General features: G+C 36.5%; 2 long non-coding RNA genes across 2 annotated transcripts; one reads left to right on the plus strand and one right to left on the minus strand.

Annotated features, from left to right (window-relative positions):
- Positions 1-29,247: 29,247 nt before the first annotated feature.
- LOC146907352 (uncharacterized) lies at positions 29,248-30,204 on the plus strand. The gene is made up of 2 exons (XR_015018500.1): positions 29,248-29,430; positions 29,695-30,204. It is a non-coding gene; the product is annotated as an uncharacterized LOC146907352 (long non-coding RNA).
- A 4,427-nt stretch (positions 30,205-34,631) lies between these two features.
- Positions 34,632-35,796, minus strand: LOC146907353 (uncharacterized). Its single transcript, XR_015019278.1, has 2 exons — positions 35,658-35,796; positions 34,632-35,270 (listed from the first exon to the last, which is right to left on the minus strand). It is a non-coding gene; the product is annotated as an uncharacterized LOC146907353 (long non-coding RNA).
- Positions 35,797-72,089: the final 36,293 nt, after the last annotated feature.

Consider the following 72,089-nt stretch of genomic DNA (forward strand, 5'->3'; position numbering starts at 1 on the left):
TAAAATAAAATAAAGGATTTTTTTTTAGAAAGAAATATAAAAAGAAAAAAATATAAAATAAAATAAAATAAAGCAAAAGATTTTTTTTTAAAGTCTAATCGTTTAAAAAAATTAACCAAATTGCAATAACTCCCCGGCAACGGTGCCAAAAACTTGATAGGCCAAACCGCAAGTGCACGGTCTATCGAAGTAATAGTAGTAAAAGAGAGTATCGTTCCGCTAGGGAGTTATGAATTTAATTAATTTTTAATAATGATTAGATGAGGAGAAAAGTTTATAAAGAGGTGGTTTAATTGCTGAAGGTAAATAACAATAATAAAAAGATGCCTTGGGATCGTTGGTTTGTCATAATAACAAACCCTTCACTAGACAAGACTTTAACTTCTAATTTCATGGTTTACACCTTAATTTCTAAAGATCGGTTTCCCTTTAGCCCCTCACCTTTCCGATGAAAGTCCGGTGAGAGTTTACTCCTAGCAACCAAGCCTATTTCCCTAACTTGATTACTAGAAGATGCTTATAAGGATTGAAACTACTTGTGTCTCAATAATTGCAAAGACTATTTCGCTGCCTTTGCAATTATTGTCTAGATTCACTTGTTCCAATATCAAAGCTCCGCTCTCGCTTTATGAATTGATATTTGGGATGATGGATTAACAATTATCAAACCCTCCACTTTCGCTTCTACAGTTTGATAATGGTTAATTCATGTTAAAAAGGTGAATCTAAATTAGAAATTACGGTTACATAAAATTAGGGTTAAAGCTTGGTTTGATTAGGATTATGTCGTTAGACTTATCCAACAATCCCAAGACAAGAAGAGTCTACTCACTAACGTTCATTGTAGACATAGAGAAGAAGGAGAAGAAGAAGAAGAATATAACAATAAAGTAAAAGTGAACTTTTATTCCAAGAACAAAAGATGAATGTTTATGATGGAGTGCTATTCTATTTATAGCTTTACAATTGACTTAAAATCTAAGCAACTATAAGGGCTAATCAGTAAAACTACAACAGAGTAACTTGGGCCCGAAGAAAAAGCAGCAAAAGAGATTATGGGGGTGGCACGGCCGTGCCAAGCTTCTGACTTGTGGGAGACATATTTTTGTCTCCGTATCTTCGTATTTTTGTAATGTATTTGCTCCAAACCTCTTTCTTTTGCTCCAAGACACCTTCCACCATATATTCGTTCCTGAAATATAAAATATGCATTTGTAGTAAACAAGCTCAAAAAGGAAACAATATTTAAATAAAATAAAACTAAATCTAATTAAAACGAAACTAAATAATTCATAAAAATAGACTAAATATTGACTCATCAACAACTTACAAGCTAAATGAAATGTTACTAATAGGAAGGGTAATACAGATTCAAACACCAACAATTGAGCCATACTAGTTGGATCCAACCTGCGACAACTAATGAGTGATATAGATAGCTCTCATATTATCATGAAACTAAAACAATTGAATGAAGAGTGTAATATTCATTGATTGTAATAGTTGGTTACACACATATTTATATGTAAATGAGAGCATACAATAAGAATGCTATGTATGCTACAGCAGATTGAAACTAAACCCTAAGCTAACTGGGTAACTTGCTACGCAAGTTATCTTCTTCTTCCTTATTATGTAATAGTCCCCCACAAGATGGAGGTTGATAAATGTCAATCAAACCCAGCTTGGATAGTAATATAGAAAAAGGTTGAGGAAGGAGAGGTTTAATGAAGAAATCTGCCAACTGATCTTGTGAAGAGACAGGGAGAAGTTTTAGAATGCCTGCATGAAGTTTTTCCCTGACTATGTGGCAATCAATGTCCAAATGTTTAGTTCTCTCATGGAAAACTGGATTGGCTGCTATGTGCAAAGCACTCTGGTTATCACAAAATAACACAGGAAGCTTGGAACATTGAACATGTAAGTCTCTGAGCAAATAGAGGAGCCACTGAAGTTCACAAGTTGCTGAAGCCAATGCCCTATACTCAGCTTCAGAAGAAGATCTAGAAACTGTCAACTGCTTCTTGGTTCTCCAGGAAATCAATGAATTGCCAAGAAAGAAGCATTGTCCACTGATGGATCTTCTGGTGTCAACACACCCTGCCCAGTCAGCATCAGAGAAGCCTTGCAAGTGTAAAGAAGAACTTCTGGGAAAATGAAGACCCTTGCCAGGACAACCCTTAAGATACTTAAGAACTCTGAGAGCAGCTCGATGATGAGTCTGAGTAGGTTTAGAAAGAAATTGGCTTAGTTGTTGTGTAATAAAAGTGATATCAGGCCTTGTAGTAGTGAGATACAGAAGCCTGCCCACCAATCTTCTGTAGGAAGAAATATCTTCATAAGGAGGGGAGGAATCATTCTGAAGTTTGATGGAGGGATCAGATGGAGTGGAAACAGGTTTGGAACTAATGGAGCCTGAATCAGATAAAAGGTCTAAACAGTATTGTTATACCCTAATTTTGGACCTAAAAATACTAGTCAATTTTTCTTTCCTTGCATTATAAGTCATTTGAACTGTCTCTGATCAATTCCATCTTTCTCTGCATTTTATTTCAAAGTTATTTGCAAAATTCACATGTAAGGGTATTTTAGTCATTTCCCATGTCAAATTTCTTTCAGTCTTTTAAAAATTTGGTTGAGTCCTTTCAAATAGTTTGAATAAGTCTTCATTTCAATTCTATGTCAGAATCCATTCCAAAATTTGCATTTTGAAGTCATTTTGAGTCAGTTTTGCCCCTAGGGGCATTTTGGTCATTTCAAGTGTCAAGTTACTGTTTAAATCCTAAAAATTGTCTATGAGTCTGTTAATTTTGCTTGAATGAGTCTTTGCTTCAGTTCCTTGTTAAAAATCCATTTTAAAATTCGTATCTAAGTCATTTGCAGTCGTTTTAGCCCCAGGGGCATTTTGGTCATTTCACACGAAATTTCGGCAGAGAGGTACTTTAAAGTACCTCATTTAGGCCATTGGTTCGTTTTAGTCCGTTTTGTCAGTTTTAATTGTCTCACTTTACGTTTAGTCAGGTTTACCAATTTTAAATCCAATTTTATTTTATTTTTTGCACTTTAGTCCTCTAGTTCCTAAAATTGCATATTGGTCCTTCTTACCTTTATTTTTCTTAAGTCCTTTAAATTTTTAATTGCATTACAGTCCTTGAAGTCTTTTTATTAGTAATTTTGGTCTTTTCTTTTTTTGGTCCTTTTAAACATTTTCAAAATCACAATTAAGTCCTTTGTCCAATTTGCAGTCTGGTCCTTTTTCTTAAATTGCAGGGCAGTCCTCAAGAGTTTCGAAATTGCACAAAAGGTCCTCAAAGCAAAAAAACCCAGCAAGGCCGAGTTATTCCAAGTCCATGTCCAGGTGTCACAAGGCTATTGGTCCAGAACATTACACTTGGCCTATAAAATGAGGCCACATCACCAATTACAGGGAACTTTCCCAATTACTCAGTGACACATCACCATCAGAAACCTCTAACAGAATTTCTCTCTCCAATCACCACCGTAACAGAATTCAATCACCACCGTAACAAACTAAAACCACCGCAATCCAAATCAATCATCGCCACAAAGTTTCTCAAATTCATCAATTCACAACCAAAAATCCACAAAATTCATCACAGAAAGCTCAAATTCAACAATTGCACAATGAAAACAGTTCAAGATTGAGGTGATTTTGTTTCGCAATTCTCAGAGATTCGAAGGAATCATCATCATCGAATTGAAGACTGCAATTCCAGCACAATTTCAAGGAAATTGTACGATCACAGTTCGAAGAAGAGAAGAAAGGGGAAATTGAAGCAAGATCACAGTTCGAAGAAGAAGAAAGCCAAAGCACCGATTTATTTTCGGTCTCGAAGTTCACCAGAAGAAGCCGAAGCTTGCTCAAGGATCTTACGTTCGAATCTCCAAGCAAATCCAGGTATATTCAGGGAAAACCTTCTCGTTTTTGCTTCGAAATCATCATCGAAGGTTTGAGATCAAGAATAAACGGTGAATTGAAGAAAGATTTTGAAAAAGATCCGAAGAAGTTCGGACGAAACCCTAGAAACATGAATCGTCCAAAATTCACCGTTTATTTCATCAATTGAATTTCAAATCCGTGAATAATGAAGAAAGTAGTTCGAATTAGGGTTTTGATTCAAAAATTTTTTGAAAAGAAAGTTGAAACCCTAAAAAGCAAAAGAATCCGAAATCAAACCTGTAGAAACATGTAGATCGAAACATTTTGAACGCTCGTCTTCAAAGAACGTGTAGATCGAAACGTTTCGAACTCTTGCTCTCTAAAAAAGTCAAAATCAAACGGTTCGAACAACTTTCTTCAGAAAAATAGCAAGATCGAAGTGTTTCGCATCCATTCTATGTTTGATTTGTGTGTTGATTCATAGTTCATAATCCAAAATCATGTTTGATGTGTGAATGCCATGAACGGCGCCGCTAGGGTTAGAGTAAGAAGAAGAGAGAACGAGAGAACTCTGAGAGAAGAGAGAGAAACGAATGGGAAAATGAGGTGAACCGGTCTTCAAGACCTTTTATAAGCAGACTGAACCGGTTTTGGTTCAGTCATTGGACCATTGGCTTTGTGTCCTGGCCGTTAGATCTAAGGGCTGATCCAGTTGGATCAATCCAACGGCCTTCTGTGATTCCCTGATGATCCAGGATCCATTCATCCCTTGGGCTTGGGTTTGGGCCTAGTTTCCTGCGTGTTTCCTTGTTTTGTTGCTATTCTTACCACTGTTTCTTGCTATTTGCACACCTTTATGCTCAAAAGATTTGTTAAAAATTCCAAGTATTTTTTCATGTGTTTTTGACTAGCTTCTTGATCTTTTTGTGATGTTATTATGTGTTGAATTTGGATAAAAAAATATGTAGCATTTTTTTTTATTATTATTATTAGTTTGTTGCATTTGTTAAATCTTGTGAAAATTTTTACATGTTCTTGTGATCAAAACTCTTTGAAAAAAGTTCCAAAGAAATTCATGAGTGTTTTCTTGACAATTATGTGACTTTTTGGTGTTAATTGTACATAAAAAATTGGTGAGCATGGTGTGGTTAATTTTCCTAATGTTTTGTGACATTTTGTGCTAAAAATAAATGAAAACTCATTTGATTTTAATTCCAATTGAATGTTGGTGACCTATACCTTTTGATTCCATAGGGCTTAGCTACTGTTTGTGTTTGATATTAGTGCATGAGTATGAATCTTAGTAGGTTACTTAGCTTGCAAGTTAGTTAAATAGTTAAATAATGCAAGTATGTTCAAAATTTGTTTTAAAATGCCAAGAAAATCATGTAGTCTTAATTTCCATTCCAAGACTTTATTACGAACCTTTTTAAATGTAATTGGAATGTGGGAATTATGGGTCACTTGGTTCTTGCATTTTATGAATAAATTTTAGCTATATTTGCACTCTTTTGCCTTTATTTTCTACCCTTTATGTCCTAGTACTTCTCTTGCTTTATTTCCTTTGATATTGCTCTATGCTACTAACCTTTCCATTTCATGTTTCATATTCATCATAAGCATTCCCACTTCATCTTCTTCTTCATCTAATTTCTTGCATTTTAAGTTTAAAAATGTAAATACTTAGAGGTTTTGTAATATTTTACCTTCATGCAATTTTAATTTCTTGGCAAAGAGGCCATAGAATGTATCTAGGCCAATGATGTAATAAGGACAATGGACTCTAATGATGTACACCGACACAAGCACCGACACATGCACACACATCACTATATAGCTAGAATATGCATGTTTAGATGTATGTTTAGGATTGTATGTTTAGATGAATGCCTAGGATTCATACTTAGAAAAAACCAATTTTCCAAACAAATGTGAACAACTTCACTCAAACCTTTTCCAAATAAACCTTGGGATCCAATATCCCATTGTATTTTCTTTTCCATTTTCTTAATCAAATTTCAATGAAAATAATCAAACTTTGACTTCTTTTGCAATTCACTAATTCAACCTCACTATTTTCCAATCTCACGCCCTTGAGGCCTCTTTCTATTCTTCAAACTCCATTTTCAAACTTAAAATCAACCAACAAAAACAAAAACATTTTTGAAAGAGAACTACGGTGGATTTGATCCCTTAAACGGGTACGTAGGCAAGGAACAAAATTCCTTCAATTCAACTAAAATAAAAATCCAAAAACATTCTTCTCCCTCCAATTCTTCACTTAGAATATCCTTAGGTTTAATAAGCATTTCAAAATAGCATTTAAAAATAAAGCGCGCGCGTAGAAATTAAAGACGGTTCCTATAGGTTACTATAGTCGTTATGGGTGCCTAACACCTTCCCGTAGCGAAAACAACTCCCGGACCTCGATTCTCAAGGGTTTTGCTTACTTTTTCCCTTCCCAAGAAAAAATAAGATATCACCGGTTTAAAAGGTTCAAACGTAATCAATGTTTGACACCCGAAAACCAAGATAAAACAGCTGGCGACTTCACTGGGGAGATTCGAGAGTTACGCCTAGTCTTTATTTCCACGCTTGCGCTTGTATTTTTACTTGCTTCCTTTACTTGCTTTCCTATGTGAATAAATGTTTAAATTCTTGCAAACGTGTGGGGTGAGAATATCAAAAGTCCTGCACCCGGGCTGAGTGAACTTAGGATTTAGGGGGGATATAATCGACAATTCATTCCGGGGGTTGCCTCGTGTTTTGGATTATGCGATCAATCCCACATAGCTGAGGCATTTTGGAGGTGATGTTGTCGGCGCGAGTTGTCGCGTTTAGGCACTTTACTTCTAATTGTTCTATGACGCTATGAACCGTAGATAACCAAACCCATCCATGGCCATTTTCTAGGACGTAGTGCGGAGGCTAAACCGAGTGTCATCTCGAGTTTTAGTCGTCACGCGATACTACACTCAAGTTAGACCTTCCACGTATAATCATGGAGCGAGAGTTGTCTCGTGACACCATGAGATACGTCGGAGAGGTTGCAACTTGGGAACCTTCTTAGAACCCGGTTACTATTATCCTAAAGCCCTAGTTTCACCGGACACCGTGTCCACCCATGACTCCTCGACTTTGAACTTCAAACCCACCATGTTTTCTCCGAACTTGAACATAATCATGCATTCATGCATACATGCATACATGCATAAACTTTTTTGTCATGCATTGTTATCGAAGGGCTTAGACAAGTTGAAATTGTAAACATTGTAGGGATGAAGATGACTAAGTCCTACAAGTTCAAGGAAGTGGATTTGGCTAGTTTGAGGGATTTGGCACTCAAGATTGAGGATCCGACTGGTTTCCGACGCCGTTACGGGACTTTACTTCCTATTCTCCATACTAATGTGGATGAGAAGCTTGTGCACACTCTAGTGCAATTCTATGATCCGGGGTATCGGTGCTTCACTTTTCCAGACTTTCAGTTGGTACCTACTCTAGAGGCTTATTCTTCCTTGATGGGTTTATCTATTGCTAAGGGGATACCTTTCTCAGGACCTGAAAATCCTCTTCCTCCATTGGTTATTGCTAAGGATCTCTATCTCAAGACCACCGATGTCTCCAAGAATCTTGTTACTAAGGCACATATCCGAGGGTTCACTTCAGAGTATCTTCTTGGGAAAGCCAACCTCAATACCACTTGTCAGGACACTCTCGAGGCTATTCTTGCACTCCTCATCTATGGGCTTATTCTCTTTCCGAATCTTGATGGCTTCGTGGACATGAATGCTATTATGATCTTCCACTCCAAGAATCCGGTTCCTACTTTGCTAGCTGACACATACCATGCTATTCACGATCGTTCCAACAAAGGTCGTGGATACATTCTTTGTTGTGTGCCTCTCCTCTATAGGTGGTTTATTTCGCACCTTCCGCAGTCTTTCCACGACAATCCGAGGAATTGGTCTATTTCACAAAGGATTATGGCTCTCACTCCTAATGAAGTGGTTTGGCTCACTCCCGCTTCTAGGGTCAAGGAAATCATCTTGGGTGGTGGAAAGTTTCTTAATGTACCTCTTCTCGGTACCCGGGGTGGAATCAACTATAACCCGGAGCTTGCTTTGCGACAATTCGGTTTCCCGATGAAGGATAAACCCATCAATCTTGCTACAGCTCCTTACTTCTTTCACTACTCCAATGCTCCCACCGGAATTAGAGAAGATTTCATGCAAGCTTGGACCAAGCTTCGGAAGAAAGAGGTAAAGCATATGGGTGTGAGGTCCGGTATCGCTCATGAGGCCTATACACAGTGGGTGATAAGCCGAGCTGAGGAGGCTGGTACGCCTTACCCCTCTATGAGATATGTGTCTGCAACTGTTCCTACCAGGCCCTTGCCTCTACTCCCACCTACCCAGGAGATGTATCAGGAGCATCTAGCTATGGAGAGTCGGGAGAAGCATCAGTGGAGAGCTAGATACTATGAGGCTGAGAACTTGATCATGACTTTGGATGGAAAAGGTGAGCAGCAGACTCATGAAGTCTTGTCACTGAAGAAAGGGTTAGCCAAGGCTAGGAGAGAGATTGAGGAGAAAGATAGGCTGCTTATGAGGGACTCCAAGAGAGCTAGGGGGGCCCGTGACTTCTATGCACGATACTGCGACTATGAGTCCGACTCTGAGGACGATGCTTCCACTTCCTATGCTTGAGGATTTCCATTGCCTGTTGTTATTTCCATTTGTTTATGTTGAAATTGTCTTGTAAAACTATATGTTGGTTGTTTGTTCCCGTTTATGTTAATTGTTGTTTAGTAATGTTTACGAGTTTATAATTTGTCTAAAACCCTTCGATAACACAAAAAGAGTCTTTTTTTTGCATATGCATTAACACATTTCATGCATCATATGCATTCATTGGCTACAAAAAACTTCTCTCGTGCTCATTGCCTCCTGGTTTTGTCCGCCGCAGTCTGAAAAGTGGCTCGTGTTCGCAAAGTCTACCAACCAGACAGAATTCATCAAACAAGATTTCACAAGAGAAGGATGATGGCTAATTTTGAAGAAGAGAATGCTCAGCTCCGTGCCGAACTGGCTGCTATGAAAGAAGACTTGGCTAAGGCTCATGACGCTATGTCCGCTATGATGGCTTCACAGGAACAGCCAGCCACTTCTATTCCAGTTACTGCTGAGGTGATTCCCTCTATCCCACTATCTACTGTGGCTACTGATGCTCGTTTTGTTATGCCCAACGGCCGTCCTTATGGCCTCTCAGCTTACTACTCTCCTAATACTGCTGCTGGTGTCTCTGGTTTTGCTGGTCAAGGACAGATTCCTGTGTCTACTGCTATGCCTTAAGTAACCACTGTTGTTACCGACCCTATTGTACACACTGTGCAACAGGTGATTGATGTTGATACTCCGCGTGGACAAGATCCCGCAATGGAAGCTATGAAGAGACAGTTAAGGGAGTTGGCTGGAGAACTCCGTGAGGTCAAGGCTAGCCGAGGAAACAATGGTGCTCCTGCTAAAGCTCGTGATCTGTGCTTGGTATCCCGATTTGAGGTTCCGAAGAAATTCAAAGAGCCAGAATTTGACAAGTACAATGGGACTTCTTGCCCACATAACCATGTTATCCGGTATGTCCGAAAGATGGCTAACTATGCCGACAATGATGCACTGATGATCCACTGCTTTCAGAGTAGCTTGACAGATGATGCAGCAGATTGGTACACTAGTCTGAGCAAAGATAACATCCATACTTTTGAGGAACTCGCTGCTGCTTTCGAAGGTCAATATGAATTCAATACCCGTCTGAGGCCAAACAGGGACTCTCTCAAAGCCCTATCTCAGAAATCAGATGAAACCTTCCGAGAATATGCTCAAAGGTGGAGAGGGGCAGCTGCCCGTGTTTCTCCCCGACTTGATGAGGAAGAGTTGACACAGACATTCCTGAAGACTCTGAAGAAGGAATACAAGGAGAGAATGATAGTCTCTGCCCCAAACAACTTCTCTGATATGGTTACAATGGGCACTCGATTAGAGGAGGCCGTCCGAGATGGTATTATTGTCCTTGAGAAAGGTGAATCATCAAACAGTGCACCAAAGAAGTACGGTAACGGTCATCACAAGAGAAAAGAATCTGATGTAGGGATGGTGTCTGGTAACCCGTCTGCAGCAGCCATGCAACTACCTTCGCCCTATCAATACATGCAATACTCTCAACATCCTTTCTTCCCACCATTCTACCAACAATATCCTCTGCCACCGGGTCAACCACCAATGCCCGTCAATGCTATCCCTCAGCAAACACAACAACAGCCTCCTGCTCAACAGCAACGACAGCAACAACAGGGTCCCCGACCTAAGCCTTCTTTCCCGCCAATACCAATGCGGTATGGTGAATTGCTCCCAACTCTGCTGGCCAAGGGGCACTGTGTCACCAGACCAGGCAAGCCTCCGCCTAATCCATTACCTCCGAGGTTCCGTCAGGACTTAACATGTGAATTTCATCAGGGTGCTCAAGGCCATGATATCGAAGGTTGCTTTGCTCTGAAATATATTGTGAAAGATCTGATAGAAAAGGGACGGTTGACTTTTGAGAACAGTGTTCCCCATGTCCTTGACAACCCGCTTCCAAACCATGCTGCTGTCAATATGATTGAGGCCTTTGAAAGGGTTCCTGTCCATCAAGAGGATCCCAGGCTGGATGTCCGCAATGTCGTTACTCCCTTGGTACCATTACATGTCAAACTTTGCCAGGCTTCTCTGTTCAATCATGATCATGATTCTTGTTCAGAATGTCTGCAGAATTCTATGGGCTGTTGTGTTGTGCAAAGTGATATCCAGAGCCTGATGGATGACAAGTACTTGATTGCCAGTGATGTATGTGTGATTGTACCAGTGTTCCATGATTCTCCTGTTGAAAGTGCAAAGAATGTTGAGCCTCTGGTGATCAGGCTACCTGGTCCTGTATCTTATACCTCTACCAAAGCAATTCCCTACAAATACAATGCAACCATGGTTGAAAATGGGGTGGAAGTACCTCTGGTATCCCCAGCTACAGTTGATAATGTTGCTAGTGAAGTTACAGCTCTGAGAAGTGGAAAAGTCCGTCCGCCCTTGTTTCAAAGACAGGTGGTAACACCTATTGCCACGGTAACTCCACCAGTTGCTCCTCATGTTGACAAGAACACCGGCCCAGCAGGCCAATCTATTGAAGAGTCCAATCTGGACGAAATCCTGAGACTTATCAAGAAAAGTCACTATAAGATTGTTGACCAGCTGCTACAGACTCCTTCAAAGATATCCATCCTGTCTCTGCTCATGAGCTCTGAGGCTCATAGGAAAGTGTTAATGAAGATACTCGAGCAAGCTTATGTTGACCACGAGGTCTCTGTGGATCAGTTTGATGGGATAGTGAGTAATATTACTGCCTGCAACAACTTGGGGTTCGGTGACGATGAGCTCCCCGAAGCAGGGAAACGCCACAACTTGGCTCTACATATTTCAGTACATTGTGGATCTGACCTGATATCCAACGTATTGGTAGACACTGGATCGTCTCTGAATGTAATGCCCGAATCCACGCTAAGGCAATTGAGCCATCATGGAATTTCTCTGAGGGGTAGCAGTTATCTGGTTAAAGCTTTTGATGGATCCCGCAAGGATGTTCTCGGGGAGGTGGACTTGCCAATTACCGTTGGACCCGAGACATTCCAAATAACCTTCCAAGTCATGGATATCAATGCCTCTTACAGCTGTCTCCTCGGAAGACCATGGATCCACGACGCTGGAGCAGTCACATCCACTTTGCATCAGAAGCTCAAGTTCATGAGAAACGGTAAGGTTGTCACCGTATATGGTGAGGAGGCATTTCTGGTTAGCCAAATATCATCGTTCTCTTGTGTTGAAGCAGGGTCCGCTGAAGGGACGTCGTTTCAAGGATTGACTGTCGAGGGTGCAGAGCCCCGGAGGGCTGGTGCTAGCATGGCTTCACTCAAGGACGCCCAGAAGGCTGTTCAAGCAGGGCAAGCTGCTGGCTGGGGCAAAGTGATTCAGATTCTGGAAAACAAGCGTAAAGAAGGCCTTGGATTCTCCCCGACATCTGCTGTTTCAAAGGGAACTTTCTACAGTGCTGGGTTCATCAATGCTATTACTGAAGATGCTGCTGAAGGTGGTCACGTGCCTGCATTTGTTATACCAGGAGGCACTGTGAGAAATTGGGAAGCCATTGATGTTCCTTTAGTCATGCATGCTTCCATGTAATGTGTTTTGTTGCTCATGTTTCTTGTTTTCAAAATAACAATCCTTTCGCTCTGCCCAAGGCGAAAGTGATATCATTGTAAGGGCATGTTTGTTTCGGCATTGCCGTTATCAATAAAAGTTGTCGTCTTTCTCACGACTCTTTGTTTTTTTTTACTTTCTAGTGCCTTTTTCTTGGAAATAATGGTAATGCCAGAAAAAACCAAAACATCTGTATTTTCTTATTAATTTCAAAAATCTGCATAGAAAAACTTTTTCTAAAAAAATCATCCCAATCATATTATGCAGATTGAACCATAATAAACCCGTTGAACACAGTGACCCTATGGTTCCTCCAAATTTTGAATTCCCTGTATATGAAGCTGAAGATGAGGATGATGATGATGAAGGGATACCGTATGAGATCACTCGGCTGCTTGAGCAAGAAAGGAGAGCCATTCAGCCTCACCAGGAAGAAATTGAGCTTATTAACCTGGGTACTGAAGAAAACAAGCGAGAGATCAAGATCGGTGCGGCACTTGAGCCAGTGGTGAAAAGGAAGATTACTCAGCTTCTCCATGATTATCCAGATGTCTTTGCATGGTCTTATGAAGATATGCCGGGTCTAGATCCCAAGATCGTGGAACATCGGATACCGACAAGACCTGAATGTCCTCCTGTCAAACAGAAATTGAGAAGGTCTCGTCCAGACATGGCTCTTAAGATCAAGGCTGAAGTGCAAAAGCAAATTGATGCGGGTTTCCTCATGACAGCTGAATATCCTGAGTGGATTGCCAACATCGTACCAGTACCAAAGAAAGATGGGAAAGTTCGAATGTGTGTTGATTACAGAGATCTGAATAAAGCCAGTCCAAAAGATAACTTCCCATTGCCTCATATTGATGTGCTTGTTGACAGTACTGCTCAATCCAAAGTGTTCTCCTTTATGGATGGTTTCTCTGGTTATAATCAAATACGAATGTCTCCTGAAGATAGAGAAAAGACGTCCTTCATCACTCCATGGGGAACGTTCTGTTATAAAGTAATGCCGTTTGGCTTGATAAATGCAGGTGCTACCTATCAAAGGGGCATGACAACTCTGTTTCATGATATGATTCATAAAGAAATTGAAGTATATGTTGATGATATGATTGTAAAGTCAAGTGATGAAGAGCAACATGTTGTGTATTTGAAAAAGATGTTTGAAAGATTAAGAAAGTACAAGCTGCGGTTGAATCCTAACAAATGCACATTCGGTGTACGATCTGGGAAGTTGCTAGGCTTCATTGTCAGCCAGAGAGGCATTGAAGTTGATCCTGACAAAGTCCGAGCCATCAGAGAGATGCCGGCCCCTCAAACTGAGAAGCAAGTCAGAGGTTTCCTCGGACGCCTGAACTATATTTCAAGATTCATATCTCACATGACTACTACCTGTGGACCAATTTTCAAATTGCTCAGAAAGAATCAGCCTGTTGTATGGAATGATGAATGTCAGGAAGCTTTTGATAGCATTAAAGAATACTTGTTAGAACCACCTATCCTTGTCCCGCCGGTGGAAGGAAGGCCTTTGATTATGTATCTGTCAGTGTTGGATGATTCAGTGGGTTGTGTCCTCGGTCAACAGGATGAGACTGGTAAGAAGGAACATGCTATCTACTATCTGAGCAAGAAGTTCACCGACTGTGAGACTCGGTATACAATGCTTGAAAAGACTTGTTGTGCCTTAGCTTGGGCTGCCAAACGCCTGCGTCATTATATGGTGAATCATACAACTTGGTTGATATCCCGAATGGATCCAATCAAGTACATCTTTGAAAAGCCTGCTGTTACTGGAAAGATCGCACGTTGGCAAATGTTGTTGTCTGAATATGATATTGTGTACAAAGCTCAGAAAGCAATCAAAGGAAGTGTCCTTGCTGAGCATCTTGCTTGTCAGCCTCTTGATGATTACCAGCCAATTAAGTTTGATTTCCCTGATGAAGAGATTATGTATCTGAAAGCAAAAGACTGTGAAGAACCACTGATCAATGAAGGGCCGGATCCCAATAGCAAATGGGGATTGGTGTTTGATGGTGCTGTTAATGCTTATGGTAAAGGAATTGGAGCCATCATTGTAACTCCGCAGGGGCACCACATCCCTTTCACTGCTCGAATAACTTTTGAATGCACAAACAACATAGCTGAATATGAAGCATGCATCTTGGGCATTGAAGAAGCCCTTGATCTGAGAATTAAGCACCTTGACATCTATGGAGATTCTGCACTTGTTATCAATCAGATAAAGGGTGAATAGGAGACTCATCATGAGAAGCTGATCCCATACCGTGACTATGCAAGACGTCTGTTGACGTACTTTACAAAGGTTGAGCTGCACCATATCCCTCGGGATGAAAATCAAATGGCTGACGCGCTTGCTACTTTGTCTTCTATGTTTCGTGTCAATCACTGGAATGACGTGCCTGTGATAAAAGTGCAACGGCTTGATAGACCCGCTCATGTGTTTACCATTGAAAATATGCCAAATCAAGCTGATAAAGATGTGAATGATAAAAAGCCTTGGTATCACAACATCAAACAATTCTTGCAGAATCGTGAATATCCACCTGGTGCTTCCAACAGGGATAAAAAGACCTTGAGACGATGGGCTAGCAGATTCCTTCTGGACGGAGAAATCCTATACAAGAGGAACTATGACATGGTCTTGCTGAGATGTGTGGATAAGCAAGAAGCCGAGAAGTTGATGCATGATGTACATGACGGTACTTTTGGGACCCACGCTTCGGGTCACACCATGTCAAGAAAACTGTTAAGAGCCGGCTATTACTGGATAACCATGGAGCGTGACTGCCACAAACATGCTAAAAGATGCCACAAATGTCAAATTTATGCTGACAAGATTCATGTGCCTCCACATGCCCTCAATGTTATATCTTCCCCATGGCCTTTCTCCATGTGGGGCATTGACATGATCGGAAGAATTGAACTGAAGGCTTCCAATGGACATCGTTTCATTCTAGTGGCAATTGACTATTTCACCAAGTGGGTTGAAGCTGCCTCCTATGCAAATGTGACCAAGCAAGTGGTTGTCAAGTTTATCAAGAATAACATCATCTGTCGATATGGTGTTCCCAACAAAATCATCACTGACAATGGTTCCAATCTGAACAACAGCATGATGCAAGCTTTATGTGAAGAATTCAAAATTGAACATCACAACTCTTCCCCTTATAGACCTCAGATGAATGGTGCAGTTGAGGCCGCTAACAAGAACATCAAGAAGATTGTTCAGAAGATGGTCACTACTTACAAAGACTGGCATGAAATGCTACCGTTTGCCTTGCATGGTTACCGTACTACGGTACGCAGTTCAACCGGGGCAACTCCTTTCTCTCTTGTGTATGGTATGGAAGCAGTTCTCCCTCTAGAAGTGGAGATTCCATCTCTTCGAGTGATTATGGAAGCAAAGTTAACTGAGGCTGAATGGTGTCAAAGTCGGTATGATCAATTGAATCTGATTGAAGAGAAACGTATGGATGCTATGACTCATGGACAGTTGTATCAAGTGCGAATGAAGAATGCTTTTGACAAGAAAGTCCGACCTCGCGAATTCAAGGAAGGCGAACTTGTATTGAAAAGAAGGACAAGTCAACAACCCGACCCAAGGGGCAAGTGGACACCTAACTATGAAGGTCCTTATGTTGTCAAGAAGGCTTTCTCTGGTGGCGCTTTGATTCTTACACACATGGATGGTATTGAACTCCCAAATCCTGTCAATGCCGATATAGTCAAGAAATACTTTGTCTAGAAAGAAAAGAACAGCGTGGTAGGTCGAAAACCCGAAAGGGCGGCCTAGGCAAAAATGCGCTTCCCGGTGGATCGAAAACCCGAAAGGGCGATCCAGGCAAAAGTTAGGGACAAAAAAAATGAATATGAAAGAGCTCGCTGAGATTGTACGCAACTCAGGCAAGAATGAGCGCCTCGATGAGCCGAAAACCCGAAAGGGCGGTTCATGCAAAAATGAGGTTGACAATAAAGACAAGTAACTATATCTGGCAAATCACCATCACCCCTTGGGACATCTGCAACTGTCAATGATCGTCTTCATCAGAGGCTTCTGTACTTGTGAATTCAAAATTTCTATGAAATGTAGCGGTCATCGTGTTCAATGCATCACCAACCAATAAAATTACCATTTTTCCAAGCTTTGTAAATCCGTGAAGTCATGCCTTTGGCTGACTTTCACTCTTCTACATCAATTTGAGCCTTTCTATTGTTTGAAACTCTATTTTTCTTTCCTACTTTCAATGCTATGTACAAAACATTTTCTTTCTATTTGATGATGTCAATGTCTGAAACAAAACATTTTTGAAAATTAAAACATTTTTTCTGTCTATTTTGAAAGCAAACCTGAGCAACAGGGTACATTTCAATGAAACATACATGAATGAATGAATGTCAATGTCTATTTCAATACATGTTACAAGCAGGTTACTCCCCAGGATGATCTGTGGTCAATGGCAAGAATGAAAAAACAGAATGAAATGAAAAAATAAAAAAAATGAAAAAAATGCAAATGAAAAGCTCGCTAAGTTGAAAACCCGAAAGGGCGGCTTAGGCAAAAAATGAGCACCCCGCTGATTGACAACCTATGAAGGCAATTCAGGCAAAAATGGGGCAATGAAGAGAATATTACTCCCCGGTGAATCGAAAACCCGAAAGGGCGGTTCAGGCAAAAGTGGGGTTTGAAAATGAAAAATGAAAGAATGGAATATTAAAAAAGCATTGACCACAGATGCGAACATCCAATATTTACCCAGCACTGACACGCCTAGCAACGGCGACCTGTATCCAAGGACTTTCCGAGGGCCCCTCCTTTACAAGTTTTATTGCCCTCAGCCATGGTTTCGATACGTCTCCCAATGACGGTCTCTCCAAAAGAGGTTTTTCCCCTGTGAATATGTCGCAGCACGAGCCACTACGTGCCCAATCTTCCGATGTCTCGTCTGCCTTTGAGAAACTTCTCTGTCAAACTGCCAACCAATCATGCATTCCAAGCATTCATACATGCATAATCATGCATTTTATGTGCTCATACATCCAATAATCTTGCTATACCATACATACATATTGCATATCCAACTTTCAACTGCCAAATTCAATGCAAGTTTCAACTCTCCAACTTCAATTCCAATCATGTCAACTGTCGAATTCGAAGCAATTTCCAATCTCCAATTTCAATTCCAATTCCAAATTCAATTCAATGTCAAACTGTCAAATTCGAAGCAATTTCCAATTTCAAATGTCAAACTGTCAAATTCGAAGCAATTTCCAATTTCAAATGTCAAACTGTCAAATTCGAAGCAATTTCCAATCTCAACTTCAATTTCAACTGTCAAATTCGAAGCAATCTCATTTCCAATTCCAATGTCAATATCCAATGACAATGCCAAATTTCCAATCTCCAATTCCAATTCCAATTTCAATGACAATCTCCAATGTCACTGTCAATGTCAATCTCCAATTCCAATTCCAATTTCAATGTCAATCTCCAATGTCAATTTCCAATGTCAAATTCCAATTTCAATCCAATTCCAATGTCAAATTCCAATTTCAATCCAATTCCAATGTCAAATTCCAATATCAATGTCAAATGTCAATGTCAAATGTCAATGTCAAATGTCAATATCCAATGCCAATGTCAATGTCAATGTCAATTTCAATTTCCAAGCCAATGTCAATGTCAATGTCAATGTCAATGTCAATTTCAATTTCCAAGCCAATGTCAAATGTCAAATTCAACTTTCAATTCAATCCAAATCAATGTCAATTTACCCTTGGGCCAACAAAAATGGTCATGTCTATTCTCAGATCAAGTCAATGACAATTTACCCTCAATTGGTATCTTGTTAAGCCAGACTTTCAATTTGTATCTTTTTACTGGTCAAGTGCCAGGTTCGATCCAAAAAAGAACCACTTGTACCTACTTGTATACCTATGCTTCCGGACAAACGGCAAGTTCGATTTGCAGAACAGTTTGTACCCAGCTTATACTCTGTTATCGGTCAAACGGCAAGTTCGATAGAACAGTTTGTACCCAGATTATGCTCTGTTATCAGTCAGACGGCAAGTTCAATCTGAAGAACAGTTTGTACCCCAACTTATGCTTTGTTATCTGTCAAACGACAAGTTCGTTCTAAGAGAACAGTCTGCACTCTCCCACATGATGTGGTGATAATCCAACAAGCAAGTTCGATCCAAAGAAACGGCTTGTATCAACCCTTTTGTCTATGTCTCCGGCCAAACAGCCAGTTCAATCCAAAAGAACAGTTTGTGTCTGTCTATCTGTTTGTATTTTCAACCAAGTGGCAAGTTCGATCCAAAGAACAACTCGTATCTGCCTATGCGCTTATGTTTCCGGTCAAGTGCCAAGTTCAATCCCAAGAACAGCTTGCACCTATCTCTTGTTTTGTATCCCTTGGTCAAGTGACTAGTTCGACCCAAAGAGCAGCTTGTACCTTATTTTCTATCCCTGGTTTGTCTACCCTGTCAATGTCCACCTGAATCCCCAGTGACATGATAGGTTCCATAGACTCCAGTCGTTCGTCTTGCATTCATAATCAAATATTCCATAGCATTCATAATTTTGAAAATCTGAAAACGTATTTTTATGTCCAAAAGCAGTGCAAATGTTAATATTTAAGTATCTTCGTCCCGTCAACTCTAAGACTCCGTCTCTTGACTCTCCGGACAAAGAAACTTAAATAGGGGCAGCTGTTATACCCTAATTTTGGACCTAAAAATACTAGTCAATTTTTCTTTCCTTGCATTATAAGTCATTTGAACTGTCTCTGATCAATTCCATCTTTCTCTGCATTTTATTTCAAAGTTATTTGCAAAATTCACATGTAAGGGTATTTTAGTCATTTCCCATGTCAAATTTCTTTCAGTCTTTTAAAAATTTGGTTGAGTCCTTTCAAATAGTTTGAATAAGTCTTCATTTCAATTCTATGTCAGAATCCATTCCAAAATTTGCATTTTGAAGTCATTTTGAGTCAGTTTTGCCCCTAGGGGCATTTTGGTCATTTCAAGTGTCAAGTTACTGTTTAAATCCTAAAAATTGTCTATGAGTCTGTTAATTTTGCTTGAATGAGTCTTTGCTTCAGTTCCTTGTTAAAAATCCATTTTAAAATTCGTATCTAAGTCATTTGCAGTCGTTTTAGCCCCAGGGGCATTTTGGTCATTTCACACGAAATTTCGGCAGAGAGGTACTTTAAAGTACCTCATTTAGGCCATTGGTTCGTTTTAGTCCGTTTTGTCAGTTTTAATTGTCTCACTTTACGTTTAGTCAGGTTTACCAATTTTAAATCCAATTTTATTTTATTTTTTGCACTTTAGTCCTCTAGTTCCTAAAATTGCATATTGGTCCTTCTTACCTTTATTTTTCTTAAGTCCTTTAAATTTTTAATTGCATTACAGTCCTTGAAGTCTTTTTATTAGTAATTTTGGTCTTTTCTTTTTTTGGTCCTTTTAAACATTTTCAAAATCACAATTAAGTCCTTTGTCCAATTTGCAGTCTGGTCCTTTTTCTTAAATTGCAGGGCAGTCCTCAAGAGTTTCGAAATTGCACAAAAGGTCCTCAAAGCAAAAAAAACCAGCAAGGCCGAGTTATTCCAAGTCCATGTCCAGGTGTCACAAGGCTATTGGTCCAGAACATTACACTTGGCCTATAAAATGAGGCCACATCACCAATTACAGGGAACTTTCCCAATTACTCAGTGACACATCACCATCAGAAACCTCTAACAGAATTTCTCTCTCCAATCACCACCGTAACAGAATTCAATCACCACCGTAACAAACTAAAACCACCGCAATCCAAATCAATCATCGCCACAAAGTTTCTCAAATTCATCAATTCACAACCAAAAATCCACAAAATTCATCACAGAAAGCTCAAATTCAACAATTGCACAATGAAAACAGTTCAAGATTGAGGTGATTTTGTTTCGCAATTCTCAGAGATTCGAAGGAATCATCATCATCGAATTGAAGACTGCAATTCCAGCACAATTTCAAGGAAATTGTACGATCACAGTTCGAAGAAGAGAAGAAAGGGGAAATTGAAGCAAGATCACAGTTCGAAGAAGAAGAAAGCCAAAGCACCGATTTATTTTCGGTCTCGAAGTTCACCAGAAGAAGCCGAAGCTTGCTCAAGGATCTTACGTTCGAATCTCCAAACAAATCCAGGTATATTCAGGGAAAACCTTCTCGTTTTTGCTTCGAAATCATCATCGAAGGTTTGAGATCAAGAATAAACGGTGAATTGAAGAAAGATTTTGAAAAAGATCCGAAGAAGTTCGGACGAAACCCTAGAAACATGAATCGTCCAAAATTCACCGTTTATTTCATCAATTGAATTTCAAATCCGTGAATAATGAAGAAAGTAGTTCGAATTAGGGTTTTGATTCAAAAATTTTTTGAAAAGAAAGTTGAAACCCTAAAAAGCAAAAGAATCCGAAATCAAACCTGTAGAAACATGTAGATCGAAACATTTTGAACGCTCGTCTTCAAAGAACGTGTAGATCGAAACGTTTCGAACTCTTGCTCTCTAAAAAAGTCAAAATCAAACGGTTCGAACAACTTTCTTCAGAAAAATAGCAAGATCGAAGTGTTTCGCATCCATTCTATGTTTGATTTGTGTGTTGATTCATAGTTCATAATCCAAAATCATGTTTGATGTGTGAATGCCATGAACGGCGCCGCTAGGGTTAGAGTAAGAAGAAGAGAGAACGAGAGAACTCTGAGAGAAGAGAGAGAAACGAATGGGAAAATGAGGTGAACCGGTCTTCAAGACCTTTTATAAGCAGACTGAACCGGTTTTGGTTCAGTCATTGGACCATTGGCTTTGTGTCCTGGCCGTTAGATCTAAGGGCTGATCCAGTTGGATCAATCCAACGGCCTTCTGTGATTCCCTGAGGATCCAGGATCCATTCATCCCTTGGGCTTGGGTTTGGGCCTAGTTTCCTGCGTGTTTCCTTGTTTTGTTGCTATTCTTACCACTGTTTCTTGCTATTTGCACACCTTTATGCTCAAAAGATTTGTTAAAAATTCCAAGTATTTTTTCATGTGTTTTTGACTAGCTTCTTGATCTTTTTGTGATGTTATTATGTGTTGAATTTGGATAAAAAAATATGTAGCATTTTTTTTTATTATTATTATTAGTTTGTTGCATTTGTTAAATCTTGTGAAAATTTTTACATGTTCTTGTGATCAAAACTCTTTGAAAAAAGTTCCAAAGAAATTCATGAGTGTTTTTTTGACAATTATGTGACTTTTTGGTGTTAATTGTACATAAAAAATTGGTGAGCATGGTGTGGTTAATTTTCCTAATGTTTTGTGACATTTTGTGCTAAAAATAAATGAAAACTCATTTGATTTTAATTCCAATTGAATGTTGGTGACCTATACCTTTTGATTCCATAGGGCTTAGCTACTGTTTGTGTTTGATATTAGTGCATGAGTATGAATCTTAGTAGGTTACTTAGCTTGCAAGTTAGTTAAATAGTTAAATAATGCAAGTATGTTCAAAATTTGTTTTAAAATGCCAAGAAAATCATGTAGTCTTAATTTCCATTCCAAGACTTTATTACGAACCTTTTTAAATGTAATTGGAATGTGGGAATTATGGGTCACTTGGTTCTTGCATTTTATGAATAAATTTTAGCTATATTTGCACTCTTTTGCCTTTATTTTCTACCCTTTATGTCCTAGTACTTCTCTTGCTTTATTTCCTTTGATATTGCTCTATGCTACTAACCTTTCCATTTCATGTTTCATATTCATCATAAGCATTCCCACTTCATCTTCTTCTTCATCTAATTTCTTGCATTTTAAGTTTAAAAATGTAAATACTTAGAGGTTTTGTAATATTTTACCTTCATGCAATTTTAATTTCTTGGCAAAGAGGCCATAGAATGTATCTAGGCCAATGATGTAATAAGGACAATGGACTCTAATGATGTACACCGACACAAGCACCGACACATGCACACACATCACTATATAGCTAGAATATGCATGTTTAGATGTATGTTTAGGATTGTATGTTTAGATGAATGCCTAGGATTCATACTTAGAAAAAACCAATTTTCCAAACAAATGTGAACAACTTCACTCAAACCTTTTCCAAATAAACCTTGGGATCCAATATCCCATTGTATTTTCTTTTCCATTTTCTTAATCAAATTTCAATGAAAATAATCAAACTTTGACTTCTTTTGCAATTCACTAATTCAACCTCACTATTTTCCAATCTCACGCCCTTGAGGCCTCTTTCTATTCTTCAAACTCCATTTTCAAACTTAAAATCAACCAATAAAAACAAAAACATTTTTGAAAGAGAACTACGGTGGATTTGATCCCTTAAACGGGTACGTAGGCAAGGAACAAAATTCCTTCAATTCAACTAAAATAAAAATCCAAAAACATTCTTCTCCCTCCAATTCTTCACTTAGAATATCCTTAGGTTTAATAAGCATTTCAAAATAGCATTTAAAAATAAAGCGCGCGCGTAGAAATTAAAGACGGTTCCTATAGGTTACTATAGTCGTTATGGGTGCCTAACACCTTCCCGTAGCGAAAACAACTCCCGGACCTCGATTCTCAAGGGTTTTGCTTACTTTTTCCCTTCCCAAGAAAAAATAAGATATCACCGGTTTAAAAGGTTCAAACGTAATCAATGTTTGACACCCGAAAACCAAGATAAAACAAGTATTTTCTTTGACACAATGAAATACCAAGCTTAGAGTGAGTAACTTCAAGGCCAAGAAAGTATTTAAGTTGACCTAAATCCTTGATTTTGAAAGAAGCATGCAAGATAGATTTGATATGATCAAATTCAGATAAAGTGTCTCCAGCTAGTATAATATCATCAACATATACCAGCAACACAGTAAAAGAAGATGCAGTTTGCTTAATGAACAAGGAATGGTCAGATGTGGCCTGAATATAATGTTCCTGAAGCAAGACAGAAGTCAACTTCTCATACCATTTTCTACTCACCTGTTTGAGGCCATAAAGAGATTTCAGCAGCTTGCATACTTGATTTGGTTTAGAGGATGAAACATCAGGAGGCAATGTCATGTAAACATCCTCTTGTAATTCACCATGAAGAAAGGCATTGTTAACATCAAGTTGATGCAAATGCCAGGAATGAATAGAGGCTAGAGCAAGAACCAATCTAACTGTTGTCATTTTAGCCACTGGTGAGTATGTATCAAAGAAATCAAGCCCTTCAATCTGGTTGTATCCTTTAGCTACCAATCTTGCCTTATATCTCTCAATGGATCCATCTGCATGATATTTGACCCTATATATCCATCTGCAGCCAATAGGTTTCACATGCTCTGGCAGATCAACCAACTTCCAAGTACCAGTTGACTCAAGAGCAGAAAGCTCAACTTGCATAGCTTGTCTCCAACACTAAAATTTGTTTGCCTCAGTGAAAGATGTAGGTTCAGGATTTGAATGTATGGAAAAAAATGAAAGAGGAGTGTTGGTCAGACAAATTATTATGAGAAACATATTTAGAAATATGATAAGGAGATGTATGAATATTATTACACACATAATCTTGAAGATAAGATGGAGTAGTTAAATGTCTGGTTGACTTTCTAAGTGGAACAAACTCAGATGGGGTAGGTGAAGGGATAGCAGGAGTGTCATGAAAAGGAAGAGGAGGGTCATCAATAATAGGAGGAGGAATGGGAACAACATCTGGTAATGTGGAAATAAGTTTGCTAGTAGTAGAAGAAAAATATTCCCATTGGGAAGTAATAGAATCTGGATTGCTACGGTAAGGAAGGATGTGTTCATGGAAAATGACATGTCTAGAAACAAACACTTCCCTAGAGTGTATATCTAACAAAGTAAAACCTTTATAACCTGATTTGTAGCCTAGAAAAACTAATTTTCTAGCTCTAGAATGAAGTTTGGTTCTATGTATATGTAAAGAAGAAGCAAAACATAAGCAACCAAACATTTTGAAAGATGAAAGATCAAGTAATTGATTGTATAAGACTTGAAAAGGGGATTGATGCTGGAGAACAGGAGTAGTTATTCTATAAATGAGGAAAACAACATGAAGAAGAGCATAAGACCAGTATGAAGATGGTAATTTGGATTGAAAAAGGAGTGCCCTCCCAACATTGAGAATATGTTGATGTTTTCTCTCAACTCTAGCATTTTGCTGAGGAGTTTCAACACAAGACTTTTGGTGTATGATGCCATGAGAAGCATAGAAATCATGAAGCATGAATTCAGGACCATTATCAGTTCTCACAAATTTAGGGGTAACATGAAATTGATTTTTGATAATAGTTATAAAGGACTTGACATGATGAGAAACTTCTGATTTGGATTTCAGTAAAATGATCCACAAAAACCTACTATGATCATCAACAATAGTTAAAAAAATATTTGTGACCATGTATAGAAGAAACTGATAGAGGACCCCATATATCAAGATCTAAGAGTTCAAAATTGCAAGAAGCATGAGACAAACTAGGAGTAAAAGGAATATGCTTTTGTTTTACAAAGTGACAAATATCACATGTTGCTTTATTATCATTAGTAATAGAGGGATACAATGATGACATTTTATCCATTCTTTGATGAGATAAATGTCCCAATCTAATATGCCAAAGGGCTTTAACAGGAATACAATGGCTTGAATTACAAGAAATTGAAGAAACAGATGCACTAGGTGCATTTATTGTACTGGAAATAGAGTGAACAGAAGGTAAGCCGAAACTATGAAACTTGTAGACGCCATCATGTTGACTAGCCAAACCAATCATCTTCAAGGATTTCTTGTCCTGTATAATGCATTGATTAGCAGAGAAATGAAACACACAAGATAAAGCATGACACACTTTAGCTACTGAAATAAGATTTAAAGTGAATGTGGGAGAATATAAGACATTTGTAAGATAGAACTGAGGACTGAAAATGATAGTGCCAGCTTGAGTGAGTGTAACATTGGAACCATTAGGCAAAGTGACATAAACAGGTTTAATGGTGTAAATGGAGTCAAAAAGAGACAATATGGTGCAAATGTGCGCATTAGCACCTGAATCAAGTAACCAAAGTGAAGTATTAGGCAAAGAGCAGGAATTGGCATTGAATATACCTGCAGAAGAAGTGGAAGCAATGTGACTGGAATGAATTTGAGGAGAGGCACTTATATGATTGGTGGTGGGGCCAGGAGAAGTATTGGGAGCTGAGGCAAACAAATTTGCTTGTTGAAGCAATAACACAAGTTGATCAATCTTATCCTGAGCCAAACCAGTACCACCAGAAGCATTACTAACATCAGAAGCCTCTGCTGAAGCAGCATTTGCCTGGGACTGAGCAGGAGCTTGATTTTTGTTAGGGAAACCATGTTTTTGATAACAAAACTCAATTGTGTGATTGTATCTATTGCAAAAAGTACAATATCTGGAAGAAGGCTTATTGAATGAGCCTCTACCACGACCTTGAGGTCTTCTTGCATCTGATGCATTAACCAAAACAGAACCATCTTCAAGAGAAGGAAGAGAAGGAAACAACACATTGTTGCTCTCTTCTTGAACAACCAAAGAGAAAACCTTGTTCAAAGATGGTAAAGGATCAAGTAAAAGAACTTGAGTTTTCACTACAGAAAACTGATCATTGAGTCCAGTGAGGAACTGAATGATCTGATCCTCCACTCTGTAATTCTTGTTAGCACGCATTGCAGCACAACTACATTGAACAAGGCAAGTGCAACTGAGAAAAGGATGATGAGAATGTAACTCTTCCCATAAAGCTTCCAATTCAGTGAAATATTCCAAAACAGACTTTGATCCTTGTCTAAGGTTGTTAATGGAGGAACGAAGATTAGCAATTCGAATACGATCAACTTTTGAAAAACGCTCCTTAAGATCCTGCCAAACTTCAAAAGCAGTATCGTGAAAAAAACTCGTTTGAGCAATTGAATCAGAAACAGAGGCTATAAGCCATGACTGAACGAGATGATTACAACGTTCCCAAGCGTTTTTGTTGAGATCATCATCATCACGAACAGGAAGAGTTCCATTGATGAAGGAAAGCTTGTTTTTAGCACCAAGAGCACGTTGCATTGACCGGCTCCATGCAAGATAATTGGAACCGTCAAATTTAGGAGAAATCAACACAGAGTGAGGTCCTTCACTCGGATGAACGTAAAAGGGAGATTCTGTATCTTGACTAGCTTGTTGATTGCGAACCATGACGAAGCAATGCAAAAAGCAGAAATGAAGTTGAGAAAAATTGCAACGAATCACCACAAATGATGAGGAAAGAAATCTCAATGAAGAAATTGAGAACAAGAACAAGAAGATTCGTGCAAAACAGAGACGAATCAGAGTGAAAATAGAGAAGAATAGAAGAAATGAAGAAGCTTGAGGTTCAAGCTTCAATGGCGGAAACGGTTAGGAATCAGAAAATGGATCGTAACAAACTCTCTAAGGAGAGAGAAACTGATACCATATCATGAAACTAAAACAATTGAATGAAGAGTGTAATATTCATTGATTGTAATAGTTGGTTACACACATATTTATATGTAAATGAGAGCATACAATAAGAATGCTATGTATGCTACAGCAGATTGAAACTAAACCCTAAGCTAACTGGGTAACTTGCTACGCAAGTTATCTTCTTCTTCCTTATTATGTAATACATATAACTATAGATTGATGCTCTTACCAACAAGGTTGGACTATTAAAAATGCATTAGGTTCCAAAATATTAGTCGAGAAGTAAACAAAATCTGACAAATAGTTATTTCAGTTAGCACTAAACTCAGATTTTACTGACTAGTTCATCTTTAACTAGAGCACATTAAACACTTGATATGATCACTTCAAATCAAGTGTGTGTTGGAAGGGTTGTTTGGAGGTTTTATGAGTGGCTTTCAAATCCTTTTCTTTGTCTAGACCGGATTGCTAGGTTTTTTCTTTTGTTTTTGTTTCTTTAGGTGATTCGAACACTCCTTCTACTTTTTCTTTTTTCTTGTTGATGGATCAAGTATTAATCGTACATCTCTCATTATTCTCTAATAAAATTCATTTTTTCCAGTAAAAAAGACATTAAACACTTGAACTTTAATCATAATGTTAAATTTTAATGTCTCTAACCCATAGCAATAAACTTAGACACAACCTAAGTTTGTTTCAGCAAACACACTCACGTTATCAACTTCAATTTTTTTTTCTATCTTCCTAACTTTTGTCAACAATCATTACAAAAAATCTTACTCTAGGCAAAAACACCATATGCAACGGCTAAAAGGGTAATTTTTCACGTGTTGCTAAGTTCTTCCATTTCTTTAGATGAGGGAGTCATGCAAGAAACTAATGACAAACAATTTTTTTTAGAGTAGGTTTGATGAAAAATGGAACACACACATATGTGTGTGTATATATATAACCTGAATTTCTTTTGTAATCCGAACTTTGAGTTGTTCTTATGTAAAAATATGATGATGTGTCATCATAGAGAAATTTCTATTGAAACCTTACCACCTCTCTTAATCTATCTCTTTTAATAAATAAATCTCAAATTTCATTAGTTTTTCTCCACTTAATTATAAAACTCCTATTTTTACAACAACACTTTTTCAATAAAAAAACTTCTCAAAACTCTATCATAGTTGTGAAATGATTTGTAAACTGGATGTGCACTATGTTAGTCAAAACAATTCCTTACGATCAAATAATTCGTTAATATTGTCATATTAATGTTTCGATATACTAACTTATTGTCATATCAGTCTTTATAAGTACTTATTTACTATCACATTAATCCTTATATGAAAATAGATAGTGTGAACATTGAATGACTACTTTAACTAACGAATTACAGAATTAGGGATTATTTTAAAATTTAGATACATTGAGGGATGATTATACCTACTCGTTACACATTCAGACAACAAAATGACTATTACCCCATGTTTATATGATAGATCATTAAACATGTGACACATTAGTATTTCTTGGCGCCAAAATGGGACTAAGGGGATAATGGTGTCAAGGTTGAGATACAAATGAAGTTTGAGATTTATGGTTCAATATATATGATATGATTTTGGAAGGGGAGAGAGAGCTCATTTAAATTAAATCTATTAAAGTGAATTTTGGAGACAATAAATTTAATAGGTGTTATGCGGACAACATTAATGTTCGCATAACACCTATTAAATTTGGGCATTTAAACTAAGCCTATTAACAGTGTTATGCGACGATGTTTGAGGATTTTGGTACAACTTTTGTTCATGTTGTTTCGTTGATTGTGGTGTTAGCTTTGTTTTGGTGTTTCTATTTATTGATTTCGGAGATAGCCTTTTCGTTGATTGTGGTGTTAGATTTACGGATGTATGGGTTTTCCATTGGGGGCTTCCCATCTATCCTTTGTATGTTGCTACTTTAAGACTCCTAGCCTAGCACTCCTTGTGCTGGTTAAGATTCAATGCGATTTTAATAAATTCCATTTTAGTTTTTTCAAAAAAAAATGTGTGCCCAGTTAAATATTTAAACATGTCGACACATTAACCCAACTTGCTTTTAAGGTAGAAATTTGATTTTGAAATAAAAAGTGATGGAAAGTCTAATTTTGAATATTTCCAAACACATATCCAAACAAGCCATATATTATCTTCTTCTTTTTTTTTTTATCTAATTCTCTTTTGTTTTATTATTTCTCGAAATTCTTAATCCATCTTGTTTTTTAGTAGTTGTTGTTTTATGATTCATTTTATTACTTACATTATATAGAATTCTTTATGTTTATTTTCTTTCTATAATGTTGTTAATTATTTATTATTTCAGTTCAACTATTTTACTCTTTGTCGTATATAGTTTATTGACAAAGCAAACATTAAAATTACATAAACTTTAAAAACGGCAAATAAATAGAAATAATTATAACTTAGTGTATGGATGACATCACAGTGAATATGTTAAAATCACGATGATGACCAACTGTGATTTTCCGAAAGATACACTTTGTTGCTTCTGTAAATTTAATCATGGTGGACCACCATGATACCAAATATGGCAGAATCATATATCATGAGTACTATATATAATGGACTTGAAGTTTGCTATGCATATTGCAAAAACAAAAGATAATAGAGCTCTAAGATACAATCTTCACAAGAAATGGCAAAATACATTTCTCAATATTTTCTCTTGGGACTTTTATGCATTGCATTGGTTCTGGCTTCGGGTAAGCATCTGAACTTTGAACCTTAAGTTCTATTCCTTCTATAATTTATGTAAATCGTTGTTATAACACACACACACACACACACACACACACACACACATATATATATATATATATATATATATATATATTTTTTTTTTTATTTTTTATTTTTGAGTAACATATATATATATATATATATATATATATATATATATATATATATATATATATATATATATAGCTTAAAAAATGAGTGTTGAATTTGTGAATTATTTTTTTTAGCAGGTCCAACACCCAGTTTGAGCAATGATCCACATATTGATCAAACTGACAGTGACAGACCATGCATTGATACTGGTTATTGTTATAAGATTGGAGATTGCGACATGTTGTGCCGTAAGCTCGGATATAAAGGAGGAGACTGTAATCCAGGGTATTGTTGCTGTAATGTATAATCAGAATTGAATTACATGATTATAAATATATGTGTTTTACTAATTATCGAATAAACAATCATATCAAGAAGATGATTGAATAAACTAAATAAGAAACATTATCCTCAAAACTTTTATTTTCACGTGGAAGAAGGTTATATATATCAAGTATACATGTTCATCTCAACAAAAGTAAAAAGTGGAGTACTTGAAAGCAGTGGCCAAACCCAATGTGAAATAAAGAAAGCAAGAGGTATAGACAAGTTATTGTTTTGATGTTGCAAATGTACCCCTTTTTAAATAAATAATGTACCCCAGTATGATTAAATTAAATAATAAAAATATAGTTATATGAGAATTTGGGTTGAGTATGCTACTTGTGTTATCAACAATATTGGTCTCCTCAGTACATGGCCATTCTTGAGGAAGTTCTACTATATATGCTTGCAATCTTTATTTTTTCTATTATTCCCACTGTACCACATCTCTCAGATTCTGTCTCTTCCTTCTCAACATCCTCTTCAACACTTTCTCTAAATTCCTTGTCATTACTTGGAATATTATCGTGTTAGAAAGGAATGGATTGGTTGTTGGTTTGAAGGTCAATGTTTTTGTATGTGCAATCATCTATCCTATATCATACATGCTAAGTTGTTTATTTTTCACTATTGGTCTACAAATTTATCATGGACTGTTGCATGAATTAGTTCAGAACATCTTCTATCTTTGATAATCTTTCATCTTTGTGAGGATGTTGATTGTACTATTGATATAGTTGATACTCGTACTAAACATAGAAGTTGTTGTAACCAGGATTAGTCATGGCTCTGTATATGATGGAGAATCTGAAATGGATATAACTAACAAGAAAAATTTTCATTAGCTAACAAAGAGGTGTTAGTAAAAACTATAAAATCTATACAATATAAACAAATATATACAATTACAAAAAACAATAACATTTGGTGTGTGTTTATCGGTGTTTTCGGCAAACTACGCACTAGTTCAGATTATTACAAGTGAGACCGAACTAGAGATCTCAGGAGCATGTTGTGCAAAGGTTTTGATCGAAAAAAGGTTTGAAAAAGGCCACGAGATGCACTCAGGTTACTTAGAGAGCAAGACATGTTTTAAATTAAAGAAGGCACTGTCTCTCGACAGGTTTGAGATTGCAAGCAAAAATAATATAAAGATAAATGAAAAGGTAAAAGTTTAAACACATAAACTTAAAGGAAAGGTAAAATACATTGCATTAAAATAAAGGTCGCCTACAAATCAGTTTACATACATTGTGTATAACTTGTTTCCCTAGAAGCCGGTTGAGTGTTGTAGAATTCTATAAATGATTTGCAACCCATTTTCCGGCTTGGAAACACTTATTTATACTAAAATAACTAACTGGCAAACCACTAATCCCATGATCAACACTTCTCCCATCTTTTACAACCGCTTGCCCCACGTTCCCACTAAGGAAATCGTCTTCGAGCTTGAAATCGTGTCTTTCCCGCCTTGATTGCTTTACTTCGACGCGATCATGCTTTCAACCATGCTTTGTCGAAATCTTGACTATACACGCTAGGCTTGATATATTGTCGAAATCCTCCCATATAATGAGAAAGCCTTCGATTCCTGCAAAGTTAGAGGTCAACTAAATGTTGACCATATTAAATGAGCTTGTCGAAATTACAGGCTAACAAAATGCCCCCCAAAAATGCCATTTTCGACGACTCATCATCAAGAGGAGAACAATGTCATTTTTGGATAATGCCTCGAGTTATTTTGAAACAATGACATCATCAAACCCATTACCTTCCAACCATGATCTTTTCAGTTTGTTCTTTTTCCTTTGATCATTTAAGGGCTTACGTGGGCCATGTCCCCCATACGTACATAAACGCTTTGATAAAACGTTTATCAAAACTCTCTTAGCGGCATTAGCGACGTGCCGTTTTCCAAGGAAACATCAGTTAAAAAAACTCCCTTAGAAGAAACCTCCCTTTGTTTGAAGAAATTGCTTTGTAATTAGTTTCCTGTTATAAAGCTCTTAGGTCCTGCCCTCCAAAGTGTTCCTCTCTTAACGCATTACGAGATATTACCTCGCTCATTCCTAAAACATTGAAACACTTCTGACTGACCTCCTTATGGTCATTACCAAAAAGGTTGCTGCTTTTGGAACTCAAGACCTTTTGAATATTGGTGAAACATAAAAACTCCACCATCAACTCGCTAACAAAAAGGCGGCGCTCAGGACATTGAATCGGGATTGTCAATGGTACATTGTTGATCCCAATTCATTCCCGGCTAATCGCCGATTTGTGCGTCGGTTGTCCTGTAATGGACATCCCTCTTACAGTGTAGTGATCACTGCTTTCTTGCTTTATCAAATTCGTCATGAGTTGGAAAGAATCAAACAAGTCTTGGCGAAGGCGATGAAGCATGGCTCCGACGGGGCTATCTACTTCAACCTCATGCTGGAGGTTTTGGCCGAATATAATTTTCCTAGCGATCACATCCGTCCTGTGTTTCAAGATCTTTTCGACCGTCGTTAGCTTGCGAACTACCGTAACGCTATCTTGCATACTGCTAGTCCACGCTTTGCTTGGGATTCCCTCTGCTTCCGTTCGATGCTCCCGGGTTTGAGATACCAGTTTTCTTGCCCTCCCTACAAGATTTGCAATGGAATTAGACGGATTCGCAATGTAACTTCACCCTTTCCTGGTTCGACCTCGAGCTTGCTTGGTTTTTACGGCATTTCCGTTTTTTGGATCTTGGCTTCTTATGGTAGTTGATATCCGGGGTTTTTAGGCATCCATAAATTGGCATCATCTTTCTCTTAGACTATAATGCCAAATTTTGCTTCCTTTTGTTTTGGTACTGTTATGTGTTTTGTAACATAGTTGTGCCCAATTTTGTAACTCTTCGGCAATGTTTTGTGTTGTCTTGTTAATTATTCAAAGCCGAATGTTTGCTTCTTGTCGAATTTTTAATGTTCTTGCTACTTTGTTTTCACACAATAGGCTTATACTTCTAGTACGTGCCTTTATTTCGACATATTATCAAAGAAAATTATTTCTCCGACAAATTGTAAATGATAGCAACTTTCAATTTTCCGGATAATAATTTGTTTGCAACAAAAGACATTTGCAAATAAACCAAAGTTTATAATGAAAACTTTAATAAACATAACTCTTTGCCCTCGCGTTTTGCTAATGACAAATTTCAAACGGATACTAGTCAAGAATTACATCTATTGTGGTTTTAACCACTTCTTTTGGTTTCTACCCAAAATTGTGAATATTAAAGGCAACTAATGCCAATTTCACCATTTGATATTCAACTTAGGAATCACACAAATTCCTTATCATAGATACAATCAATTTTATGGCCAATTGACCAAATCTCACTTAAGTTTCTACCTAAGTATTTCGATAGTATCTTTGCTAATGGTCTCTTAACCATTTTTTGCTAAGTACTAGCCACTAAGGCTTTCTTGATCTCACACTCCCACTAAACAATCGTGGTTTTGCTCTTAGCATCTTGCTTAGATGTGATGACCATCCTCATTATTCCCTAAGACTAGGGAATTCAGATCTTCCACATTAGGTTTTGTGTCGAGAGTCTCCTTTTCCCACATGAAACCATGAGTTGGATAGAGTCTTACATAACTTGAATCTGCTTGATCAGTGCCAACAAACTTTGTAGATCAACATGGAGCAATATTTGCTAGACTTTTGTCGAAAGTTTTTCTTGTAATCTGATTCACTTCAACAAGAAAATAGCTTTGGTCAGCCTCAATTATTTCGAATGTACCATCATCTCTCCAAATTGAGATTCTTTGATGCATGGATGAGGGAACATCACCTATTCCATGAATCCATTCTCTCCCTAACAACAAGTTGAAGTTAGCTTTCGATGGGACCACCATGAATGAAGTTGGTCTGACTACAGTCCCCACCATTAAGCTTACTTGGAGAGCACCAAGGGAATGTCAGCATTTCCTCATAATTCAACATAATTTATGAGGCTTCAAATCTTTTTCAGTTTTGCCAATCCTTTTGAGTAAGGATTGAGGCATCAAATTGATAGCAGCACCACCGTCGACCAACACTTTGTTAACACCGATCTCATCCACTTTGGCTTGGATGAACAAAGGTTTAAGATGATCCTTCGTTGAATCATCAGGCTGCTCAAATATGGCTTTCCGGTTACCTTCAGAGCCATCATTTGTTACAAAGTAGCACATGGGTTTGTATTCCTTCATGTCCTTGGGATCAAACCCCTCCTCTGAATCATCGACTTCAGACACCATATCCTATTCACCTGGTAAAATGGAAACAACATTGCATATGACATCAAAGTCTGGTTCTGAATCCATATATTCTAAACCCAGTTCATCATCTTCATCAAGATCATCCTCGACTAAGGGAAGAGACAACCTTTCTTTTGCTGGTCTCCTTCTTGGTTCGACCATTCTTTGACCATTATTTGGGTCAATAGATTGTCTTCAAGGCTTGCAACAATGCCTAATATGATTCTTTATGACTATTTACAATTAAAACCTACAATGTTTTAGAAAATAATTATAATTTTACCAATAAAATCAACGTTACAAATCAATTCCTTATGAATAGTTTACCAAAAAGAATCCTTAAGAGTTGCACACAACTATAATGTCGCATCTAATCAGAGAGCAATGAAGTAATAATCTTAGCTCTTACTAAAGAAATTGGTGGAGAATAACAAATGATAAAGATAAATATGGGTAACATATGAGGCAGATATAACATTTTATAAACTTGTTCTATTTATTATTTGCTCGTGCATCTCTACTAGTTAAAATTAAAGGGGTACATACATTCGCAATATCATAACTAGAAAGAAAGAAATAATTCAAGGCAACTATAATAACATTAATAGTAAGAGAATATAAGTGGATGTATTTAATTGGGTACAACTTAGTGTGGGGCACCCTCCCACCATTAATTAAATCAAAACAACTTTCACCCCAATTCTTGAATGCATAATCCTATGCTACATTGAGCTTTTTTATTTCACATTTGAGATTTTTTCCTCTTCTCTAGACATCTTGCTTCTTTATCTGGCCCCTACTTCAAGTTCTTCACTTTTTCCCTTGGTGACATCGAACATCATAGTATCTTCAAACATGAAATTAAAACCTTTGGAGGAAGATGTTTCTTATTTAGTATAATCAATTTTTTTATGAGATTGTTTATTCTTTTTGTTATGAACCAGGTATCGATATTTATTAAAACATATATAAATATTTATAATAATGTAATTTATTTCAACATCACCCATCATCACAACAACATATATTGCCAACACATTCTCCTCTTTTAGATCCCTTACCGATAGTAGCGCAATACCCGTTGCATTCACTACAATCCGTAGGAAAGCAGCGTCCTGTAACAAAAATAACATTCACAAATTAAAAATTCATTTTATAAGCTATATACTTAAATAATGTTAAATCTCTCAACAAAATAAACAACTTATATAATGTTAACAACGACGGACAAGATTATATCAACAAACTATTTTTTTTATTAGATATAACAAACTATTGATCTAAGAAAATATTATCGTAAGAAAAGTTACAAAAACCGACATGCAAGCAAAAGAAATAAGAAAATACTACTACTACTACTACTATTATTATTATTATTATTATTATTATTATTATTATTATTATTATTATTATTATTATTATTATTATTATTATTATTATTATTATTATTATTATTATAGAATAAATAGAACGTTAGATTTAAAAATTAATATGTTTCTTACCCGATGTTAGAACCAACGCAATGAACAAAAGTACCAAGAAAAGATATTTGCGAATATGTTTTGCCATTTTTCTTTTAGATTTTATCTTATAACTCTATTATCTTTTGTTCTCGCATTATGCATTGCAAACTTCAAGTTCATTATATAGTACACATAGAGTAGCGTCTCCGTTACTTTTTACTACTTTGTCCTTAATTATAAAATCTTTTGTGAGAATTTTTGTCCTTTTTTATAAGAAAAGTTTCCTGTTTTCAACTAAAATAATAATTTCTTTACTTAACTACTCTTATTTATTGGGTCATGTTAACTTGTGCCCTAAGGGCACATGTTAAAGAACTCATTATAGAAATATACGTATCAAAAGTCGTGCAGTCAACTTCTTAAAAGTTAAATTATGCATTCAACTTCTTAAAAGTTAGCATTTGCCTTCTTTTTTTTTTTTCAATCAAAAATAAAAAACATTTTGAAAACATAAAAAAAAATCTCTCTCTTAAAGAATAAAATTGTAAAATTTTCTTAATTTCCGTGATTTTGCCAAAAGAGTCTAATAAATAGGGACATAGGTAGTAATTATGACAAAACTTAGATGCATTTTTTATATGCTTTTTGTGTGGTTCTTCACATATAATTCATCTTTCGTGCTTATAACAAACTTTGAGAAATACACCATCCGGTCATAAATATAAGTGAAAAACTCATATTTTAGATTCATTCAATAAATGATGTATATTGTCTACAATAAAGACCACATACATCATTTATTGAATGAATCTAAATGGTGTATATTATTATTTGTGAAATCATCCGCAGTTATGTGTATTTTACGTGAAAAACCACACAAAAAGCACCTAAGAAAATATAACTAAGGTTTTCCCTTCTAATTATCACATTTGTAAAACAAATTGTTTCGATTTTTTGTCTTTCAAATTTTAATGTACAATCATTTATTGTTTTGCTAATAATATGTTGTCCCCGTGAGCTTAGCTCAGTTAGTATAGACAATACATAATATATGTGAGGTTCGGGGTTCAGACCCCGACCACCACCGAAATAAATAAGGAGTATTATATTTGATAAGTGCAATGCACGATCATACTCATCCACTAAGCTATTTGATAAAAGAAAGTTGTTAGAAGGAAATCATTTTAAAACGTGTAAAGAAATTTGTAAGGAGTATTATTTATTACGTAATTTATCATTCATGTATGGAAAAAAGTTATTGTATCATTTATTTCAATCAAAATTTAAATAGAAAAACTCACTCTTACCACGTAAAAACCCAAAAGTTAGAGAAATAGGATGGAGAAAGGAATGGCTGATTTTAGACTTACATGTAGAAGAGGAATCATCTATCAATACACGATACTACTATTATTCATGCAATTTATTTTTGTTACATTGTGGATTTAGGAAGTTTAGAGGTGTGGATGGAATTAATCCATTTTCTGAGTCATACTTTTTTTAAACAAATTTTATCAAAAGCTCATTAGCATAAGATCTGTATAGTTGCCAAAATAGCAATTGTTCTCAATTCTCATACACCAGCACAACTTACAAGCTAAATGAAATGTTACTAACTAGGAAGGGTAATACAGATTCAAAACACCAACAATTGACTCATACTAGTTGGATCCAACCTGCGACAACTAATGTGTGGTAGATAGCTCTCATATAACTATGGATTGATGCTCTTACCAACAAGGTTGGACTATTAAAAATACATTAGGTTCCCAAATGAAAAAGTACATGTACACAAATATTTGTTAGTAAGTAAATATTAGAAATGAAAATTTAATCTCTACTGTTAATTTTTTTTTTTATTACAATCTGGTTAGCATTCTGTTAAAACAAGAAGTTCTAGCAATATTTTGCACCATATGTCCTAAACAAGTAAGTAGGACATCTTAGCTTTAGGTGAAGAACTTTGTTTCTCTTTCTTAGAAGAGTATATTTTTGCGTGAAATCCTTTAAGATTTGATTAAAGATTTTATTCACTTGTGGTCCAAGAGTTATTATCCAATGGAGTGCGAGAATACATTATTCAAAGCAAAAACATCATTGACTAACAGTTTTTATCCAACAGTTACAGTCTACGTCAGCAACTTACTCAGAAACGTGATATATAATTGGACATGTGTCAATAAATTACTTTAAAACCTTTCCACTTATATGTGCTACCAGAGTATAGACTTTCGACATTCTAAGTAAATTCAGAGGTTGTGGATACTCAAACTAAACAACTCATCAGATGCATCACTCAAAGACTCTGACTGGAGTTGCATCTGAGATAAAATGCATGTTCAGCTTCTTTTTGATAAATTTGAATCTTTCAACAGTAAGGGTTTTGTAAATATATCAGCCCGTTGATTATCAATATCAATGAATTGAATATCTATAACTCCTTTATGAACATAATCTCATATAAAATGGTTTTTTTTTTATCTCAATGTGCTTGGCTCTTGAATGAAAAATTGGATTATTTGACGATCAAATAGCAGCACTATTATCATAGTAAACTGGGATATTACTTTCACAGATCTAATAGTCTTCTAACTGATGTTTCATCCATAGCAGTTGTGGGCAACAACTTGCAGCTGAGATGTATTCTGCTTTTGTTGTAGACAATGCAATAGTTCTTTCTCTCTTACTAGCCCAGGATATCATGTTTTCACCAAGGAATTGACAATATCTACTGGTTGATTTTCTTTCAATCATGTCCCCAGCATAGTCAGCATCACAGAATCAAACTAGCTTATAATCTTGATATTTCTTATAAAGCAAACAAAGTTTAGTTGTTCCTTTCGGATACCTGAAGATTCTCTTAACATCATTTAAGTGAGTTTCTCTAGGATCTGACTGGAATCTTGCACACAGACAGACACTAAATAAAATATTAGGCATGTAGGTTGTTAGCTAAAGTAAGGAACCAATGATACACATGTACAACTTATGATCTACTTTCCTGCCATTATCTTCTTTGCAGGTTGGATGCATTGGCGTTGTCATCAGTTTACAATCCTCTAGCTTGGACTTCTTCAGAAGCTCCTTTGTATACTTGGATTGATGAACATAGACTCCATATTTACATTGATTGATTTGAATGCCAAGAAAGAACTTCAATTATCCCATCATACTCATCTCAAATTCAGCATGCATGGTCTTTGAAAACTCCTTGCAAAGAGTATAATTAGTAGAACAAAAAATGATATCATCAATATATATTTGAACAATTAAGATATCTTTCTTTAGTTTCTTTCTAAGAGAGCAGTATCAACCTGTCATCTTTTAAAATCTTTTTCCAAAAAGAAACTACTTAGTCTTTCATACCAAGCTCTAGGATCCTGTTTCAGACCATAAAGTGGTTTCTTAAGTTTGAAAACATAATATGGATGTTTTAAATCTTCAAACCTAGGAGGTTGTTTTTAATCTGGGTTTGGAAATTTAAAAATAGTAGCATGTCACATGTGCCCATCTATCTACTCTTTCTATCCACTAAAATTATATGTGTATGTATAAATGTATGTGACTTATTGATGACGAGTCATCATAGATTATTCTTAGCATGTTTTTCAGTTATTTTCAGTAGGGTTTAGCAACAAAACGGAGGTATATTAGAGAAATTGCCTATGATTACGGGACTTTTGTAATGTTTTCTATATTTGAGTCTATAATTCTAGTTTTCCCGAAACATAGCAATTTTAGGGGGGTTTCGAAGTAATTCACGAAGAAATCATGCAAATCGGAAAATCAAGTACATCTGAAGAGTTGTGAAGATGTAGGAAGACAAAGAATGAAGATTCAAGAGGCCTCAGGAGACTTACAACAGGGAGGAATTCTGCTCTTACGTTTCGAGGCAAGTTATTTGAAGACGAAGACCTAAAACGATGGAAAATCAAAGAATTTAAGCCCAGGAGAAGACCCCATACGCCTAGCACATGAATCATGTTCCTAGCACATGGATTGGCATGCCATGCGCCTAGGGCATGGCTTTTGCTTCTCACACATGCGCTTGGCATGCTATCCATGCGCTATGTGCATCTGAAAATGCAGGGCGCACCCATCTTTTTATGCTTTTATTTTGGGTAAAGCCCGCACTTTTAGCCCAAACCTAGGTAGAATCTCTCACTATCAATATCAGCCTTCCTCATTCAGAGTTTCTCGTTCAGAACTGTGGCAGTTCAAGAGGAAAGCAACTTTGGAGCTTCGAGAGAGTTTCTATGTTCTTCTTGATTTTCTATTGTATGTTTTTATCTTTAGTAATTTGTTTTTAGTTACCATGTGTACCTAAATATTTTTAGGTTAGTGTTCTAAGATGAACCTCTATTTATTTTTGTTGGATATTTATTTAACATAATGTCGTTTATTTTATTTATTCTTTTGTTCGCTATTAAGTTCCTGATTTAGTAATTTGTTTCGAAGGAGCATAACCCTAGATTAGATACTTAGGTTGTGACAGGGCCTAACATTATTATTACTATCTTGATATTTATAACATTATACTAGTAACTATCTGTCTAGGAAATAAGTAGTTATTAACAAGAGAAAGATACCGAAAGAGAGGACCATAGTAGTAAGTACTTAGGAGGTGACATTACTAAGACTGAGTAGTAACTCTGCTAAACCTAGGATCTAAATGGTTATTAATTAGGGAAACAAGCGTATCCGGGTAATAAACCTTTATCGAACCAATTTCTTGAAACCCTTAGTAAGGTAGACGTAGGTTAGGGTTGCCCATTTATAGAACTACTAAGAGCGTAGAAAGGGTGGTTTATGAGTGTCCTAAGATTCATAGATGGGCTGACCTAATGGAACCTTGGCCTTCATTGCCTTGGGAAAATTGGAATGCTAATTTATGTTTATGTTTCAATTACCTTTGAATTAGCAAGACCCCACACGTAAGGATCATTGTGCAATCTGAAGGTGCAGTTAGCCATCAGAGGGATAGACCAATTAGGTTAGTAACGTCCCAACGGCCTCATTACTTGTATAGTCTACCTAAGATAAATAAAAGCGACATTACAGTTACTTATTATCCAACAATATAAACAGAGGGGATTCAAAGAATCCTAACCGTTGCTTCCTTTTCTGCAACCAAAACAAGTAAACTTGCTCTGCTACAAACAGATAAAAATTGCAACTTTCTAACCCTTATTGTAACGCCCGTCTTAATTATTTACTTAATTTAATGAGGATTTATATATTTATTTATATACATATTTATATGATTTAAGAATTTAAATAGTTTGCATGATTTATAGATAAATTATGTGATTTTCTAGAATGACGTGAAGTATATTGATGTTGTGAAGTTGTTATGTTGGTGTGACTTATTTTATTATTAAATAAAATAAGATATGAGAAATAAAATAAAAATATTAAAGATTGGGCTGCGTGGTGAGATGAGCAATTAGTAGTGATAAGAGTAAAAAGGAGAGATAAATAGACAGACATAAGTTAGGAAAAGTAGTACGTACGTTTTTGGAGAAAAAGGGAGAAAAGTCAGAAAGAGAGAAGAACCAAAGGAGGGCTGCGATTCTGCTATTATCAGGTAAGGGTGAGACTAATTTTCAATATTATTAAGGGTATAATTCTATAGGATGAATTTAGCATGATTAGGTTAAGTTTTGGTGAGAATTGAGAATTAGGTTTAGGATCAATTTTGATGAATGAATCAAGAACAGATGTTAGATTGATGCAAAATTAGTGTACAGACCTTAGATATGACTTAAGATGATAATTAGATGCTATTTGGATGAAGGAATCATGAATATAGGTGAAAAGTTGTGATTTTTAGGTTTCTGGCCGTACTGACATTCATCGCTCGCATCTGCGAGCAAGAACACTCGCAACGGCGAGCTAGAACCCAGAGCTCGCATCTGCGAGCAATGCAACTCGCAACTGCGAGTGACCTGTAAGCTCGCAACTGCGAGCAGAATAACTCGCCACTGCGAGTAAGGACTTAGGAACCCAGAATGCACGCTTTGCTTGCCATTGCGAGCAGAGTTACTCGCCACTGCGAGTTAGGCTGTTAGTTGCCCAAAATTGTCCCGATGCGATCCCTTCGCACGTGTAGTCTTGAGTTGACCTTAGAATTAAGTAAGAGAGATGTTTAGGATGTTTTTATAGACCCTGCAGTTTGTTCAGGTGACTGAGATTAGAAGTGTGGTAGCATGAATGTTATAATGATGCTTTATGGTATTTATGTTGATGTAATTCATACCTTAGATGATGTTAACGCATTCAAATGTTATTAAATGTTGTATCTTGCTGCTGTTCCCTGCTTTTGACTGTTAGTGTCTTGAAGTTGCATGAGTCGGTCTATGTTGTAGAATTCAAGGAGTGGTCCATGATTATGAGTCGTAGGAGTTGTTTATGTTGTTGTCTAAGTTGTTGGAAGTTGAGTTCATTGCATACTCATTAAAGTTGGGGGCTTTAGGCCCGGCAGCCTTTGTGCTCATTAAAGTTGTGGGCTTTAGGCCCGGCAGCCTTTGTGCTCATTAAAGTTGGGGGCTTTAGGCCCGGCAGCCTTTGTGCTCATTAAAGTTGGGGGCTTTAGGCCCGGCAGCCTTTGTGCTCATTAAAGTTGGGGGCTTTAGGCCCGGCAGCCTTTGTGCTCACACGTTGAAGAGCCATTATGCTCATTTTGTTGTTGATTGGTACCACATGCATTTGCATATCAAGAAGTTCATGATGTTTAAGTTGTCAAGTTGTTGTTGAGTTGATAGAGTTGCATGGTCAAAGAAGAGTTGCGTTGTTAAGTTGTTAATGAGTTGATAGAGTTGCATGGTCAAAGATGAGTTGTGTCGTCAAGTTAAGTGTTAAGTTGATTATGATTTGTGATGAAAATTAGTAATGGTATTTGATGATTGTATTTGTTATGAAATGAAAAATATGCTAATTGTTGATATGATATTAATGTTTAAGTTGTTAAATGCATTTTATTGGATTATATGCTTAATGTATTGATTATAAAATCTCACCCCTTCTGCGTATATGTTGCCTCGACTGTGGGTAATGTGCAGGTAATAAAGATTAGAGGCGTTCGTGAGTAGACTCCTCACTTGGTGTCTAGGTGCTCTGATACGTAACGGGATGGGGGCTTGCTTTTACTTCTATTCCTTACGTGTCTCTTTTATGGACTAATTTATGAGAATTTCCAATAAGGCCTGCGTGCCAAGACTTTTAAATGTTGAACTATTTTCCGCTGCAACAGTTTAAGATTTTCATGATGTTGAATTTGAAGGATAATTATTATTATTTGTTTTGAGATGTTAAAGTAGTGTGTGACATTCCGTTATGAATTAAATACTCTGATTTTAAATGAAATTTTTATGTTGGGAAAACGGGGTGTTACAATTGGTATCAGAGCAGGTCGGTCCGTCCGGCCAAGTAGTGAGTCGAGTTGTGTCTTTAGGAGTTGGAATACCACTATTATGATATTCTAAATGTTGTGTGTTGTGCAGAGAAGAGACCTGGAGGCTGTGAATCTTATTTGCTATAAGAGGACTAGAATGGCTGGAAGAAATGATGCTGCGATTGCTGCTGCTTTGGAAGCTGTAGCCCAAGCTGTGGGACAACATCCAAATGCTGGTGCTGGTGCGAATGCTGATGTGAGAATGTTGGAGACCTTTCTGAGAAATCATCCTCCTACCTTCAAAGGAAGGTACGACCCTGATGGAGCACAGACGTGGCTCAAGGAGGTTGAGAGAATTTTCAGAGTTATGCAATGTACTGATGATCAGAAGGTGCGTTTTGGAACGCATATGCTGGCTGAGGAAGCTGATGACTGGTGGGTGAGCCTCCAACCTACCCTAGAGCAGGATGATGCAGTTATTACTTGGGCTGTGTTTAAGAGAGAGTTCCTCAACAGATATTTTCCTGAGGATGTTCGCGGAAGAAAAGAGATCGAGTTCCTTGAGCTGAAGCAAGGAAACATGTCGGTGACAGAGTATGCAGCAAAGTTTGTGGAGCTGGCTCAGTTCTATCCACACTACACTGGGGACAATGCTGAGTTCTCTAAGTGTATCAAGTTCGAGAATGGTTTGCGTGCTGATATTAAGCGAGCCATTGGTTACCAACAGATCCGTGACTTTTCTGCTTTGGTGAGCAGATGCAGAATCTATGAAGATGACAGTAAAGCTCATTATAAGATTATGAGTGAGAAGAGGGGTAAGGGCCAACAAAGTCGCCCAAAGCCTTACAGTGCTCCTGCTGACAAAGGAAAAGGAAGAGCTAATGATGAGAGGAGGTCAAATAAGAAGGATACTGGTGCTGAGGTTGTTTGTTACACTTGTGGCGAGAAAGGCCATAAGAGTAATGCTTGCACTAAGGATATTAAACGGTGCTTTCGTTGTGGCAGTAAAGGACATACACTTGCAGAGTGTAAGCATGCGGACATTGTGTGTTTTAACTGCAAAGAAGAGGGTCATATTGGGTCTCAGTGTACGAATCCGAAGAAGACTCAGACTAGAGGGAAGGTGTTTGCTTTGACTGGTACTCAGACTGAAAATGAGGATCGTTTGATCAGAGGTACTTGTTATATTAACAATACTCCTTTAGTTGCTATTATTGATACTGGTGCTACACATTGTTTTGTTGCTTTTGATTGTGCTTCTAAGTTGGGTCTTGCTGTGTCTGATATGAGTGGAGAAATGGTCGTCGAAACTCCAGCTAAGGGTTCGGTGACTACTTCTCTTGTCTGTTTACGATGTCCTTTGTCTATGTTTGATCGTGATTTTGAGATTGATTTAGTTTGTCTACCTCTGAGTGGAATGGATGTAATTCTTGGTATGAACTGGTTAGAGTACAACCATGTTCTCATTAATTGTTTTAGTAAGTCGGTGCGTTTCTCTTCTGCTGAAGAGGAAAGTGGAGCAGAATTTTTGTCTACTAAGCAGCTAAAGCAATTAGAACGCGATGGGATCTTGATGTTTTCCTTGATGGCATCCTTATCTTTGGAGAATCAAGCAGTGATTGATAAGTTGCAGGTGGTGTGCGATTTTCCTGAAGTTTTCCCTGATGAAATCCCTGATGTACCACCGGAGAGAGAAGTTGAATTTTCTATTGACCTTGTTCCGGGAACGAAGCCTGTGTCTATGACACCTTATCGTATGTCAGCTTCTGAGTTGGCTGAGTTGAAGAAACAGTTGGAGGAATTGCTAGATAAGAAGTTCATTAGACCGAGTGTTTCACCTTGGGGAGCGCCGGTATTGTTGGTTAAGAAGAAAGATGGAAGTATGAGGTTGTGCATTGATTATCGACAACTGAATAAAGTAACTATAAAGAATAGATATCCACTTCCTAGAATTGATGATTTGATGGATCAGCTGGTGGGTGCACGTGTGTTCAGCAAGATTGATTTAAGGTCGGGTTATCATCAGATTAAAGTAAAAGATGAAGACATGCAGAAGACGGCCTTTAGGACGCGATATGGTCATTATGAATATAAGGTGATGCCTTTTGGTGTGAGTAATGCGCCTGGCGTGTTTATGGAGTATATGAATCGCATTTTCCATGCATTTTTGGATCGCTTTGTGGTTGTGTTCATCGATGATATTTTGATTTACTCTAAGACAGAAGAAGAACATGCAGAACATTTGAAAATCGTTTTGCAAGTGCTGAAAGAGAAGAAGTTGTATGCTAAATTGTCTAAGTGTGAATTCTGGTTGAACGAGGTAAGTTTTCTGGGCCATGTTATTTCTGGTAGTGGTATTGCAGTCGACCCATCTAAAGTTGAAGCAGTATCACAATGGGAGACTCCTAAGTCAGTTACAGAGATTAGAAGCTTTTTGGGTTTGGCAGGATACTATCGAAGATTTATAGAAGGATTTTCTAAGTTGGCACTTCCGTTAACTCAGTTGACGTGTAAAAGTAAAACCTTTGTGTGGGATGTTCATTGTGAGAACAGTTTTAATGAATTGAAGAAGCGTTTGACGACGGCTCCAGTTTTGATTTTGCCAAAACCTGATGAACCTTTTGCGGTGTATTGTGATGCGTCCAAATTGGGTTTAGGCGGTGTGCTTATGCAAGATGGTAAAGTTGTTGCTTATGCATCAAGACAGTTGAGAACTCATGAACGAAACTATCCCACTCATGACCTTGAATTAGCTGCAGTCGTATTTGTCCTTAAGATTTGGAGACACTACTTGTATGGTTCGAGATTCGAGGTGTTTAGTGATCACAAGAGCTTGAAGTATTTGTTTGATCAGAAAGAATTGAATATGCGACAGCGACGGTGGCTCGAATTGTTGAAGGATTATGACTTTAGTTTGAATTACCATCCGGGTAAAGCTAATGTTGTTGCGGATGCCTTAAGTAGGAAGAGTTTACATATGTCTGCTATGATGGTGAAGGAATTTGAATTACTTGAACAGTTTAGAGATATGAGCTTAGTTTGTGAAATGTCGTCTCGGAGCGTTAAGTTAGGAATGTTGAAAATTGATAACGATTTCTTGAAAAGTATTAGAGATGCACAGAAGGTTGATGTTAAGTTTGTGGACTTGTTGGTTGCTAGTAATCAAACTGAAGATGGCGACTTTAAAGTCGATGATCAAGGTGTGTTGAGGTTCCGAGGTAGGATTTGTATTACAGACAATGATGAGATAAAAAGGATGATTCTGGAAGAGAGTCATAGGAGTAGCTTGAGCATTCATCCGGGAGCTACAAAGATGTATCATGATTTAAAGAAGCTGTTTTGGTGGTCAAGATTGAAACGTGATGTGGCACAATTTGTGTACTCTTGTTTGATTTGTCAGAAGTCGAAGGTAGAGCATCAGAAACCTGCTGGGTTGATGACACCGTTAGATGTACCAGATTGGAAATGGGATAGTATATCCATGGATTTTGTGACGAGTTTGCCAAATACTCCTAAAGGGAATGACGCAATTTGGGTGATTGTTGACAGATTGACGAAGTCAGCACATTTCCTTCCGATTAATATTAGTTTTCCTGTGGCTCAGTTGGCAGATATTTATATTCGAGACATTGTGAAGCTGCATGGTGTTCCTTCGAGCATTGTGTCAGATAGAGACCCACGATTTACTTCTAGATTTTGGAAGAGTTTGCAAGAGGCTTTAGGCTCTAAGTTGAGATTGAGTTCGGCTTATCATCCTCAGACAGATGGTCAGTCGGAAAGAACAATTCAGTCACTCGAAGACTTGTTGAGAGTTTGTGTACTTGAGCAAGGTGGGACTTGGGATAGTCATCTTCCATTGATAGAGTTCACTTATAATAACAGCTATCATTCAAGTATTGGGATGGCACCTTTCGAGGCTTTGTATGGTCGGAGGTGTAGGACTCCGTTGTGTTGGTTTGAGACCGGTGAAAGTGTGGTTCTAGGACCAGAAATTGTTCAACAGACTACTGAGAAGGTGAAAATGATTCAAGAGAAGATGAAAGCGTCGCAGAGTCGACAGAAGAGTTACCATGATAAGCGTAAGAAAGACCTTGAGTTTCAAGAGGGAGACCATGTGTTCTTGAGAGTTACCCCAACGACCGGTGTTGGTCGTGCATTGAAGTCAAAGAAGTTGACTCCAAAGTTTATTGGTCCTTATCAGATATCTGAGAGAATTGGCACGGTGGCTTATAGAGTTGGCTTACCACCGCATTTATCGAATTTGCACGATGTGTTTCATGTGTCGCAGCTGAGGAAGTATGTTCCAGACCCGTCCCATGTGATTCAGAGTGATGACGTGCAAGTTAGAGACAACCTTACGGTGGAGACTTTACCTTTGAGGATTGATGATCGCAAAATGAAGACGTTGAGAGGCAAAGAAATACCTCTAGTGAGAGTTGTTTGGAGCGGCACTACTGGTGAAAGCTTGACGTGGGAGCTAGAGAGTAAGATGATGGAGTCTTACCCAGAGTTGTTTGCTTGAGGTAAATTTTCGAGGACGAAAATTCTATAAGTTGGGGAGAGTTGTAACACCCGTCTTAATTATTTACTTAATTTAATGAGGATTTATATATTTATTTATATACATATTTATATGATTTAAGAATTTAAATAGTTTGCATGATTTATAGATAAATTATGTGATTTTCTAGAATGACGTGAAGTATATTGATGTTGTGAAGTTGTTATGTTGGTGTGACTTATTTTATTATTAAATAAAATAAGATATGAGAAATAAAATAAAAATATTAAAGATTGGGCTGCGTGGTGAGATGAGCAATTAGTAGTGAGAAGAGTAAAAAGGAGAGATAAATAGACAGACATAAGTTAGGAAAAGTAGTACGTACGTTTTTGGAGAAAAAGGGAGAAAAGTCAGAAAGAGAGAAGAACCAAAGGAGGGCTGCGATTCTGCTATTATCAGGTAAGGGTGAGACCAATTTTCAATATTATTAAGGGTATAATTCTATAGGATGAATTTAGCATGATTAGGTTAAGTTTTGGTGAGAATTGAGAATTAGGTTTAGGATCAATTTTGATGAATGAATCAAGAACAGATGTTAGATTGATGCAAAATTAGTGTACAGACCTTAGATATGACTTAAGATGATAATTAGATGCTATTTGGATGAAGGAATCATGAATATAGGTGAAAAGTTGTGATTTTTAGGTTTCTGGCCGTACTGACATTCATCGCTCGCATCTGCGAGCAAGAACACTCGCAACGGCGAGCTAGAACCTAGAGCTCGCATCTGCGAGCAATGCAACTCGCAACTGCGAGTGACCTGTAAGCTCGCAACTGCGAGCAGAATAACTCGCCACTGCGAGTAAGGACTTAGGAACCCAGAATGCACGCTTTGCTCGCCATTGCGAGCAGAGTTACTCGCCACTGCGAGTTAGGCTGTTAGTTGCCCAAAATTGTCCCGATGCGATCCCTTCGCACGTGTAGTCTTGAGTTGACCTTAGAATTAATTAAGAGAGATGTTTAGGATGTTTTTATAGACCCTGCAGTTTGTTCAGGTGACTGAGATTAGAAGTGTGGTAGCATGAATGTTATAATGATGCTTTATGGTATTTATGTTGATGTAATTCATACCTTAGATGATGTTAACGCATTCAAATGTTATTAAATGTTGTATCTTGCTGCTGTTCCCTGCTTTTGACTGTTAGTGTCTTGAAGTTGCATGAGTCGGTCTATGTTGTAGAATTCAAGGAGTGGTCCATGATTATGAGTCGTAGGAGTTGTTTATGTTGTTGTCTAAGTTGTTGGAAGTTGAGTTCATTGCATACTCATTAAAGTTGGGGGCTTTAGGCCCGGCAGCCTTTGTGCTCATTAAAGTTGGGGGCTTTAGGCCCGGCAGCCTTTGTGCTCATTAAAGTTGGGGGCTTTAGGCCCGGCAGCCTTTGTGCTCACACGTTGAAGAGCCATTATGCTCATTTTGTTGTTGATTGGTACCACATGCATTTGCATATCAAGAAGTTCATGATGTTTAAGTTGTCAAGTTGTTGTTGAGTTGATAGAGTTGCATGGTCAAAGAAGAGTTGCGTTGTTAAGTTGTTGTTGAGTTGATAGAGTTGCATGGTCAAAGATGAGTTGTGTCGTCAAGTTAAGTGTTAAGTTGATTATGATTTGTGATGAAAATTAGTAATGGTATTTGATGATTGTATTTGTTATGAAATGAAAAATATGCTAATTGTTGATATGATATTAATGTTTAAGTTGTTAAATGCATTTTATTGGATTATATGCTTAATGTATTGATTATAAAATCTCACCCCTTCTGCGTATATGTTGCCTCGACTGTGGGTAATGTGCAGGTAATAAAGATTAGAGGCGTTCGTGAGTAGACTCCTCACTTGGTGTCTAGGTGCTCTGATACGTAACGGGATGGGGGCTTGCTTTTACTTCTATTCCTTACGTGTCTCTTTTATGGACTAATTTATGAGAATTTCCAATAAGGCCTGCGTGCCAAGACTTTTAAATGTTGAACTATTTTCCGCTGCAACAGTTTAAGATTTTCATGATGTTGAATTTGAAGGATAATTATTATTATTTGTTTTGAGATGTTAAAGTAGTGTGTGACATTCCGTTATGAATTAAATACTCTGATTTTAAATGAAATTTTTATGTTGGGAAAACGGGGTGTTACAATTGGTATCAGAGCAGGTCGGTCCGTCCGGCCAAGTAGTGAGTCGAGTTGTGTCTTTAGGAGTTGGAATACCACTATTATGATATTCTAAATGTTGTGTGTTGTGCAGAGAAGAGACCTGGAGGCTGTGAATCTTATTTGCTATAAGAGGACTAGAATGGCTGGAAGAAATGATGCTGCGATTGCTGCTGCTTTGGAAGCTGTAGCCCAAGCTGTGGGACAACATCCAAATGCTGGTGCTGGTGCGAATGCTGATGTGAGAATGTTGGAGACCTTTCTGAGAAATCATCCTCCTACCTTCAAAGGAAGGTACGACCCTGATGGAGCACAGACGTGGCTCAAGGAGGTTGAGAGAATTTTCAGAGTTATGCAATGTACTGATGATCAGAAGGTGCGTTTTGGAACGCATATGCTGGCTGAGGAAGCTGATGACTGGTGGGTGAGCCTCCAACCTACCCTAGAGCAGGATGATGCAGTTATTACTTGGGCTGTGTTTAAGAGAGAGTTCCTCAACAGATATTTTCCTGAGGATGTTCGCGGAAGAAAAGAGATCGAGTTCCTTGAGCTGAAGCAAGGAAACATGTCGGTGACAGAGTATGCAGCAAAGTTTGTGGAGCTGGCTCAGTTCTATCCACACTACACTGGGGACAATGCTGAGTTCTCTAAGTGTATCAAGTTCGAGAATGGTTTGCGTGCTGATATTAAGCGAGCCATTGGTTACCAACAGATCCGTGACTTTTCTGCTTTGGTGAGCAGATGCAGAATCTATGAAGATGACAGTAAAGCTCATTATAAGATTATGAGTGAGAAGAGGGGTAAGGGCCAACAAAGTCGCCCAAAGCCTTACAGTGCTCCTGCTGACAAAGGAAAAGGAAGAGCTAATGATGAGAGGAGGTCAAATAAGAAGGATACTGGTGCTGAGGTTGTTTGTTACACTTGTGGCGAGAAAGGCCATAAGAGTAATGCTTGCACTAAGGATATTAAACGGTGCTTTCGTTGTGGCAGTAAAGGACATACACTTGCAGAGTGTAAGCATGCGGACATTGTGTGTTTTAACTGCAAAGAAGAGGGTCATATTGGGTCTCAGTGTACGAATCCGAAGAAGACTCAGACTAGAGGGAAGGTGTTTGCTTTGACTGGTACTCAGACTGAAAATGAGGATCGTTTGATCAGAGGTACTTGTTATATTAACAATACTCCTTTAGTTGCTATTATTGATACTGGTGCTACACATTGTTTTGTTGCTTTTGATTGTGCTTCTAAGTTGGGTCTTGCTGTGTCTGATATGAGTGGAGAAATGGTCGTCGAAACTCCAGCTAAGGGTTCGGTGACTACTTCTCTTGTCTGTTTACGATGTCCTTTGTCTATGTTTGATCGTGATTTTGAGATTGATTTAGTTTGTCTACCTCTGAGTGGAATGGATGTAATTCTTGGTATGAACTGGTTAGAGTACAACCATGTTCTCATTAATTGTTTTAGTAAGTCGGTGCGTTTCTCTTCTGCTGAAGAGGAAAGTGGAGCAGAATTTTTGTCTACTAAGCAGCTAAAGCAATTAGAACGCGATGGGATCTTGATGTTTTCCTTGATGGCATCCTTATCTTTGGAGAATCAAGCAGTGATTGATAAGTTGCAGGTGGTGTGCGATTTTCCTGAAGTTTTCCCTGATGAAATCCCTGATGTACCACCGGAGAGAGAAGTTGAATTTTCTATTGACCTTGTTCCGGGAACGAAGCCTGTGTCTATGACACCTTATCGTATGTCAGCTTCTGAGTTGGCTGAGTTGAAGAAACAGTTGGAGGAATTGCTAGATAAGAAGTTCATTAGACCGAGTGTTTCACCTTGGGGAGCGCCGGTATTGTTGGTTAAGAAGAAAGATGGAAGTATGAGGTTGTGCATTGATTATCGACAACTGAATAAAGTAACTATAAAGAATAGATATCCACTTCCTAGAATTGATGATTTGATGGATCAGCTGGTGGGTGCACGTGTGTTCAGCAAGATTGATTTAAGGTCGGGTTATCATCAGATTAAAGTAAAAGATGAAGACATGCAGAAGACGGCCTTTAGGACGCGATATGGTCATTATGAATATAAGGTGATGCCTTTTGGTGTGAGTAATGCGCCTGGCGTGTTTATGGAGTATATGAATCGCATTTTCCATGCATTTTTGGATCGCTTTGTGGTTGTGTTCATCGATGATATTTTGATTTACTCTAAGACAGAAGAAGAACATGCAGAACATTTGAAAATCGTTTTGCAAGTGCTGAAAGAGAAGAAGTTGTATGCTAAATTGTCTAAGTGTGAATTCTGGTTGAACGAGGTAAGTTTTCTGGGCCATGTTATTTCTGGTAGTGGTATTGCAGTCGACCCATCTAAAGTTGAAGCAGTATCACAATGGGAGACTCCTAAGTCAGTTACAGAGATTAGAAGCTTTTTGGGTTTGGCAGGATACTATCGAAGATTTATAGAAGGATTTTCTAAGTTGGCACTTCCGTTAACTCAGTTGACGTGTAAAAGTAAAACCTTTGTGTGGGATGTTCATTGTGAGAACAGTTTTAATGAATTGAAGAAGCGTTTGACGACGGCTCCAGTTTTGATTTTGCCAAAACCTGATGAACCTTTTGCGGTGTATTGTGATGCGTCCAAATTGGGTTTAGGCGGTGTGCTTATGCAAGATGGTAAAGTTGTTGCTTATGCATCAAGACAGTTGAGAACTCATGAACGAAACTATCCCACTCATGACCTTGAATTAGCTGCAGTCGTATTTGTCCTTAAGATTTGGAGACACTACTTGTATGGTTCGAGATTCGAGGTGTTTAGTGATCACAAGAGCTTGAAGTATTTGTTTGATCAGAAAGAATTGAATATGCGACAGCGACGGTGGCTCGAATTGTTGAAGGATTATGACTTTAGTTTGAATTACCATCCGGGTAAAGCTAATGTTGTTGCGGATGCCTTAAGTAGGAAGAGTTTACATATGTCTGCTATGATGGTGAAGGAATTTGAATTACTTGAACAGTTTAGAGATATGAGCTTAGTTTGTGAAATGTCGTCTCGGAGCGTTAAGTTAGGAATGTTGAAAATTGATAACGATTTCTTGAAAAGTATTAGAGATGCACAGAAGGTTGATGTTAAGTTTGTGGACTTGTTGGTTGCTAGTAATCAAACTGAAGATGGCGACTTTAAAGTCGATGATCAAGGTGTGTTGAGGTTCCGAGGTAGGATTTGTATTACAGACAATGATGAGATAAAAAGGATGATTCTGGAAGAGAGTCATAGGAGTAGCTTGAGCATTCATCCGGGAGCTACAAAGATGTATCATGATTTAAAGAAGCTGTTTTGGTGGTCAAGATTGAAACGTGATGTGGCACAATTTGTGTACTCTTGTTTGATTTGTCAGAAGTCGAAGGTAGAGCATCAGAAACCTGCTGGGTTGATGACACCGTTAGATGTACCAGATTGGAAATGGGATAGTATATCCATGGATTTTGTGACGAGTTTGCCAAATACTCCTAAAGGGAATGACGCAATTTGGGTGATTGTTGACAGATTGACGAAGTCAGCACATTTCCTTCCGATTAATATTAGTTTTCCTGTGGCTCAGTTGGCAGATATTTATATTCGAGACATTGTGAAGCTGCATGGTGTTCCTTCGAGCATTGTGTCAGATAGAGACCCACGATTTACTTCTAGATTTTGGAAGAGTTTGCAAGAGGCTTTAGGCTCTAAGTTGAGATTGAGTTCGGCTTATCATCCTCAGACAGATGGTCAGTCGGAAAGAACAATTCAGTCACTCGAAGACTTGTTGAGAGTTTGTGTACTTGAGCAAGGTGGGACTTGGGATAGTCATCTTCCATTGATAGAGTTCACTTATAATAACAGCTATCATTCAAGTATTGGGATGGCACCTTTCGAGGCTTTGTATGGTCGGAGGTGTAGGACTCCGTTGTGTTGGTTTGAGACCGGTGAAAGTGTGGTTCTAGGACCAGAAATTGTTCAACAGACTACTGAGAAGGTGAAAATGATTCAAGAGAAGATGAAAGCGTCGCAGAGTCGACAGAAGAGTTACCATGATAAGCGTAAGAAAGACCTTGAGTTTCAAGAGGGAGACCATGTGTTCTTGAGAGTTACCCCAACGACCGGTGTTGGTCGTGCATTGAAGTCAAAGAAGTTGACTCCAAAGTTTATTGGTCCTTATCAGATATCTGAGAGAATTGGCACGGTGGCTTATAGAGTTGGCTTACCACCGCATTTATCGAATTTGCACGATGTGTTTCATGTGTCGCAGCTGAGGAAGTATGTTCCAGACCCGTCCCATGTGATTCAGAGTGATGACGTGCAAGTTAGAGACAACCTTACGGTGGAGACTTTACCTTTGAGGATTGATGATCGCAAAATGAAGACGTTGAGAGGCAAAGAAATACCTCTAGTGAGAGTTGTTTGGAGCGGCACTACTGGTGAAAGCTTGACGTGGGAGCTAGAGAGTAAGATGATGGAGTCTTACCCAGAGTTGTTTGCTTGAGGTAAATTTTCGAGGACGAAAATTCTATAAGTTGGGGAGAGTTGTAACACCCGTCTTAATTATTTACTTAATTTAATGAGGATTTATATATTTATTTATATACATATTTATATGATTTAAGAATTTAAATAGTTTGCATGATTTATAGATAAATTATGTGATTTTCTAGAATGACGTGAAGTATATTGATGTTGTGAAGTTGTTATGTTGGTGTGACTTATTTTATTATTAAATAAAATAAGATATGAGAAATAAAATAAAAATATTAAAGATTGGGCTGCGTGGTGAGATGAGCAATTAGTAGTGAGAAGAGTAAAAAGGAGAGATAAATAGACAGACATAAGTTAGGAAAAGTAGTACGTACGTTTTTGGAGAAAAAGGGAGAAAAGTCAGAAAGAGAGAAGAACCAAAGGAGGGCTGCGATTCTGCTATTATCAGGTAAGGGTGAGACCAATTTTCAATATTATTAAGGGTATAATTCTATAGGATGAATTTAGCATGATTAGGTTAAGTTTTGGTGAGAATTGAGAATTAGGTTTAGGATCAATTTTGATGAATGAATCAAGAACAGATGTTAGATTGATGCAAAATTAGTGTACAGACCTTAGATATGACTTAAGATGATAATTAGATGCTATTTGGATGAAGGAATCATGAATATAGGTGAAAAGTTGTGATTTTTAGGTTTCTGGCCGTACTGACATTCATCGCTCGCATCTGCGAGCAAGAACACTCGCAACGGCGAGCTAGAACCTAGAGCTCGCATCTGCGAGCAATGCAACTCGCAACTGCGAGTGACCTGTAAGCTCGCAACTGCGAGCAGAATAACTCGCCACTGCGAGTAAGGACTTAGGAACCCAGAATGCACGCTTTGCTCGCCATTGCGAGCAGAGTTACTCGCCACTGCGAGTTAGGCTGTTAGTTGCCCAAAATTGTCCCGATGCGATCCCTTCGCACGTGTAGTCTTGAGTTGACCTTAGAATTAATTAAGAGAGATGTTTAGGATGTTTTTATAGACCCTGCAGTTTGTTCAGGTGACTGAGATTAGAAGTGTGGTAGCATGAATGTTATAATGATGCTTTATGGTATTTATGTTGATGTAATTCATACCTTAGATGATGTTAACGCATTCAAATGTTATTAAATGTTGTATCTTGCTGCTGTTCCCTGCTTTTGACTGTTAGTGTCTTGAAGTTGCATGAGTCGGTCTATGTTGTAGAATTCAAGGAGTGGTCCATGATTATGAGTCGTAGGAGTTGTTTATGTTGTTGTCTAAGTTGTTGGAAGTTGAGTTCATTGCATACTCATTAAAGTTGGGGGCTTTAGGCCCGGCAGCCTTTGTGCTCATTAAAGTTGGGGGCTTTAGGCCCGGCAGCCTTTGTGCTCATTAAAGTTGGGGGCTTTAGGCCCGGCAGCCTTTGTGCTCACACGTTGAAGAGCCATTATGCTCATTTTGTTGTTGATTGGTACCACATGCATTTGCATATCAAGAAGTTCATGATGTTTAAGTTGTCAAGTTGTTGTTGAGTTGATAGAGTTGCATGGTCAAAGAAGAGTTGCGTTGTTAAGTTGTTGTTGAGTTGATAGAGTTGCATGGTCAAAGATGAGTTGTGTCGTCAAGTTAAGTGTTAAGTTGATTATGATTTGTGATGAAAATTAGTAATGGTATTTGATGATTGTATTTGTTATGAAATGAAAAATATGCTAATTGTTGATATGATATTAATGTTTAAGTTGTTAAATGCATTTTATTGGATTATATGCTTAATGTATTGATTATAAAATCTCACCCCTTCTGCGTATATGTTGCCTCGACTGTGGGTAATGTGCAGGTAATAAAGATTAGAGGCGTTCGTGAGTAGACTCCTCACTTGGTGTCTAGGTGCTCTGATACGTAACGGGATGGGGGCTTGCTTTTACTTCTATTCCTTACGTGTCTCTTTTATGGACTAATTTATGAGAATTTCCAATAAGGCCTGCGTGCCAAGACTTTTAAATGTTGAACTATTTTCCGCTGCAACAGTTTAAGATTTTCATGATGTTGAATTTGAAGGATAATTATTATTATCTGTTTTGAGATGTTAAAGTAGTGTGTGACATTCCGTTATGAATTAAATACTCTGATTTTAAATGAAATTTTTATGTTGGGAAAACGGGGTGTTACACTTATCTTTTATATCGTCAACTTACAAAAATAAGTAACGCGGATTGTTTGGACGAAACGACAATCCATGTGGATACGATATTCTACTTATCACTTTATTACTTGTTAAATGATCTGATACACTTACTATATCCGATAAGCATCACTTATTGTAACGAATCATACTTATCTTTTTCAGTTACACAACAATGTTGCAAATATAATATAAAATTTTGTCTTTTTCAATGACACGAACAATATAACATTATTATAAGAAAAGTTGCTTAAGGGTATAATTGGAATAATGAAACATCCATCCCAAAATCTCATATTTCCTTTATATATTTTTAATATAATATTGTTTCTATGGTTGTGGGTCTTTTTAATGACATTTATCTATTTTTTAATTAATAGTTTAAATAATGTTATAAAAAAGATAAAATAGTAAATAAAATACTTTAAATGAAGGGTAAAATTGGAAAGAGAAAAATTCAGCGCAAACTCAAATATTTTCTTTGTACTAGCGTTTAGACGAGTGCCTGTCTTATTGCGTTAATGCGTATAAATTACAAACGTTAGTTTTTATGAAATTTGGATTAAAATTAATTTGATTAGAATTAAAATGATCAAAAGGGTGTGGTGTGAATGAAGACAGAGACCATTTATTTGTCAGCATTGGTTTTTTTGAAAGATTATGGTCATTGGTTGCTAATTGGGTAGGCTTTGAAACATTTTCTCATGGTTATCTTTCTAACCACCTAGTGCATTTCAGTGGGTTAGGAGGCTTCTCGAAGAAAAATCGTTTAGTTTTGAGTATCATTTGAATTTTGACGGGTTGGTTAGGAAAGAAAAAATGGGAGAATTATTCAGCAAAAGGAGGAGTAGTTACAAAGTTTAAGTTAGAAAATTAATGTAACGTCCCAATATGGGAATAAAGAATTTTAAAACTTTTTCATCTCAAATATAATTATACTCTAAGATTTTGACTTAAAACTTCAAATCAAATGACTTCGAATAACTTCATTTAGAAGAAAAGTGTAACACCCATACTAGAAATTACCTAGGATATCTAGTATGCTCGTTAAATTTGGCATTGGATACATTAAAATTACAATAATAAAAATTTCTTCCGAACATATTATAAACCTACTTGTCTATACATTTGAAATAGTAGCACTGACGTGTACAATATACGTACAATGGCAAGTAAACATAATAGTCCAGCTTCTTCTGCTACTTCATCACAAACTGCCCTGCTTGCGAACCACCTGTGTCTCTGAAATAAAATAAAAGGGATTGGGGTGAGACGGGATGTCTCAATGAGTTCCACCTATCCTAGGCTGTAGGCAATCTCAGGGAACCTAGGATCGCCATCTGTCTCTAAACTCAACCATTTTTGGGTTTATACAGTTTCTTGATGCATAACTGAGCGATCAGGGGATAACTAGGATCGTTGTCTAAAATACTGATACTAATGCTCAAATCATAATCATAATTATAATCATAATGTATGTCATATTATGTTAGAAATGTTAGCGTTGAACAAACAATATTATCTGAATTAATTTTACGGAATAAATCCAGGTGGAGTAACCCCGGAATTTATTCCATTGCTAACCGGTAATAATTACAATTGGCGGAAACCCAACTGACGGTGATACCAGACTCCTCTGATTATCGTGGAGTCATCTTCACGGATAGTGCCCGTTCCAACTGGCGGGAACCTTTTGTATCCTAACAACTGAAATAACCCTCAACTCTACTACTAACGGGGAGTTAAAGAGAGGAATACCTTAAGTTAATTGATTTCTTATAATAATAAAATCATGAACTGATAATAAAGACGTAGTGATTCCGTCTTTATTCTGAAATTTATTCTGATACTAACCTTTTCGGGTTCTAGGCATATCGTTGTCATATGCCATTCCTAAAGGTCATAAGATTTTCCCCATATCCTGGTAAACTAAATTCGACTAATTAAGCCGAACTTCCATAACTAGGATTCTTTACTTCCAATGATTGGAAATCTACTCATGAATTGTTTACATGACATACTTGTTCTAAATACATCTCTTATGTCAATGTGCAATAATTATATAATGGCACCTAAGTTGGAGGATTACCTAATGTTCTTTGTCAAATAGTTGAAAAATATGCATATAGATCCGTATGAATATGTTTACATTACTATCCATATTGGAGGAGTCTAAAATATTCTTGGCTACATTGTTGGTAAAAAAAAATGAATATTTCATATTCTAGCCGAAAAATGGCCAAATCTATGTATGATAAGCTTTCTTGTAAATCATTTAAGATTATGTAACCAATGTAAGTAAACAAAGCAAGTGTTAAATTCAAATATTTTTCTCAATTATTTATATAAATAAATGCATCATTTGCCTTGTCTAACCATTTCCTCCAACATCTACACTAACATAAACATATTTGTAACATAAGAGAAAAATTTAGATTAAACTAGTAGCCAAATTATGTGACAATTCCATTTTCCATGTGTGTATCAAAACTTCTATTCAAATTCTATCCTCCACGTTAGTACCAAAGTAGTTTTGCACATTAACATAAGGAATTTTAGAACAAAATAATGGGAATCTAGTAATGTTGTAACTATGCTAACATGTTTTAATAATTCATAATCACATATTAGCATGCTAATGGTATAATTTACTACCCAGTGGTGGGTTTACTAACTAAAGGAACTCACATCTAAATTGAATATATGCGAAATCCACTTCAATACCCACTTCTGCACCTCCCCGCTAGGCGAGGATTCATGCTCGCTCGGTGAGCTAACACAATTAAACCCATATTCTGCACAAAATCTGCATCAGACCCCTTACTTCAAAGTTGTCTCCAGACCTCAATACTTAACCGAAATTAGTGAAACTGGTGTCAAAACGTCGGGAATTTTGTTAGCTAACCATAGCATTAAAAATCACTTGATTCCAAGTTACAGAGAGAAAGTTCTTACTGTTATAGTGGAGCCCTGTCCCAAAACCCGTAACCATTTTAACTCCTTAAGTCCGTTGGGATGATATTATACGGTCTTGAAAAATCTTCTTATGTGAAATTCTCATTTCGCCCTTACTTACGTCTCAAGAATGATATTAATTAACAAATAATTGGACAGTGTTTTTAAGCGGGATATTATAAAAAGTTTATAAAACATTTACATTTACATAATTGACACCTTTAAAAATACAACGGATAATTAAACCCTAAACTAGACTTTGACTGTGATCCGGCCTCTTATGATACTTTGAAAATTACTTATACCTGAAAAATAAAATTAAACATGGGGTGAGATATTAATTATTTCAGTGAGCCTCCAAAATGGGATAAAACACAATCTTGTCATTGAACAAGATTTTTAGTTAAGAACATACACATAAATAGGATCTTCATTGCAACAATTAATTAACCTCAAGCTAAAAGTAAATTAAAAGTGGGATGAGAACTACCTTCCATCAATCTAGTTTCCTATACAAGGAAAAAGGATAAATTCACAAGTCTGCTTAAAGACTACTTGTGTACATCATATCTATTCTTAACCATTTTCATACATATACGTCTAAATGTTTAGAATTCCGAACATGAGAATTAATTTGAAATCCTAACTTACCTGACTTGTGAACCTCTAGGGGTTGTAACAAAAGAAACAACCACTAACAAGTCAGTTACCTCAACATTAATTGGTAAGACGGAGATATATTGTCTCCGGTAAACGGTGCCCCGTTTACCCCTTCTTACAGGTCCCGTCGTAAATGGAGAATTCACCTAGCTAGGGTGAATCCTATTATCCCCACTTAGATACCTCAGATACATTAGATAAATAGCATACAATATGCATAATAATGTTCATACTCAAAGTATGCCTTTAAACCTCAAAGTAAATGTATACCATATATCATATCGTCACATCATTTAGACTTGAATTCTTAATCTCATATTAAACAAAAGTCTTTTAGCTTTTTAATTATTCACATCAGCATAACAATGTGACATCAACATACTTTAACATTTTCCTAGTACTATAAACTCAACAACTTCTCATCTTTAAACCATCATTGACAGCTACTGTGATATAGCCTACTTATTGCCTATAATAAGCCATTGAAGATCATATACTTATAAAGACAGACGAGAAGTAATATTTCTAGCTCATAGAAGCGTTGGGTCTATTAATAAGTACTTACAAAAGATGTTCAATAAGCATAGTCATGACACAAAATCAGCAACAGAGCAATAATGAACCAATAAAGTGCATCATCAACTTCATGCTCACAATTATAACATAATTAAAATGCATTCTCAAATCAAAATCATATTAAAGCACCTCTTTAATCATGATTATACAGTGGAAAACAATTCAAAAGCAAATCATTTAGCATATAGTTACATGTGATGAACTAAAGCAAATAATTCAAATTAAACATGCAACAACTTCACATATCTAATTCTAATATGCATGCATCATGGAACCCATTTACTTTAATTTTCATAAGTTAACTTCAAAACCCCATAATCCTAAAATTAACAAATCAAGGATTTATGCCTGAGGAATGGAGGTAAAGGGGAAACCCACCTTGATTCTCTCTGATGAAAGATGATACTTATAATGATTCTTCTATGTTCCTAGCTTCCCCGATCCTTAGCTATGCTTTCAATTTCTCCAAATCTCCAAAACCCCAATTTCATGTTCTTCCTTTTGATCAAACCCTAGCATGAATTGGTACTATAAACTTATTCTTCTTGCATTAGAAAGGGATAATCTTCTCCAATTATCTATTGCATGGAGGGATTCTAAAGTAAAATTGGTGATTTGAAGTGAAATGGTGAGGTTGGTATTGCGAAAAACCCAAGTCCCACATCAAATAGATAAGACTCTTGAGAAGAGTATATAAGGAGGAGGCAATCCTCACCTTATAAGCCAGTTTTGTAAGGATGAGTTAGGCCCCTAAATTTCAACATGGTATCAGAGCTTGTCGAATTCAAGGGCCGCCTAAACCTATTCACGCACCAAGCCCAAATAGTGCTGGGCGTGAGGGGGGTGTATTGGGAAAAACCCAAGTCCCACATCGGATAGATAAGACTCTTGAGAAGAGTATATAAGGAGGAGGCAATCCTCACCTTACAAGCCAGTTTTGTGAGGATGAGTTAGGCCCCTAAATTTCAACAGTTGGGTGATGGTGGCTGAGAGAGAATTTCAATAGTTGGGTGATGGTGGCTGAGAGAGACACGAGGGATCAAGGGCCGCCTAAACCTATTCACGCACCAAGCCCAAAGAGTGCTGGGCGTGAGGGGGTGTATTGGGAAAAACCCAAGTCTCACATCGGATAGATAAGACTCTTGAGAAGAGTATATAAGGAGGAGGCAATCCTCACCTTACAAGCCGGTTTTTTAAGGATGAGTTAGGCCCCTAAATTTCAACACGGATAGATAAGACTCTTGAGAAGAGTATATAAGGAGGAGGCAATCCTCACCTTACAAGCCGGTTTTTTAAGGATGAGTTAGGCCCCTAAATTTCAACAGTTGGGTGATGGTGGTTGAACTGACTGATACATATAAAATGACAAAAAAAAAGACTAAAAGTCATATAAAATGACAAAAAAAAGACTAAAAATAATGTGTTTGATAACACTAGCGGTAGAACTGACTGATACATATAAAATGACAAAAAAAAGACATGTTTATTTATTTTTTTATAAATTATATACATAATTTTTTTCACTTAATTTATTTCTTTATAAAATGACAAAAAAAAGACTAAAAATAGCGGTAGAACTGACTGATACATATAAAATGACAAAAAAAAGACATGTTTATTTATTTTTTTATAAATTATATACATAATTTTTTTCACTTAATTTATTTCTTTATAAAATGAAAAAAAAAAAAGACTAAAAATAATGTGTTTGATAACACTAGCGGTTGAACTGACTGATACATATAAAATGACAAAAAAAAGACATGTTTATTTATTTTTTTATAAATTATATACATAATTTTTTTCACTTAATTTATTTCTTTTTAAATATTCAAATTACTTTCATCTCCAAATAACACTAGCGGTTGAACTGACTGATACATATAAAATGACAAAAAAAAGACATGTTTATTTATTTTTTTATAAATTATATACATAATTTTTTTCACTTAATTTATTTCTTTTTAAATATTCAAATTACTTTCATCTCCAAAATTATAAATGTGTTTTATGAATTCAATTAACATTTTTCAACTAAACATTTGCTTCACTCTTTATTGTATTTTTTATTTAAAATTATAATTATATTATATAAATTTCGAGCAAGGTAATAAGAAAAGGAACAAATAAAATATAGAAAAACTACCACATGAGCGGTGATAACAGTGTACTAACGTGGTGGTTATATATATATATATTTTTAGGAATATTATTATTATTATTATTTTAATAAAAGTGGGTAGTTACTTATGTGGGTAGTTTTTTTCATTAAAAAATAAATAAAATTAAATTAATGAGGTTAAAATTGGAAGAGAATATAAAAAGCTATAAGTTCCAAGCTCAAAAACTACTTGAAATAGCTTCTCATAAAAAGCTATAAGCTCATGAGAAAAGCTCGTTACCAAACGCATCGGCTCTGTTTGGTAAAAATAAGCTATAAGCTAGCTGATAGCTGATAAGCTAGCTGATAGCTGAAAAGCTAGCTTATAGCTGATGACTGATAGCTGAAAGCTTATAGCTGAAAAACTAGCTGTTTGAAATTAAAGTGTTTGGTAAAATTAGCTTTTAAAATGAGTGATAAATATAAAATGACATAAAAGTACATGTATCTTTATTTTTTTTATAAATTACATTTATAAATATTTTCAACTTATATATTTATCTTAAATATTTAATTTATTTCAAAGTATTTTTTATCTTTAAAATGAAAACTGTGATTTATGAATTTATTTGATATATTTTTTTAACAAATCTTGTCTGACTTCATTTTTATAATTTTTTAATGGTTTTTTCCTTTTTATTTGAATCAGTAAAGAAGTTAAAAGAAAAAAAATGATAATATGAATATATAAGTTCAATAGAACGTGTCCCTTTTGAAACAATATTTCAAAGAACTAAAATTAATCCTAAAAAAAAAAAAGAACTAGAGTTAAAAAAATAAAAATCAACGAAAAAAAAAGAGAATTAAAGAAAAATGAATAATAGAGTAGTAACTAAAAAAGGAACGTGGGCAGTTTTTTCCTTTTTAGTGGGCAATTTATTTTTATAAAAAATAACATTAAAGGTTAAAAATGGAAGAAAATGTAAAAAGCTATCAGCTATAAGCTAAAAAGCTACTTGAAATAGCTTTTCAAAAAAAGCTATAAGCTCGTGAGAAAAGCTTGTTACCAAACACATCACGTTTTCATCCAACAAGCTTATAAGCTAATCAAACAAGCTATAAGCTAGCTTATTTGTGTTACCAAACATAGCCTGTTTTGATCCAAGAAACTTATAAGCTAATTTAACCAGCTATAAGCTAGCTTTTTGTCGTTACCAAACACAGCCTCAATCTTTTACTTTATTTTTCGGCTGTAACTTAAGTTTAAAAAATTCTCTTTTTTTTTCTTTGTTTGCTTTTCATTTTTAGTTGTATAGTGACTTTGTAAACTCTGTTCAAGTCTTCTCTGACATTAATTGTGTTGGAAAGATTTTTTTGGTTTGATTTATATATTTCATTTTGGCATTTTCAAAAAATACAAAGAGTCATTCTGCAGTGATGATATCTTTAATGAGTGTTGTCAGTGGATGAACGATGGACAATTTCCTCCATCCTTAAACTCCACTAACATAGCTCTGATTCCTAAGGGAACAGAACAAAAAACAATGAAGGATTGGAGACCCATAGCTTTGTGTAATGTTCTTTATAAGCTTTTGTCGAAGGTGCTGGCAAATCGACTGAAGAAAATTTTGCATAAATGTATTGCCGATTCACAGTCAGCTTTTGTTCCTGGAAGATCCATTCTGGATAATGCTTTGGTAGCTATCGAGTTAGTACATTACATGAAGACGAAAACAAAGGGCAAGGAGAAAAGTGTGGCGTTGAAGTTAGACATAAGTAAGGCGTATGACAGAATTGATTGGGCCTATCTTAGAGATGTAATGTGTAAAATGGGGTTCTCCAAAAAATGGATAGAGTGGATAATGATGTGTGTTGAAACAGTCGACTACTCTGTTATATTGAACAAAGAGACGATTGGCCCTATTATTCCAGGTCGCGGATTAAGACAAGGTGATCCACTATCACCTTATCTTTTCATTCTTTGTGCAGAAGGCCTATCAGCATTAATCAGAAATGCTGAAAATAGAGGGGAGCTTCAAGGTGTTCGTGTTTGTCGTATCGCTCCAAGGGTATCGCATTTACTGTTCGCGGATGATTGCTTCTTATTCTTTCAAGCGAAGGAAAATCAGGCGAATATTATGAAGCAGATTTTGAACCAATATGAGGAGGCTTCGGGTCAAGCTATTAGTCTTCCTAAGTCTGAAATATTCTATAGCAGGAATGTTGAAAATCCACTCCAACAGTCAATCACTAATATTTTGGATGTTAGAGCGGTTTTAGGAACTGGTAAATATCTTGGCTTACCTTCGATGGTAGGGCGCAGCAAGAAAGCAACGTTCAGCTTCATTAAGGATAGAGTGTGGCAAAAGATCAGTAGTTGGAGTAGTAAATGTCTGTCAAAAGCTGGTAGGGAGGTCATGATCAAATCCGTTCTTCAAGCCATTCCGTCCTATGTTATGAGTATTTTCAGGTTACCAAACACTCTCCTCGATGAAATTGAAAAGATGATGAATGCTTTCTGGTGGGGTCATGGCGGTACAAGAAATAAAGGAATGAACTGGCTCTCCTGGGAAAAACTATCTGTTCACAAGAATAATGGAGGCATGGGTTTCAAAGATCTGGCAGCCTTTAATGTGGCCATGCTTGGTAAACAAGGTTGGCAGCTACAAAATAACCCGGACAGTCTTGTTTCAAAAATCTTTAAAGCTAGATACTACCCGAATAGTAGTTATCTAAACGCTAAATTGGGACACAATCCTAGTTTTGTTTGGCGGAGTATTTTTAGCGCCAAGGTGGTGGTTCGACAAGGAGCTAGATGGAAAATTGGCACCGGGTTCAATATTCCTATCATAAGTGAGCCATGGATTGGTCTAGGATCCACTATTCCTCCTGTGGGTGACGATATGATAGCCCTTCAACATTACACTGTGGGTCATCTAATTGATCAAGAGGTTAAAGCTTGGAATGAGCCTTTGATCCATCAGCTTTTTGCAAATGAGACGGCCCAAAATATCTTAAATACTCCTTTGCATCATCAGGTTCAGATGGACAAGTTGATTTGGAAGGTGGAGAAAAACGGGCATTATTCAGTTAGAAGTGCTTATCGCATTTGCATTGAAGAGGTTATAAATAACGATCACTTGCGCAAACCTGGGTATTGGAGTGGTATCTGGAGAATTAAAGTGCCACCCAAAGTGAAGAATTTAGTGTGGAGAATTTGTAGAGACTGCTTTCCAACTCGGGTGAAATTGCGAAGTAGAGGTATTAACTGCCCCTCAGAGTGTGTCAGCTGTGAAGATCCACACGAAGATAGTTACCATATATTTTTTCACTGCCCAAAAGCAGTTGATAGTTGGCAGACAGCCAACCTTTGGCATTTGATTTCCCCACTTCTGACTCAGTATGATAATGCTCATGATATTATTTTCAATTTATTGCAAAAAGTGTCTGCAGCTCAAATTGAGAACATCACAACCATTATGTGGAGTATTTGGAAAGCTAGGAATCTTAAATTGTGGCAACAGACGACAGATTCAACTTTCACAATTCTGGAAAGAGCTAGACATTTACTTCAAGGCTGGAGGAATGCTAATCGCAAGCAAAATTCTTTAGGGCAGGATACTACACCCTCTTGTTCGAGATCGGATGAACATAATGGGAATGGAAATTCTAGATGGAGGAAACCAACAAGAGGCAGGTTAAAATGCAATATTGATGCTTCTTTTCCCAATAATGCAAACAAGGTAGGGCTTGGAATGTGCATCAGAGACTCGGATGGGAATCATGTCCGATCTAAAACTATGTGGATCACTCCAGTTTGCTCTGTCGATGTTGGGGAGGCCCTGGGTTTATATCATGCGATTCGGTGGATACATGAACTTCAACTCATAAATGTTGATTTTGAGGTTGACTCAAAAAGAGTAGCTGATTATTTCAACAAAGGTCGTGGAGATGTCACTGAATTTGGGTCCATCATGGACAGTAGTATCAATTTTTGTAGTAATTATTTAACAAACTCTCATGTCGAGTTTATTAGGAGGCAAGCAAATGAGGTTGCTCATGCTCTAGCTAAGGCAGCCACATCTAGTACTAGCTTCCAGATCTTTGATGATATCCCAACATGTATTATTGATCTTATTTTTAGTGAAATGATATAATTTACTTTTCCTCAAAAAAAAAAAAAATACAAAGAGTTGACGTCATTGTTTTATTAACAAAATATTTATTTGTTGACATGTATAAATGTTTTTTTCATTTGTTTTTGTCAAATCAATTTCAATAGTTATTTTGGTCTTTGAATGTGTAACGAGTAGCTATAATGGTCTATCAATGTATCACAATTTAAAAATAGTTCTTGGTTGTGTGCTATATTAGTCAAAATAGTACCTTACGATAAAATGATTCGTTAAGTCCATCAATGTATCAAAATTTTAAAATAGTCTTTGGTTTTACGCTATGTTAGTTAAAACGGTTCCTTACGATCAAATGGTTCGTTAATATTGTCATATTAATGTCTTAATATACTTACTTATTGTTATACCAGTCTTTATAAGTACTTATTTACTATCATATTAATCCTAATAGGAAAATAGATAATGTGAACATTGAAGGACTATTTAACTAACGAGTTGCAGAATCAGGGGTTATGTTAAAATTTAAATACATTGGAGGATTATTATCCCTACTCGTTAGACATTCAAAGAACAAAATGTCTATTGCTCCATATTTTTATGATAGATCATCATTAAACATGTGACACAATAGCATTTCTTGGCGCCATATGGGACTAAGGGGATTAACGGTGGCAAGGTTGAGATACAAATGATATTTGAGATTATGGTTCACTATATATGATTTTAGAAGGGGAGAGAGCTCACTTAAATTCAATCTATTAAAGTGGATTTTGGAGACATTAAATTTAATAGGTGTTATGCGGATAACATTTTTGTTTGCATAACACTTATTTTTGTTTGCATAACACTTCCGTTTGATGTTCATGATATGATAGAGGCAGAATATGATATAAAGCTGGATATAGATAGGATATGATAAGTACATGATAAAATTAATCCTATCATGTGTTTGATGCGCACATGATAACAAACAGGATATCATTATAATTAAATTAAAAAATTGCTCTCATAATTAATTAAATATTGTAAAAATGGCATGTTATTAACTATAATAGAAAATACATGTTATCATTATTTTAAAAATGACAATATTTTAAAAATGGCAGAATATCAATATAATAAATAAGGAATGATCTTCTAATCCTATCAGGATAATTTCTAAACAACATATATATATAAATTACAAAGGATAGTCAGGATAGAATAGGAAAATGGTTGATTTTATCCAATCCATTTGATGCATCTAACATGAGATTTCAGTAGAATATGATTAATGTCTCCCTATCCAAACCATCAAACTGACGCGACAAAGCCTATGTAAGTTAAATATTGAGACATATTGACACATTAACCCAACTTGCTTTTAAGGTTGAAAGTTTGATTTTGAAATAAAAAGAGATGGAGAGTCTAATTTTGAATATTTCCAAACATGAGAAATGCTAACAAGACTCTCTTTTGAGCACTCTCTCTAGCACTCACTCTTTTATTGGGTGCAATCAATGTGAGACCTACACTTTGGAAATGAAACCCATATAAAGTAGTGGGACATACATTGATTTTACCCAATAAAAGAGTGAGTGTTAGAGAGAATGCTCAAAAGAGAGTGTTGCTAGCATTCCTCTTCCAAACACATATCAAAACATGCCATATATTATCATTTTTTTTATCTAATTCTCTTTTGTTTTATTTCTCAAAATTCTTAATCCATCTTGTTTTTTAGTAGTTGTTGTTTTTTGACTCATTTTATTACTTAATTTTGATAGAATTGTTTACGTTTATTTTCTTTCTATAATGTTGTTAATTATTTATTATTTCATTTCAACTATTTTACTCTTTGTCTTATATAGTTTATTGACAAAGCAAACAATAAAATTACATTAAACTTAAAAAACAGCAAATAAATAGAAATAATTATAATTTAATGTATGGTTGACATCATGGTGAATATGTTAAACAAAAGCAAAAGATACAATCTTGAGTACTATATATAATGGACTTGAAGTTTGCTATGCATATTGCAAAAACAAAAGATACAATCTTCACAAGAAATGGCAGAATACATTTCTCATTATTTTCTCTTGGGACTTTTATGCATTGCATTGGTTCTGGTTTCGGGTAAGCATTTGAACTTTGAACCTTAAGTTCTATTTCTTCTATAAATTTTGTAAATCGTTGTTATAACATTTTTATATATATATGGCTAAAAAAAATGAGTTTTGAATTTGAATTATTTTTTTGGACCAGGACCCACACCCAGTTTGAGCAATAATGATCCACTTCGACCATGCTATCTTACTAACCGTTGTTTTGAGATTGGTAGCTGCGACATGTTTTGCCGTGGTATGGGATATGACGGAGGAGAATGTGATCAATTAATAATACAATGTTGCTGTAGAGTATAATCAGAATTGAATCACATGATTATAAAATAAATATTTATGTGTTTTACTAATCATCGAATAAACAATCATATCAAGAAAATAATTGAATAAACTAAATAAGAAACATTATCCTCAAAACTTTTATTTTCACGTGGAAGAAGGTTATATATATCAAGTATACATGTTCATCTCAACAAAAGCAAAAAGTGGAGTACTTGAAAGCAGTGGCCAAACCCAATGTGAAATAAAGAAAGCAAGAGGTATAGACAAGTTACTGTTTTGATGTTGCAAATGTACCTCTTTTTAAATAAATAATGTACCCCATTTTGATTTAATTAAATAATAAAAATATTTATGAGAATCTTTCATCTTCTATCTTTGATAATCTTTCATTTTCGTGAGGATGTTGGTTGTACTATTGATATAATTGATACTCGTACTGAACTTAGAAGTTGTTGTAACCACGATTAGTCTCCTGACTGTATATGGAAAATCTGAAATGGATATAACTAACAAGAAAAAATTTCATGGGCTAACAAAGAGGTGTTAGTAAAAACTATAAAATCTATAAGCACAAGTCCTTAAAAACGACGCCAATTGATGATTTGCTTTTAGCGGCATCAAAATTTAGTATTTCAAGTTATCATATCCACAAGGACTCATGCGAAACTAGAACCGTTTAATAAATATTATTGCTTTAAGTAAAGAGAAGTGGTCGTTTAAACGTGTGGTATGTGCAGTGTAAGTGATGAAACAAAAATAGAGAGATTGTATTGTCGTGATTAAGCTTCATTAACTGAGCTTCTAATGTATTTCCTTAATCGAATATACACTCCTTCTGTTTCAATTATACCTCCATCTATCCCTATTCATATGTAGACATGCTGAGCAAAATAGATGATTGATCCATGGCATATAACCGGATAATTGTTATGATTGCAAACCTAACTCTATGTCTAGGCATTAATATCTACACATGATCAAGCTTTTCTCATGGAATTATGGAGATTAATTATGGAATTATAGCAGTAGTGGTGTAGTCTAAAAGTGACGTCATAATCTCTAACATAAGAATCCGGGTTGGTTTCTATGACTCAAAAAGTGGATTAATTCCAACCACACCTCTATGGAAGGAAATCCATTACACTTTTTAATTCGAAATAGCTCAATTATTAGTTATGGAACAATAGAAACGTATAGTAATTAATCAAATCTTACTTATCTTACTTTAGTTTTGGTAACAAATTTTGTTGGTATGATAGTTGAGACGTTTAACAAGAAAAGGGAAAACTATGCACTTGTAGTAATGTTATTGTCACTTTTCTATGCATAAAATAAATTGTGTGGGTATCGTATCACACATTCATAGATGATACTTCTTCTGCATGTAAGTCCAAAATTTGACTCTTCCTTTCTCCATTTTCTTTCTCTAATTTTTAGTAATTTACATGAGTAGATTATACGAGTTTTTCTATTTTCTTTTATAAGCAAAGTTTATTGATGAGAGTATAAGGAATACCTAAAACCGATATTGAAGAAAATCAAACATTTTGCAAACATTGTAATGGACAACTCGACCAATCTGATAAAAGCAAATTTTTTATTTCTACCTTTTATATTAAAGAATCATAACAAAGATATTTTGTTGATTGTCAATCACCTCCTTCAAGTTTGTCATCTTCCCATTAAATAGGACATTGTGTCTCTCCAACTTAATGCTCCCACGATGCTTCTAATTGTTGGGTTTTAAGTGTGAGTGGTTAAGTTCAACATCGTCTATGAATAAATAAAGTGTTAGATATATAAAAGAGATAATTCATACCTAACGCCTTAAGGTTTTGAGTAAAAATATGACATCCCGAACTTTCCAATGTTAGCCAAATTAAATAATCAATTTCTTAACATTTTTACCTCTAAATGGGAAAACAAAGCTTAAAAATTTGAAAATTGCTGTTCACACATTTGATAGGGCTGAAAACACATGTAAATTACTCAAATGCCCCATCAGCAGTTAACTGCCGAATTTGACTGCAACCGACTGCACTTAACTACCGAGGAAAACCTCGGCAGTTAACTGCCGATGTTCTGTTATAAGAACAGAATAGGTATAGGAGTTTCCAAAACTCTATTGTTACGTTTTTGGTTCTCCAAGGTTCGATTTTCAGCCTTTTGAAGCCATTCCAAGCCAATTTTAATCACAAAAACAAGTACGTGTTTTGAATCTTATTGCATTGCTGTTTTGTTGTTGAATTTTTTGGTTTTTTGTTAAATTTCCATTATATAGGTTTTATTGTTTTGACGATTTGTTGTAGAATTGTTAAAATTGTTAGGTTTATGTTTTATGATTTTAGGATAGTTTAGGTTAGAATTGTTTAGGTTTAGGTTTAGGTTGTTATGAATTGTTATAGAAAATTTATTGAATTGTTAGGTTTAGGTTTTGATGAATTGTTGTAGAATTGTTAGAATTGTTTAGGTTTAGGTGTAGGTTTTGATGATAGTTTAGGTTTAGGTTTAGGTTTTGATTTTTTGATTTTATGATTTTATCGCATTGTTGTTTAGTTTAGGTTTTGATCGCCAATTTTTTTTTTTATGTAGACATGTCTCAGAATCAGAACCAGGGTAACGCTCAGGGTGATGAGAAGAGGAAAGAAAAATCGCCTATGACATGGCACAAAATCACATGTGATGGTTCCGTCAAAAAGAAGGATTCGAAGGTGTTGGTGTACAATCAGTCGAGGTTGAGGAGGAGTGGGAGGACATGCTATTTTGGTCCTCAACCAAAAGCAGGTGCCCCAGGGACTGTAACGGGCAACCCGTTTGACTTGTGTGACGACGAAGATGAATGAATGTAATGACTTGTAATGCCTAATTGTTTTGGATCTTTTTT

This window comes from Medicago sativa, chromosome 7, assembly GCF_051527215.1.
Source record: "Medicago sativa cultivar Bolivia chromosome 7, Bolivia_mono, whole genome shotgun sequence".
In the NCBI taxonomy this organism is placed as follows: domain Eukaryota; kingdom Viridiplantae; phylum Streptophyta; class Magnoliopsida; order Fabales; family Fabaceae; genus Medicago; species Medicago sativa.